Source organism: Babylonia areolata, chromosome 26 (assembly GCF_041734735.1).
Source record: "Babylonia areolata isolate BAREFJ2019XMU chromosome 26, ASM4173473v1, whole genome shotgun sequence".
Taxonomy (NCBI): Eukaryota; Metazoa; Mollusca; class Gastropoda; order Neogastropoda; family Buccinidae; genus Babylonia; species Babylonia areolata.
In genome coordinates this window covers 35,848,161-35,920,249 of record NC_134901.1, presented here as the reverse complement: position 1 = coordinate 35,920,249, position 72,089 = coordinate 35,848,161, and the positions used below count along the sequence as shown (strand labels likewise).

Here is a 72,089-nt window from a genome sequence, read left to right as displayed (position 1 = left end):
ACAGTTTGTTCGCCCCTGCCTTCTATCTTGAAAGAGGACAGCGTAATATCCTGCTGCATTGTGTTCAGCATGCTTTTCAGTGTGGACGGCAGTCCCACAACAGGCATGATGGGTGGGATTTATTCGTAGAGAAGTTATTTCGTTGCAGCTGGAGATTTCAGCTTCTTGTTGGCTGCCAAGCAAGGGAAGCTACCGAGAGAGAGAGAGAGAGAGAGAGAGAGAGCTAGCATTTTTCCCATTCAAAATAACAGTGAATTTGCCCTGACTTAGAAGTACTTTGCTATGACTTTCACCTGTAATAAGTTTGATTTTTATTTCAACCAGTCATTTACAGACAGCAACATAAATGAACGAAAAAAGGAAAAGGGATGGTGTGGCAGCACACACACACACACACACATACACACACGCGAGCGCGTATATGTATGTGATAAGAAATGTTATAAGGAGTATGTGTGTGTGTGTGTGTGTGTGTGTGTGTGTGTGTGTGTGTGTGTGTGTGTACGTGTGTGTGTGTGTGTGTGTGTGTGTGTGTGTGTGTGTGTGTGTGTGTGTGTGTGTGTGTGTTCGCGCGCGTGCGTGCGTGCGTGTGTGTATGTGTATGTATTTGCCCATTCGCATTGGTTGCACATTATCATCAACGAGAGATTGAGACGCATGGACTTAGCGAATATGGATTTGTCCAGCCGTCACGTATCACCTTCCTGTCCTCCCCTCCCCTCTCCCCATACCCACCCTTTCAATCACTGTCCAACAGATACGCTCTTCCAGATCTGAATCTGAGCGTGAGTGCGACATGCTTTCTTTGCATCTTACTTTGTTTGGCTTAGAACAACGAAGAGAACGGAAGAGAGAGAGAGAGAGAGAGAGAGAGAGAGAGAGAGAGAGAGAGAGAGAGAGAGAGAGAGAGAGAGAGAGAGAAAATGCGCAGGTTTTCGCGGATGTAGGGGAAAATACGTATCATGAAACGTGGTACAATGATGTTATCAACTCATGACAAAGAACAGAGCCAGAGACAGCCCAAGGTAGGAATCGCGGAATCAGTCAATCCAGATTGAATAGTTCTCTGTTCCAATACCTGCATCCTTGCGGGGGTTTGAATTTATAATGAGTGTTGAAATTCGTGTGTGTGTGTGTGTGTGTGTGTGTGTGTGTGTGTGTGTGTGTGTGTGTGTGTGTGCTTTTCTGCATTACCGCATACAAATGGCTAAGTCCTATCATATATTGTGCTGTCTGGTCGGAGAGAACAGTCCGATAAGAAAGTTGTACAATACAATACTGCGCCGAGAATGAAACACACACACGCGCGCGCGCGTGCATGGTCATACGCATACACACACCCGAACACTCGCAGTCAAACTAATTAGAGAGAAAAAAAGAAAAAAAAAGACGAAGAAAAATACAGAAGAAAAAAAGGTTGAAGACAAACGATCTTTGAGCAATAATTTGATCCCAGCTCGATATCGAAGGAAAGACCTTTTGAATTTTCCATCAGGACTCAGAGTTCATCTGGCGATGTTTAGTGTGGTATCAATCAGATCGACTCCCCTACTCCCCCCCCCCCCCCCCCCCCCCCCCCCCCCCCCCCCTGCCCACCCCGTACACCACCAACTCCTTCCCACTCCCATTCTCCATGGCCCCCCATTCACAGGTGTGGGAGGGTTGTTTCCCCTGTCCGCTGATCACGCCGTGTGCATGGATGTAAAAACCCTGTACTGACAATAACTTAGGAAACAAGCAGCATAGCCTGGGAATCACCCTAAGACCCGTGGCGGCGCCAGCGGAGAACACCACCGAAGGAGGGGGAGACAAATCTCCGTTTGTTTCATTGCAATAATGTTTCTTTTTTTTTCTTTCCTTTATTAGATGTGCTTGAACAAATTCACATGTGTTATCACCTTTTTGTACATTGTACGAATAATATCAGCGTCGTTTCAAAACATTATGCAGCAGCTGAGATGTTAGAGTTGATGATGATGATGATGATGATGATGATGATACTAATAATAACAATGATAATGATAATAATAATAATAATGATGATAATAATCATAATTTTTTATTTTAAGTTAATCATTTTGTAGCTGCACTTTGTTACTGTTAAGATTTAGAAGAAGCAAAATTGTCATTTCATCTATAATTACACTATTCGTTAAAACAGTATGCTTATTCTCTTCTCAGGTACAGAAAAAGAAAAAGAAACTGTTGATTTCTTTATAATCATTGCTGATATTTCCTTTGACATAATGACTAGTACTGTACACTTTGTTGCGTCTCACCTACAGATTATTGAAAACTGCTTATAATTCTATCGTCTTTTTCATTTTAAAAACGGTTACTTTGTATGCCCTTTTGCTTACCAGTGTTACGATACAAATACTGTTGACTTAGTTCTAAAGGTTTTCAGTTAAAAAGGACAGTTTGGCGTGATGTGTTTTTTCTTAGTTCTAGAACAAAGACAGTTGCTAATTTCAATTTATCATAACCGTAATGACCCGTTCCCTTTAAAATGAATCATTTTGGAAGTGGTCTTACTTTTCAATATTATTTCAGATCCAAGAAAACTGTTGGTGTTGCCAAGATTATTTATCGAGTACGTTTTAAACTAATTATGTTTGAATTTGTGTCGTCCTTACTTTGTGCTTTCTTTCTCTACCATCTTTTAGATATATATTTATGATTTATTAATCGACATTTTAACAGATGTGTATACAATTTTTTGTTTTGTTTTATCTATTTGCCTAGTTTAGTTATAGATCAGATTTATTTTGTCATTTATTCTGCATCTGAAAACTTCTTTCTTTCAAATTATAATTTCAGTGTATGATATATCTGCTACGTTACATTTCTCGAACGCGAGGTATGTTCATAACGTTTTTTTCATTGTTGATAAAACACGTGGTTCTGCAATCACAGCTGGCTACTATACTGCTGTTGACGGAATGACTTTTGTTTGGAGGAAGAAATCTGGTGTTTTTGTTTCATATATTGACATTTCTGGAGGGCGAATTCTTGTGGTTTTAGTTTCATGTTTTCGTAGTCATTATATCTTGAACATATCGGGATATTTTGTTAATGTATGTATTTAAATCGTGTGTATATTCATGTATTGTATTTTATCATTTCTTTTCAGTCCCATTTTTTGTGATGGTCTAAGACTGATGCACTCGTAGATTTTTTTTATTTTTTTTTTTTTTTAATTCTCCTGATACTGACTTTGACTATGAATCTATGGACACGTTTGCTTGTGCATTTATTTTATTTCATTTTTTTCGTACCTTACTTTCCACTCAGTGAAAATACGGGTAGACCAGCACCTTAACTTATGCACCCCAAACCGAATTTTTCAAAGGTACTGACTAGAATGCTTGATATGACAAAACGATTTTTTGCCCGCACTTTGTACCTTGAAGTTGAAATCTGAACCCTTTTGGTCTGACAGATGACATGGGAGATATATGATATGATAGGTCCTTCTATAGCGTCTGTCCTCGGTCATAGACCAACCTCTAAGCGCTTTACAAACACAGTTTGCTCTACAGGCTGCCTAACATGGGTTGAGCCGACTGAGAGCTGCTTTGGGCGCTTGAGGCATTGGGAGGTACACGGGGGAGGGGGGAAGGGAGGGGATGGTAAAAGAGCGAGGGATAGGCGGTAGTAATTAATATTCTTCTCGGTTTGCCTTACCGTCAGCATCCAAAATGACCTGTAATTGTGATGGGAAACGGAGCTGTGGGGGGGGGGGGGGAGCGGGGGGATATTCATATCTAACACTGTACATAACAAAACAAAACAAATGAACAAACAACTGAACGAAGAAAGACAAAACACAGACTTGACTCGTCTACGAGGAAGGAAGGCTGGGAGAGAGGGGCGGAGGGGGTTTGGGGGGGCGGGAGGGGGCGGGGGGTAGCGATATCCGTCACATACTTAGGGTGTACAAGCATCGGGTCAGAACTTTGAAAAAAGATTTTCTTGTTGTCCTGTTGCTGTTGACAACTGTGTGACGTGTTGTGACACGTTCCAAGTGAAATACTGTTTAAGCCAAGGGGGGTGGGGGGAGGGATGGGGGGTGTAATAAGGAATAACGACACGGACGAATGGGAGGGGAAGGGGGGGGGGCAGGGCAAATGTGAGATGGGGGATGGTGGTGGTGCTCGGCGCTCACTTTTCACTCTACTTACTTAACTTTCTTACTTACTGCCCCGGCATTACACCCTTTGGTGTGTAGGGCATCAACGGAATTTCTCACTGTATGACTCATTTATTCACCTTCGCACTAACCATTATAAGGAAAACACTTTTCCGTCAGCGCGTGTCAGTGAGAGCAATCTGTTCAAATCTGATGAACTTAAACAGTCTTGTTACGCGCTTACCAGGATTCCTCCGTTTCTATCCAAGAACAGAGTTCGGCAGAAACTCTAGCACTGAATTATCAACTTACGAACAAGTCGTGTACATCTGCTTTTCAACGCTTTGACTTTTGAAACAAAACAAACCGTTTTTGTGTCTTCAAAAAAGCAGACCTTTTACGTGTGTGACTCGCACATTGGCGAAACGTGCATTCGACTGGTATTTTAAAATCTTTGCTGAAGCTAGCACGTAGAATTAGAATCAAAACAAGACATATTGTCAATATCATGAATTTCACACAGATAAAAAAGAGAGAAAAAAAAGAAGAAGAAGTATACATACTTTCAATGTTACAGTACATGACTGACAATTCTTTTTGTGTGTGCAAAGTGTTGTTGAAATCCTGTTAAAGCGAAGAAATGGGTCAGAACTTATGACAAATTCATTTTTTTAGTAACTTTCGTAATGTTGAAAGTGAGGAAGGAGAGGAGGAGGAGGATAAGGATGATCGAGTTTATCGACAGTTCATTCGTTTCATTCTATGTAATAAAAAGAATTTGCATGGTCAGTTGTCCTGACCGATTTGACGCAGATTTTGTTATCATTTATATCAAATTAAGCGTTCCTGCATGAGTTACTGACAGTTTTCTGTTCATTTTGTTGTGTTGTTTTCAGATTACAAATTACGTTTAGTTCAGATACATGTTATACAATTTTTTTTAAAAGTGACGAAATTTGACAGCATTGGTCATGACGTCAGACCGGTGTTGTCAAGGAAATAATTATATACCCCCTCTCCTCCAGTCCTTGACATCTTTTTGCCCTACCCCTACCTTACCCACATTTATCTCCTTTCTCCCCTTCCCCCCCTCACACACACACACACATCCCTGTCCTCATCCGTTCTTCTTCCAATCGTTTCCACTCCATTCGCACATCCAGTCACCGCCCTTTCTTTTCTTCTCCGTTTGGATGACTTCCCTTCCCAACTAAATGAAATGGCGCAAGTGATCTGTTTTCGTTCAAACTTTTTTCCCTTTCCTAAAACGCACATGCAAACGCGTTTATAGATGTCTGCTTTCGATAATTCTGTCATGTTATATATTGTATCTATTCCTATGTACATTTGCAAAATGTTTGTAAATGGTAAATATACACTTTCCACGTTCTGTAAATAAAATTTATACAGGGGGTACACTCAGAGTGTGTGTGTGTGTGTGTGCGTGTGTGTGTGTGTGTGTGTGAGGGAGGGTGGTGGTGGCGCGTAACGAGTTTACATGTGCATTCGCGCACGTCGTCGTCGTTAGCGTGTTTGTGGTAACTCACATTAGCATTTTGTATGCGCTTGGTGTGTGCGGGTGTGTTCGTTCTTCGGTTAAACTCCTGTCCACTAAAAGCACTATTTGACGAAACATGGATGCTTAGGGGAGACCCTTACGCATCTCTGCACAAAATAAGTGTGTGTGTGTGTGTGTGTGTGTGTGTGTGTGTGTGTGTGTGTGTGTGTGTGTGTGTGTCTGTCTGTCTGACTGTGTGCATGCGTGTGTACATGTGAGTGTAAGTGCGTACGTGAGTGCGTTTGTTAGTGAGTGCATGCAGAGCAACTGTCTCAAAGTAAACATGCTGGATTTAGGTATAAAGCTTTTCTGATAGTTCTGGTTCTAATGGTTGTAAAATTTGGCTTTCATACAAAATCAGCACCAAAAAGGTGGAGTATCTGAAACAGAGATTTTGCAGGAATAAAGATTCAACACATTTCATGTATGACCATGGAGGCAGACAGTGAAGAAAGAAGAAGACGACGACGAAGAAGAAGAAGAAAAGCCTCTCCATATTTGAAGAGACACTTGCCCAACAATCAGAAAAAACAGGGAGGCCAGAGTCTGACAGACAGAAAAGCACTAGACTTCGTCTGCGCAAAGCATGGGAGAGACTGTCCATCTCCAACAGGCCAGTCAAGCCAGGACGGACGTCGTGCCAGAAACATCACCCACATCACAACCCCATATAGCCTCCCGATACTGACTACTGTATGCCTGTGGAGGTAGTTTCCCGATACTGACTACTGTATGCCTGTGGAGGTAGTTTCCCGATACTGACTACTGTATGCCTGTGGAGGTAGTTTCCCGATACTGACTACTGTATGCCTATGGAGGTAGTTTCCCGATACTGACTACTGTATGCCTATGGAGGTAGTTTCCCGATACTGACTACTGTATGCCTGTGGAGGTAGTTTCCCGATACTGACTACTGTGTGCCTATGGAGGAAAAAAAAATACCCCACTGGTTTGTAATCATTGAGTTCACGGGGGCTTCTTCATATTGGCACATGGCATGTTTTGTTTGGCTTTTTCCCCCCAAATTACTTTGACAAAATTAATGAGCAAGAAAACAAAATGCTACATAAAAACAAAACAAACAAACAAACAAACAAACAACAACAACCACACACACACACACACACACACACACACACACACACACACAAAACCAAAACCCCAAAGACACGGGACAGCAAAAAAAGCACATTTTCACATTGCAATCTGGCCCACTCACGGTTCTTGCAATAGTTACATGTATCATCTGTTTCTCAACAACAGTGTCTTCCATTTCTTTAAGCTCTTCTAATTGGTCGGAGTAACTGTTCTTTGACCCGGAAGTAAAATCGTTTACTTAAATAATGTCCTGTCATTTTCAGGCATACAACCGTTATTGTGTCCGAAACTGTTCTGATCAAACAAAGTTTCCAAACCCTGACAGATCGGTTTCATGTTGTCAGTATAAAACCTGAATCCCGTTTTGCCTTTCTAATTTTGCTTCCGTCACTTTCTTATTTCGTTTAGTTTGTACAGAATTTCCGTCTCCCAGATGCATTCCCAGTCTGAAATGCAATGTTCTTTTCCTTCAGCGTGTCCTTAAATGCCTTCGATACCCATAGCTTTACTGTACAGAAAATTATCAAATTCCTTCTTTTTGTATTGTCATGACCTGGCAAAACAAAACGTTATAAATGGATTCAATAAATAGATTCATTACAGCAAAGTCAAAGACGTCAGTCAAATCAAATGACCAAGGAAAGTTCCTTAAATACTTTAAAAGCCAAGCCTACCGGTGGTTTTTTTTTTATTATTAATTTTTTCATTTATTTTTTCTTAATAAAATTTAACAATCCCACAATGCACACATACACGAAGAAAGAGGCAGACAGTGAGTGGAGGTAGAGAGAGGTTGGGAGGAAGGAAGTAAGAGAAAGGAGAGTGGTATCAAGGCGTATTCATTTTGGCCAGTTGCCTAAAACGCAGGGAGGATTCTGTTTCAGTCACAGGAGTTTAAATTGCCAAGAACAATATTTGGGGCGTCTGGTGAGATCAGCTGCAAAGATATGACGACGTCAGCACTTCATGCAGTTAGTTGTACGTACTGTGTAAAGCTCTAGTCTGTGCACGGACCTTTTCACACACACACACACACACACACACACACACACAGTACTCTCACACACACTTTTCTTCTTCATCTTTTCACAAAGTGTTGGTCAGTGCCAGCTGATTGAGACAACATTCGGCCTTACAGGCTATTTCTGTCACCCAGTGCCCCTCCACCTCCCACCCCAATCCTCCACCTCCACCTTCTCGGTCTCCCTTACTCACAAACGAACAAGCACGAAGAAAGAAAAATAAGAGACAAAACTGCACCTCGTTCAGACTCGATCCTAAAATAATGACAATTGATATCGGGGGTCGACCGATTTCAATTCTCAAAGAGCTGTCATTCCTCAAGGAATTGAGCAACAACTCCATTCCAAGTCAGGTCGGATCTCAAAAGACAAGTTAAGGCTCTAACCTCCATGCTGGGTCTTGTTTTCAGTTTCAGTAGCTCAAGGAGGCGTCACTGCGTTCGGACAAATCCATATACGCTACACCACATCTGCCAAGCAGATGCCTGACCAGCAGCGTAACCCAACGCGCTTTGTTGATCGTTCGGGTCTTGATCGTTCAGGAAATGTCGACATGAATTATAGGCCATTACAGACAGACACGCTCCTATTTGTTCCAGTGGAGGGAGTGGGTGCGGGAAGGGGGAGCATGTAGTGTTTATACATACATACGTACATACGTATATACATATGATACACAGAGAGGGAATAACTGGGGAAGATAAACAAAGAGGGGGAGAGAGACACGCACAGACAGAAGATAGCGACAAGGGGAGATACAGACAAAAAGGAAGAGAGACAGACAGACAGACAGACAGACAGACAGACAGACACACACACACACACACACACACACACAGAGAGAGAAAGAAACAGAGACAGACAGAGAGACAGAGTGAGACAACATACACAGAGGGATAAATAAAGAGACAGAAAGACAGACAAGCAAAGGTGGGGGGAGGCACAGAGAGAGAGAGGGGGAGACAGACAGACAGAGACAGAGACACAGAGACAGAGTGAGACAACATGCACAGAGGGACAAATAAAGAGACAGAAAGACAGACAACGGTGGGGGGAGGCAGAGAGAGAGAGAGAGGGAGGGAGACAGACAGAGACAGAGACACAGAGACAGAGTGAGACAACATGCACAGAGGGACAAATAAAGAGACAGAAAGACAGACAACGGTGGGGGGAGACAGAAAGAGAGAGACAGACAGACAGAGAGACAGAGACAGAGAGACAGAGTGAGACAACATACACAGAGGGACAAATAAAGAGACAGAAAGACAAAGTTGGGGGGTGGGAGACACAGAGTGAAAGAGGGGGAGGGGAAAGAGAGAGAGAGAGAGAGAGAGAGAGAGAGAGAGAGAGAGAGAGAGAGAGAGAGAGTTAGTGGCAGACAGACAGACAGAATGAATGAACTGAATGAATGGAGGTTATATTTTTACTGAAATAGATTGAACAATCAATGCAAGTTTATCCACCTCGCTCTCGAAAGGGAAAAACGAAAACAAGACACACAGAGGGAGAGACAGATCGCCAGACGTACAGGCATACAGACAGACAGAGCGACATACGGACAGACAGAAACAGAAGAGAGGTGAGAGACACAGACAGAGACAGAGAGAGAGACAGAGACAGAGAGACAGACAGACAGACACAAAAGTTACATCATAAAGTTAAATTACAACACATATCAAAGAGAGAGAGAGAGAGAGATTAAAAAACTTACTCAAGGATAAAGATTTTAGGCATTGCCTAGTCTTCCAATCTGTCCTTGTGACAACAAAAACATTAACGATAAGACACAACAATAATAACCATGGTAAATACTACCACTACCACCACTACTACTACTACTAATGATAATTATAATACTAATCAACGGACCATCATCATCATAAAAATATAATGAAGGGGACACTGTCACACACTCACACCCACCCACACACAAATGCAGAGAGAGAGAGAGAGAGAGAGAGAGAGAGAGAGAGAGAGAGAGAGAGAGAGAGAGAGAGTAACATAAAACAGTACCTTCATGACATGCTGCGTTTTACGTCATCTGTGCAGAGATTCGTATGCTGGCCAGATCAGTACCAGCCTCTGACTGTTCATGACATCAGACTGTTCGGAGACCTTGTAAAACTTCGAGCATTGTCTGAAGGCTATTTGGCTTGTGGGACATCAGTGCACAATCATCTGCGAAAAGAGGGCTTCCAGGAAGAGGCTGGAAAGTGAACAGGACTGGTGCCAGGACGCAGCTCTGAGCCCGTTGGAAATTCCGAATGATTTCTGTTCATGGGTACGGCCTGCCCTCCCATGTCATCATGGAAGAGAGTCTGATGATGTAAAGAAACATGTGTTGCCGGGCAGCCGTATGGGGATAGCACTGGCCAAAGGGCCTCCCAGTAGACAGTATCAAATGCCTCGGTCAGGTTAATGAAAATAGGGTAGAGGTCGAGGTTTCGCTCACGGCGCTTCTCGAGAAACTGCCTCACTGTGAAAATCATGTCCACCGTACTGCTACCTGAGTAAAAGCCACACTGAGCTTCCAGCAGGATGTCTTCTGCCAGCATGATGACCCGATTCAAGATGACATGCGCGAAGATCTTGCCTCTTATTGACAGGAGAGAGATGCCACGGTATTTTCCACAGACGGCTTTGCTGCCCTTGTTCTTATACAGACCTACAATCAGGGCGTCGCTCAAATCTTCTGGCATCTTCTTTTGTCCTCAAATACCCAACTGATGATATTGTGAAACACTTTTATGGCTTCTGGTCCTGCTTTTTTGTCGTTTTCCGCTGGGATGCTAGCTTTAACTAACGCCTGGTCCGAGTTCGTTAGCATTATGGCCTTGAGTTCCTTGACCACAGGAGGTTGATCCAGTTCATCTCTGGTGGTCTGTTCCGGTGTCTGGTCGGTTGGTGGCCTGTTTAATAGGGTTTTTGAAGTGTTCTGAACAAACATATTGAAGACCAGTGTCATTAGGTTTCTCAACAACTTTATGCACGCACGCACACACACACGCACGCACGCAAACACACAAGGAGCCACACACATAATGTCTGACAACCACACAGGGTTCATACACACTCACGTACAAACACACAGACACACTGCCATCTCCGCAGCGATCTCCATAGTAGAAAAAAAGACTCGGAAAACACAGTCCAAGGGAAGCAATCCAATTTTCTTACAGACACGCATCAGATATAGTTCTCTCTCTTCAAAAGTTCCCTGTAACGTGCGTCCGGGCATGGTTGCAAATTATTTATGTCATATAAAAATGTTGCCAGTAATTCTTTGGCAGTCTATTCACCCAAGCTTTCCGTGTTTTTGTTTTGTTTTGTTTTGTTTTGGACTCAGTGCGTATTGCACAGCCAATGTTCCAGTTTCAGTTTAAGTGTCAAGGAGGTCAAAGCGTAGGCCCTCGGCAAACCCGTCTCGGGCTCAGAAGTTCGTTGAAGTCCCACTTAACACAAGACTTTTTGGCACATGATTATATACAAACCCCATACTTCGATCAACCAAAAGTAAATACAATAATTAAGTACAACAAATATGGCACGAAAGACGGTTTGTCAGAAGTGAGCTTGTTATGTCTTTCAGTAAAAACACTTGAAAAATCACTTTCAGTCTCAGTTTCAAGGAGGTCAGTGTCAAAGCATATTATACCTTCATAAAATGCTGTGTTGTACGTAATCTCTATAGTGAATCCTATGCACTGGCCAGCTACCAAATCCCCTTCCTATGATCGTAAAGGAGAGATCTTTATGTCACTACATTTCAAAAGCGCCGGTGATTGCGAACACACACACACACACACACACAGAGTTGACACATAAATGTATAAGCCCAGCACTTGGATCTACTAAAAAGAGAAACAAACAAAGTGTAACAAGTATAGCTCCTCCACCCGCGACAATGTCAACGCGCGCGCGGACTCACAACCACACAGCAGGCCGGTTCACTCACAGCCACACTGTTCAGGAAAACAACAATATGTTTTGCTTATAATGACTTCCTATTTTCTGGAAATGATCCTGGAAATGTTTATGCGTGTATCAGTGCGCGTGCTATTGTTCAGTTATGCGTGTGTGTAAGTGCGCGCGCGCACGCAGGTGTGTGTGTACTATAATGTACACAGACAGGGCCTGGGATCGACAGAGATGGAATGGTGGTCCAAGGCAAAGGGGAAAGCAAAAGGAGACATGATCATACAGGAGATCAAGAAGGAAGAGGATGATAAAATAATCCAGAAGGCAGTCCAGCAAGGCAAGCGGGGCCAGTGGACAACATGGGAAAATGCACTCCAAAGGAGCCTAAGCTGGAGCGACGTGTGGAACATGGCCCCTCAGTGGATCAGTTTCATTCTAAGATCTGTGTACACGACCTCCTTCCCTTGAATATACAAACTTGTTGAAATGGGGGAAACATAGGGCCCTGCGTGCCCACTCTACCGTGACCATGACAAACAAACAGTGGAACATGTCATCGGCTCATGCAAAGCGGCTTTGAGCCAAGGACGGTACACATGGAAGCACAACCAAGTGTTAAAAGAAATTGCACTGTCCAAGGAGTACCCATATCACCAGAAGTTCCAGTAGAGTTCCTCTCTGCAGAAGGCAATAAAGTCTGGCTAAGAACTGCTATAACACCGAATGCATGGAAACGTGGGCTGCTTGATGGTGCCGAAGATTGGGAATGCGCAGTTGACCTACCAGTGGGGAAGAAACACCCGGAAATCATCAAGAGCGGCATGAGACCTGACATAGTACTCCACTCCAAGGCAACGAAACAAGCGATTCTGATTGAGTTCACTGTGCCATGACCGACGAAAGCAGAATGGAGAAAGCCCACATAGCCAGCAGCCTGAGAGAATCTGGCTTCCAAACCAAAGTCCTCGCCATAGTGATTGGTGCAAGAGGGTTTGTGGGCGTATCTGTCTACAGCCTCATGAAACAGCTATCGATTTGGGGCAGATAGAGGACAAGGGCTCTCAAGGGAATGGCTGAAGCAGCAGGAAAGAGTTCCAGCTGGATCTACTCAAACAAGGTGCAAATGGCCCAGTGGTTAAAACGTCTGCCAGAAAAGGTGACTCAGTCCTGAAGTGGCTACCACCCTGGAGGCGCGGGTTCGAACCTGCTGAGGACCAGGTGGAAAAAAAAAAGAAAAAAGAAAAAAAGGCGGCGGCGGCAGTACAAGGGCATCCTGGAGTCATGACCTGGGTGAGGCCCGGCCCCCTCCTAAGAGTGTAAGGAGTTAAGGGCCGAAACACTTGACTGAGGGGGGCTTTTTCTCTGAAGACCTTGTACTGTCCAGCTCTCCATGGAGTTTCTTATCACATTATCACTGTGTGCGCGCATGAGCGCCCATCAGTGTGTGCGTAAGTGTGTGTTTCACCTAGGAGGGGTTGGGGGGTTGGAGGGTTGGAGGGGGGAAGAGGGGTGTGTGTGTGGGGGGGGGGATCAGTGTGTGGGTTTTGGTCGACCTTGTGTCCGAGAATGAAAGAGTATTATAAAGTGAAAGCGTAATGTATTGGAGGGGGTGGGGTCGGGACTGTGTGTGGGGGGGAGGGGGGGGAGGGCGAGGGGGGGGGGGCAGGTGGGGAATGAGTTCCTGAAATAACATGAGTTGTGATGAAAATATTACGTTTTTGTTGTTGCTGCTGTTTTTGCTATAAGTTGACTCAGTTTACCTCGAGTCACACATGTGTGTAATGTGTGGGGCTGCGGGAAGGGATCAGGGGTTTCACGTGTGAGCCGACATGAGTGGAACATGTGTGTAGGCCGGGCGTGAGAGTAAGCCGGGATGCGAGAGTGCCCGGGCACGTGTCTGTTCATAGCGCTCTGGGTTTTTCATTCAGTTGATATGTCTGACTATCTATTGCACTGTCCGGCGATTTCGAAATGGTTCTTATTTTTTCCATTTCCCCCGTTAAATCACTGCCCTGGGGCGCCGCTCAGACGATTGGGGCAGCTGGGTTCACCAGATTCTTCCAGGTCTGGCGGCTGTGTACGTGTCACCGGGAAACCTGCAGTGGGTTGATTTTTGCCGCACTGAAATGGTTTTCTCGTCCATTGTGCAATTGTTCAAATAAATGCAGTTCGACCAGTTTCAGTCCGTCCGCGTTGCGTTGTCAGTTTTTCAAGTTTTTCTGTCTTCCTCTCAGTTCAGTCGATCCGACTCCCTCGATCCGACGATCGAGTCACTCAGCAATGAAGATTGTTTCAGTTTCGGGATCTTGTTACGGTGCTACTGGCACAAACGCAGTGTTCTTTTTTTTTTCTTTTTTTTGTGTGACTGATGTTAGTACTCTTCATATTGTCCGCGACTGTATATCTTTCGAAATGAGGCGCTGACACCCCATATTTTCGTCTTTGGTCAGTTTAAATATTTCAGTTTCCAAATCCGCCGTCAGCCATGCAGGGTTAACGTTCACTGATGTCTCGCATGCAAATAAGCATAATAAGAATTGATACTCTTACCTGACAGGAGTATCGGCGGCCGCCTACTATTACGAGCGCACGCATGAACCTCAGTGATCATGAGTTGCGGCATGGAGATGTATACGTTCTTGGCCTTCCGTACATGACATTTTCAGTCTCATATGGCTGGACCGGACGTGCATGCATACCGATCACGGCAGTGAGTAATAATCACTCACCGGTGCATGAGTAGCTGTGAGCTTCAAGTTACATCAGGCTATTTCACTGGCATCAACTGAACTACTAATACTTACGTGTTACATAACATTTTATATTCGCAGTTTATGTTGTTAGTGTTATTATCATTAGGCTACTCATAATTATAGGCTTAACAAATTTTGTCGACAACACTGCAGGCCAGGAGTATATTTAATGCATATATAAATGAACGAATGTTTTGTTTTTATTTGCCATAACATTATGTTCGTATTCCTCAGTGTCCAAAGAACAGGTAGAGTGCGGTATCTGTTTTTCCCTTGAAAGTTCTTTCACGTCTCACTGGTGGTCAGTTTTTTTTCCCCAATATAAACAATGCACACTCGGCAAACATCGCAGAAAAACACACACACACAAATCACTGTATAAACCAGTGTATATTAATATGCCTACCATCACACCATATATCCGCAAGATCTACTTAATCAGACCTAAAATAGTTTTCTGCAGCAATGCACACTGTTTATGGACAATGAAAAATTGATATGCAAAAAGTATTGTGCTTGTTCGTTTTGTCGTCTGCTTGAATTACAAAAGTTGTTTCCCTTTAGTCATACTGTCCGGAAGTGGTGGAGCCAAGACAAAATGGCGCATGAGATAGGGAAAACATAGTGGACATGTTTGCAGAAATTTGATGTTGATTTTTCTTACAAGAGTCGTGGCGTAAAAACTTTTTTCAAACTACAATCATGTCACAGTGCAAACAGACGGCCGAAGAGTTCATTCAAAGTACATTTAGTCCGCATGTCGCGGTATTGTGTAGCCCCGATGCTGAGATTCTGTGTCAGAAAAATAACTTGACTTTCCAACAGTTGATCCAACCTTTTTGTCGTTTGTCGTCCGAAGGTGAGGAAATCGATCGTTTTCTTAGCAGTCAAATATCTGCTAAAATGTTGATCGAATAATAGTTTTCATCGTAATGCTTATTTGAGAATATACTCGTTTACTTGTAACGTTTATTGTGTCGTGTGTGTGCTTGATCATGACATGCGAATGGGAAATTATCATTCGAGACAAGTCACAATTGACACACACATTGTTCTTGTTGTTTTCAGTTTTGATTGTCTCATTGTGTGAATGGTTGTCGTTTCCGTGTGCCAGTTAAACAAGTTATTCTCTGTCATTTAACAAAAGAGAATAAACAAATAACCCACACAGCGGACAGACACAGATATACATGATGTATTTATAAACATTTGGTCTCCACCCACCCCCTTTTTTTGACGAGAAATGGGAAAAAATAAACAAACAAACAAACAAAGGCAAGTTTGAAAACATAAACAAACAAACAAATATAGCACAGACATTAAGAAAAATCAAACATCTACTTTGTATCAATTCATTTTTGGAATGCAAAATGCAACTTTTGAATACTTGTCCCAGATTTCTTAGAAGTTAGAATGGCACTTTGGCAGAGTGAAACTGAAATCACTCAATTTCAGTCATGAACATATAAAACATATGCATACACATGATGTACTTGTTGATGTAGCTGAACTCACAATAACTTAAAACTTCCTTAAGAATGTGTTGGTGGTTTTTTCTAGCGTTTTTGTTTTTGTTTTGTTTTTTTGTTTTAGTGTGTGTGTGTGTGTGTGTGTGTGTGTGTGTGTGTGAGAGAGAGAGAGAGAGAGAGAGAGAGACTTCCCCAAATGTTTATTGGTAAACAAAGCATTATAAAAATAATCTAAGTGAGCCTGCTCTGCTGATATGGGAAGTTAATAACTGATGTTTATTGGGGGGGGGGGGGGGGGAAGAAAAAAAAAAGAAAAAAGGAAAAACTTACTTGTCACCGAATGTAATTACAATCATCTAGTCTTGTTCTTACCTGATTAACTGTGTAAAAAATAGAAGTCTGGAGGCTCTAATTCTTTCAGTTGTCATTTGGTTCTTCAGTTCACATCCGAGATGCTAACAACGTCTCACACTCGATCCATGGGCTGCACATCAAGGCGTGTGACATGTCCACCCAGCCGTTGCAGCAAGCAGCTATACGCAAGACGCTGAACGATGCTGTGGTCAACGCACAGCAGCAGCAGCAGCAGGCTCTGGATGGAGGGAATACCAATGTTCACTCCTTTGGCAATTATGATCTGCATCTGAATGGTGAGTAAACAGGATCGCTTAGTATACATGTATGTTATGGAACATATACACATGTGTATGAATGTATACATACATACAGTGTTTTCTTTTTGAAAGTCCTGGGTCTTCCTGTCTTGCATAGCACTTTGAGTTTGACATTGATTATTTATAATGATGAAAATTAGAGAAAAAGCTGCACAGCATACTGTTTATCTACTATTCTTCATTCAGATAGTCAGTGGCAAAGCATGATTTGATTTTTGTTTTTTCTTTTTATTAGATTTTCCTGTAATTTCAGTGATGTTTGCTCCTTCAGTTTTTTCTTTATTTCTTTCTCAGTTTCTCTTTCTTTTCTCTTTTATTTTTTTTCTTTTTCTTTTCCTTCTTTCTTCATATGATCCTGTTCTTTTTCTTTAGAAAAAACAGACATAAAGAAAAAAAACAAGAAGAACAAACAGCAGAACCTTTCTCTGAATCTGTTTCTTGTTTTTCTTTGAAAAAATTCTCTGTTTGAATTGTTCTTCTGTTCCATAATTGTAACAATAAACATGTAGTATTTAAATGAATGGCACCTTGTCAGATTCTGGACAAGTGGGAATATTTTCTGTAATAAATGCAATAAAACTGAAAACCAATAAAGATTTAAAAAAGGCTACCCTAGTTATGACAAAAATATTATGACTATGTCCCAAAAGATTTGCAAATTAGAAATCATTTTATTATACATTAAAATTTAAATTAATTAATAATAATATGTACATTTTCTTTGAAGATCAAGTGTCAGCTCTCCAGTTTTGTATCAAGCTGGTGTTGAGTACCAGGTGTTAATCAGCAATCTTCTGTTGGCTTTTCTAAGCATTTGAACGTTGGGTTTGCTAAGCATTTATGGATTAAGTCGCACTAAATGTTTTAGCAAGAAGCCAAGAATTTTTCTTAATAGATATATATATAGATTTATAGCTGTGATATAAGTCTTACCCTTTGTGATTGACAGCACTGTACTTTGCTCTGTTGACAGCATCAGCCCCATGGTTTGAAGCATGGCGCGACAGCTTTCTGCAGACTATGCCGCTGTCAGACCATGAATACCTCAACACCTGTTTATCATGTATCCTTGGGTATTAGAACTTTGAAATATTTAGATATTTATTCAAAGACTGAGAGAGACATTACTACCACATTACCAGTCCAAAAATCTGTTGGGTATTTGAGGAAACATTCAGACAAGTCTGTCCAGTGAGATGCTATTATTAGTATTAATTAAGCTCAAGCTCAGAGTACCACTACCAATACTATATTCAGACAACACGGTATCAAGTGAGATGCTGTCATGTTAATAGTTCCATTGTTACCAGCTCTTTTACACTATGTGATTGTAGAGTTATTTGTAGATCTTTAGGGCTGTGGAGTGAGGAAGGCAGGGGTAACACAGGGAATATGAGTGATGCTAAACATTCTTTTGTTCACTTCTTTCTCACTCTCTTTCACTCATTCAGTCACTCATGCACAGACATACACACACACACACACACACACACACACACACACACACACACATTCACTTCAGACCACATGCATATATAAAAAATGCACACACAAACACACAACATGTGCGACAGCACACACACACACACACACACACACACACACACACACACATGCACATGCACACACAAAACCACACATACATACAAACATGTACACACACATGCAAACACAGAACATGTGCAACAACACACACACATGTATACACACACACACACAAACACACACCACATGCAGTGTTCAGCATTCCCCTTGACCCCCAACCCCAGGCCTGTTTGTGGTGTCGTCGGCCCAGCCAGACCCCCTGAGCATGTTCACGGCACTGGCCAACCAGCAGCTGACTCAGCAGCAGCAATTCCCCAACAAGACGCCGCGCTGGTTCTGCCAAGGCATCCTTCACTACTACGTTCTGCTGCACGACGTGCTGGACGGGGAACAGGCCAGGTATTGTGCTGTGTACACCACCAAAAACGGAGTATATAAAAACGGTCATACATGTAAAAGCCCACTCGTGTACATTCGAGTGAACGTGGGAGTTGCAGCCCACGAACGAAGAAGAAGAAGTGTTATATTTAGGAGGATGTGCAGCGTGCTTTCGTCGTGTACTTTTCGTCAACCGCAGAGTGAGAGTATGTCGTATGACAACATGTGCAGCCCACCACCATAACCAGCTTCTCTGGGTGTGCACTGTTTTTGTTTGGACAACTTTTTGGCAGAGTTTATAAATGGATCAGTTCAAATATGTAATAGCACATATATAACAAGAAACACGCTCAAAATAAACATAAAAGACTAAAGCAGATAATGGGTGTAATTATAAAACCAAATATTTCTTGTAAACTTGCAAAAAATAGTTACTGAAAATGTTTTGTCAGAACAGCGATTTCCACGACGAAATTTTAGCCTTTCACTAGTTTCAGTGGCATGGAAAAAAAGAAAATGGAGATGTGCATGCGCTTGCGGTTCACGCTAAAAATAGCCAGGGAACCCCTGATGAAAATCCGTCGAAAGCGGGCCTGCATATCCTTCCTGTTGTCCTGTCTTGTGTTGTGTTCTGTTCTGTTGCATTGGACTTGCTCCACCCAGGTGTGAATGAGTACCTGACGGCAATGGGACCTTTCACTTTGAACCTGACATTAATGATTTACCATCTGCCTGCACCTCTTGACATTACTTTATTACTAGTAATCATGTCTCATTTGCCAGCACCTCTATTGATTTTACATTACTTTATTAATGATCGTGATGTTGTCATTTGCCTACACGGCAGCACCTTTGTTGGCTTCACATGACTTAACTCACTCAGGACGACAAGTTTTCTCCCTTGCTTTTCCCCACAGACGGCCCATTTGTAAGGGTTTGGAAAAAAATTACAAAAAATACAAAATACAGAGTAAGAAAATGAAACTTTCAGAACTGGTTTATTACATGTTGAGCTTATTACATAAAAAAAAAAAAAAAAATCAAATTTCTCATCTTATTTTTACAGTTTTGCCATATGTAGAAAATACTGCGAATTTTTCACCCCGAATCACCATACCCATGCTCGCTTTCTGCATTAAATTCACTTTCTTCTTCATCATCATCCACCTCTTCAATATCCGACCCTTCAGTTCGTAGCATTTCAAGTACTTCAGCAACCCTAAAACGTTGCCATCGCTGCCTTGTTCGCTTCACAACATTTTGAGAAGAGCCCGCTTTGCTAACAGGCTGGCATGCGAGCAGACGACCGGTCAGTGACATTGTCAGCGTGTGTGCGAGACGGGCCACACATGGTAGGCTGACCAATCATACCATTGGATTGTGGAGTGACCCAGAATAGCACACTCTGCTTGGCTAATCACAAAATCACGTGTACAGCGCGTGATGGATTTTTATTTCTTGAAAATGCTATTCCATTCCGTCGTCTGAAACCGAATACATTTCATGTAGGAATGCTCATGCATTCCTTCGTCTGGATAGAGTTAATGCGGTATCATTTGCCTGCATCTGGATTGGTTTCACATCATGACTGAATGAAGTATCATTTGTCTGTATCTCTGTTGGTTTCACATGACTTTGTTAATGATGCATCATTTGTCTGCACCTCTTGTTAGTTTCACATGGCTTTGTTAATGATGCATCCTTTGTCTGCACCTAGATATGACTTGATCAGTTAATGATGTATCACTTGTCTGCACCTAGATATGACTTGATCAGTTAATGATGTATCACTTGTCTGCACCTAGATATGACTTGATCAGTTAATGATGTATCACTTGTCTGCACCTCTTGTTAGTTTCACATGGTTTTGTTAATGATGCATCATATGTCTGCACCAAGATATGACTTGATCAGTTAATGAAGCATCATTTGTCTGCACCTCTGTTGGTTTCACATGGTTTTGTTGATGAAGGAGGAAGTTGGCAGAATGATTGAGATGCTCATCTGCCAATATAGAGAGTCCATGAGGGTGTAGGTTCGAATCCCACTCTCGCACTTTCTCCCAAGTTTTGACTGGAATTATAGTGGAAAATCAAATGGAGCGTCTAGTCTTGGATGAGATGGTAAACCGAGGTACCATGTGCAGTACGCACTTGACGCACTGAAAAAGAACCTATTGCAGTGAGAGTGTTGTCCTCTGGCAAACTGTGTACAAAGAAATCCACTCTCATAGGTACACAGATATATATGCATGCACTCAAGGCCTGACGAGCACGTTTGGTTATGCTGTTGTCACTAGTGTCAGGCATCTGCCTAGCAGATATGGTGTAGTGTATATGGATTTGTCCAAAGGCAGTGACGCCTCCTTCAGAAACTGAAACTGAATTGTTGATGATGCATGATTTTGCATGCACCTTCTGGGTGGCAGGGCGGAGGCAGTGTACCAGAGCATGAAGTCGACCTTTGGGGCCCAGATCTGCCACCTGCTGCAGATCAACTCCCGCTCCCCCAGCACCCTGGACACCCTGAAGAGTGGACCCTCCCCACCTGACCCCTGGAGCCAGTTCCTGCCCAAAACCACCGAGACGCAGGTGAGAGTTTTTTTGGCACCTGGTCTGAGAGTTTGACCTTAACCTGGCTGCTGTCTCTCTATGTCTCTGTCCTGTCTTGTGTGTCCAGCTGATGTGGTCATCAGGTATGAGAAGATTAAAAAAAAAAAAAAAGTTATCTTTGATGTTAGAGGAAAATCTCTTGAGAAAAAAGTTTTAAGGGGAAACTGGAAATGAGGACAGCAGGACATTGATGTGGATGACTTCCTTCTTTTCTTTTGTGTCTGAAACACTTGCAGCTGTACCGCAATGCATGCTGTTTGATCAATGTAAATCACTCACATCGTGGTAGAAGACGCAGTGATTGTATTGACAGGCATGAATGTGATGTGAAGTCCTGTACACTTTGGCTGGGAACACTGTACATTAGTGTAGATGATTTATTTTATTGTACATTGGAAACATTAAAAAAGAAAAGAAAAGAAAAGAAAACCTACTGCAGTTTTACTACATGCATGTTGATTTGAATCGCTCCCATCTTGGTTAAAAAGCGCTGGTTTGCATGTCATGTGAACCCTACACAGTGTGACAGGAAACACAATGAGTGCATGTAAAAGTGAACACATGGCATTCACGCATGAAAGATGAGCGTGCGGTGTGTATATATTGTGAAAACATTTACTGCGGCTGTGACAAGTGCATTAGCTGAATGGTTACTGCGGCGGCGTTTCACTCTAAGGGTGCTGGGTTCGGTCTCGGCACCTGTGTCTGGTGGGTCCACGTCAGTGTTTGGTGGGTTGTGGAAACGCAAGCATACCCAGCATGCACGCCCCAGAAAGCAGAGGATGGTTACCTTTTTGATAGGGTAAAAACAGCCATGCATATGAAGTCCCGCTTATTGATTGACACAAGGAAATGAATGAGTTGCATCCCAGAGACCAAGAAAGAAAGAAAAAGAAAAATTACAGCCACAAAATATCAGACCGAGTAACCGTTTGAGTTTGTTATTTCTGTGTTACCGGATTGATCACAGACAGAAATTTTTTTTTCTGCTTGAAAATGATTCCAAGTTTACTATAATACCCATCAATTATTGTTAAAAATAAGAAAGAAAAAAAATGTTGGTGCAGAAAATGCATGTATGAACATAAAATGTTGAGTCCACTACCATCCAAAGATGAAAGACAGACATGTCTCCAAAGGTCTAACTCTCAGCTGATTTCCTTGTTTGTTCAGTTCTTCCTGAAACCACTAACCACTCTTAGGTCCTCCGCTCCTCTCTTCCACACTTCTGATTCCTGACTGATGTGTGTGCAAGGTTTGCTGCCTAGAAAGATGTGCGTGTACATGGTTATGAAATGCTTTATCTCGCTGTATCCAAGAAGTGAGGTGTGGAGTGATTATACATGATATATGATTATGACTATGTACACACACACACACACACACACACACACACACACACACACACACACACACACATTGTGTGATACCAGTGGCTGTATTCAGCCAAACCATTGGGTGCCCAGTGTACGTGTTTGTTACTGCTAATGTCAAAAAGTTGCTGACTAGCTCACGTAACGCTTTAGCTCTCTGATGCAGCAGTCTTGTCAACTTCACATGTTGGTTTAATGGTCGACCTTGGGGGTGGTTGGGGATGGGTTTTTTGTTTTTTTGTTTTTTTTGTTTTGCACTGTTTGTTAATTGACTGAAGAATTATGTATGCAAGTTTTGCTGAATATTGTTATGATTATTGTTTACATTCATTCATTTATTATAAGTAGTATTAGTATTATGAATAATATTAGTGACATTATTATTAGGAGTAGTAGTAGTAAGTAGTGGTAGTACTGTAGTAGTAGAAGTGGTAATATTCAACTATTATTATTATTATTTCTTTTTGATGTACCATTATTTATGTTTGATGCATGCATTTATTTTCATGTTCCAAGATGGGAGTGGGTGTAGTGTAGGTGGAGGGTATTGTGTAACAAACAAAGCTTGTCCTTAGAAATGCTGAAACAATTGAATGCAGGAACATATGGCAAGTCATCGCACACCGCACTTCTGTGTTTCTGTATGTATGTCACTTACGCTTGTCACAGGACTTTGCTGTTCTGTGTACTGAAAATGTTGACACAACTGTGCATGAATGTAGGCTCATATTTGTTATTGTTATGCACACATATACATGTGCATAATATTTGCAGATTATTATAACAGAAGTATACGTACACACATTCAGATGCTTGTATATAGTTCCTGTGATACATGCCTATAAACAGAAGTGCTGACAAGTACAAAGCCACCATACTTTGTTTTGACTAAATGAACTTGCAAAAAATAACAATTGTTTATAAAGAGAAAAATATTTCTGAAGCGTGCAGTTACTCTGTGCATGTGTTTGTGTATCTGTATATAATGTTTGTGTCTGGCCTGGGAGCTCAGAAGAAGTGTATGTGTCTGTGTATCACTGTATATGTGTGTCCACATGTTTGTGTAAAAGATTGATGTCCAGACTAAGCTTATTTGCAAGATTTGCCATACATACTTGATGATGATGGAGGCTGTGTGTGTTTGACCGGTGAATTATTTCAGGGAACTCAGCGCTCTAAAGCTAGATATTTTATTGCTTGGGTAAGTCGACGCTTTCCTTCTTCTGTCAGCCATGTTGGCTTACTTTTGATTTTTTTTCCTCCCCCAAAATGTTGCATTTTACATTTTCATTGTGTTGCTGTCTTTGTTTAGATTGGTTTGCCATTGTTTATTTTGCACTTACATTCAGAGTTTATGTGTAGGTTTTAGTGTGTAAGTGTTATGTGTATATCTCCTTAGTTTTTAGTTTAGGTTTTAGCGTGTAAGTGTTACATGCATATCTCCTTAGTTTTTTGTTTAGGTTTTAGTGTGGAAGTGTTATGTGTATGTCTCCTCAGTTTTTAGTTTCAGTTTTTCAGGGAGGCGTCAGTGCGTGTGGACAGACGCATATACACTACACACATCTGCTTGGCAGATGCCTGACCAGCATGCTTCGTCAGGCGTTGAGTGCATGCATGTACCTGTGTGACTGTCATTGTGAATTTCTTTTACTGAATTTTGCCAGATGACAACCCTTTTTTGTTGCCATGGGTTCTTTTTCAGTACGCCAAGTGCATGCTGTGCACAAGACCTCGGCTTATCGTCTCTTCCAGCTGACTAGACGCTCAGTTTGATTTTCCAGTCAAACTTTGGATAGAGGGCGAGAGTGGGATTTGAACCCAGACCCTCACGGCCACTGTATTGGCAGATCAGCATCTTAACCATTCTGCCACCTTCCTAAATTCTAGTTTCTAGGCTGTTGTGTTCCAGTTATTTATTGTGTAGTCATTAGTATTGTAAAAGGATGTGTTTCGGTTGTGTGATGCTCTGTGTATGTGTGTGTGTATGTGTGTGTGTGTGTGTGTGTGTGTTCTGTTACTGTTTATCAACTCAATGTACATGGTGTTTTTATACATATGAGTGAGTTTCAGTATGTTGTGTAACTGATCGATCAAAAGTGTGTGTGTGTGTGTGTTTGTGTATGAGTATATCTGTGCCTGTGTATCCTATAAATGACATGCATGCCATTCTCCAGCAACTAGAGACACGAGAAAGATTTATTTTTCATGGGTATAGAAATATTCAAAATAGTTTTTTTTTTTCTTTTTTAATCATATTTTTATTTTCTTAAAAAAAAAAATAAAGAAAAAAAAAAAGCTACAAAGAAACTTATTTTGTGTCGACTTCCATTTTGTCATGTCCCTAATAATTATGTGAAACTGAAAGGAACTCCTCTGTTGGATTTAATTTGCAATGCTTTGCATGTTTGCTTGTTGTTTATTTTTTTAAAGTTTTCATTTAGTTGTACTTCTGTCCATAAATGTCACTGCAATGATCATACCAAGTCAGTCTCTTTTGTTTTTGTTTTATGTTTTCTTGTTTGTTTGGTTTGTTTGTTTTTTAATGCTCTATTTCGAAGGGAGTTAATTAGGTATTGATTTTATATTTTCTCTGTCTGTCTTGGTCCGTCAGTCAGTCTCTCTCTCTCTCTCTCTCTCTCTCTCTCTCTCTCTCTCTCTCTCTCTCGCACACTCTCACTTTCTCACACTCTATCTTTTCTATGATAATACTTAATAGTGAAGACACAATCGGACATGTATGTTTGAAATAGAAATGTGTTAGACTTGAGAGAAAGACAGGAGTGAGAGAAATTATGTTTAGCTTTAAGGGAAGAGAATGACATCACAGAAGTTTGATTTCATGCTTTTCTTTATTATATATATATATATATATATATATATGTTATTATTTTCATTACAACAAGAACAACACACTCTGTCATTATGGTGCCTTTACACTGAAATAGTCTGATGAGGCAAGCAGAATGTTATGGTGTTGATATTGTTGTTGATGTGTGTGTGTGCGTATGTGTGTGTGTGTGTGTCTCACAAGCCAGTTTTATTTCTCATTTTGTGTGTCACATGGTCAGTTATAGATTGACAGACATTTTATCCAGTATCTGCTAGCGAGCGTGCACGCGCGCGCACGCACACACACACACACAAACACACAAGTATATGTATTTATGTATGTGTGTATATATATATATATATATTTATATTTAGAGAGAGAGAAAGAGAGAGAGATATTTTCAGTTTACTGACTTGTTTCTTTATGAATGTATTTTTTTCTTATTACTGTAATGTTTTTTTTGGCATGCTGGTATTGAGTGCATGTTTTGCTTGAGTCTTGTGCAGTTTGATGACCATTTTTTCTTTTTTCTTTTTTTTGTTTGTTCTCTCCCCGCCCCCTCCGAAGTTCTGAAACTTGATCACAGCTTTGTGTTTCTTGTCAGCGCTTTTTTCCCCATTCTCTTCTCTCTCTCTTTTTTTTTTTTTGTTGTTGTTGTGATTGTTGTTACATGATTGTGTGCATGCAGAACAGGTTGGCACCATTCTGTTTTATTTTTAAAATCATTTTTCAAATCGCTGTGTCAGTGTCTATAATTAAAGGCATGTGTGGTAATTTTTGGACTTGATCAACGTCTCCTATGCACTGTTTATATTGAGTGATATACAGTTCTGTTTTTTTCATGTACAGTTGGAGTTTGTTGTCTGTGACTTTTCACTCTCTGTACGCTTACACATTTCGTGGTGTTCATGCGTGATGGTTGTTGTGAGATACGTTTCAAGGGAGGAGAGGAAGGGGTTGTTGGAGGATTGTGTGTGTGAGTGTGCGTGTGTGAATTAGTCTTAGAAAGAAAGTGTGTGTGTGTGTGTGTGTGTGTGTGTGTGTGTGTGTGTGTGTGTGTGTGTGTGTGTGTGTGAAAGCTGGGCTGGTGTTTCATAAGACATTGAATGTTTTTGAATTATCGTAATCTCAGTTTTTGATTTTTTTTTTTCAAACAGTAAACTTAACTAATGAGAGTAAATTTTTTTTTTTCAAATTTTCTTTTTTTTAATATTTTTATAAAAATAAAAGGAAAGAGGCATATTTTAAATATTTTGAACTTACTATTAAGACTTTTATCATTAACTAACATGCCAAGTATGTGTGAATATGCATTTTTCTGTCTTGGATCTTCCTCACTCTTTCCGTCCGCTCTGAGCTTCTTTGTCTCTGAGTGAATATGTGTATTGTTGTGTGTGTGTGTGTGTGTGTGTGTGTGTGTGTGTGTGTGTGTGTGTGTTCATTCAGAAAGTTGAACATATCTATTGAGTTTTCCACGATTGATTATCAACACTGTGGTTCCAGTCTTTCCGCTTGAACCGACACCACACTCGGCTCTGAGGGCTGAAAAAATGGACAGTGTTAAATGCCTCTTGTAGTTGTAGATTCATTCTGTGATGCTAGCCACTTTGCCACAGTGAATAATGATTGTTATCAGTAATGGTTGTAGTGTTATTGATCTGTTATTACCTGTCATTGTTCTCTGGTACAGTAGTAGCATTATTGATCTTTTATCACCTGTCGTCATTGTTATCTGCTAGTGTTATTGATCTGTTATCACCTATCATTTTTGTCGTGTTAATGATCTGTTATCACCCGTCATCGTCATTATCTAGTAGCATTATTGATCTGTGATTATCTGTCATTGTTATCTGTTGGTGTTATTAATAATCTTTATCATCTGTCATCATCATTAGCTGTTAGTGTCATTTATCTTCTTTTTCTTCTTCTTCTTCTGCGTTCGTGGGCTGCAACTCCCACGTTCACTCGTATTTACGTGAGTGGGCTTTTACGTGTATGACCGTTTTTACCCCACCATGTAGGCAGCCATATTCCTCTTTCGGGGGTGTGCATGCTGAGTATGTTCTTGTTTCCATAACCCACCTGAATGCTGACATGGCTTGCAGGGTCTTTAACGTGCGTATTTTGATTTTCTGTTTGCGTATGCACACGAAGGGGGTTCAGGCACTAGCAGGTCTGCACATATGTTGACCTGGGAGATAGGAAAAATCTCCACCCTTTACCCACCAGGCGCGGTCACCGAGATTCGAACCCGGGACCCTGAGATTGAGAGTCCAACGCTTTAACCACTCGGCTATTGCGCCCGTTGTGTCATTTATCTATTATTACCTGTCATCATTGCTATCTGCTAGTGTCATTAATCTGTTATCACCTGTCATCATCATTATCAGCATTGCGTGGGGAGCTGAAAGAGGATGTGGCTGGCTGTGGTTTCAGGAGGGGGTGGACTATGACGGCATTGGGGCCCAGGACGACACATCCTTTCCGTCGGAACTGTCGGAGGGCACCAGTGATGTCAACCCGTCCATGCTCACCTCCGTGGATTCCTCCTCTGAACTCTTTGAGGAAAACATGCAGTCTCCTTCGGGTGAGTGAGTTGAGAGAGTGAGACTGAGAGGGGATATGTTGATGAAGGGGTTGGGGGTGGGGGAGAGGGAGAGGGTGGAGGATGAACAATAGCTTGGGCAAGAGAGAGAAGTGATTGTGTGTGTGTGTGTGTTTGTGTGAATATAGTGTGTGTTTGTGTGAGTGTGTGTGTTTTTTTGTGAGAGTGTGTGTATTTGTATTTGTATTTCTTTTTATCACAACAGATTTCTCTGTGTGAAATTCGGGCTGCTGTCCCCAGGAAGAGCGTGTCGCTACACCACAGTGCAACCCATTTTTTTGTATTTTTTCCTGCATGCAGTTTTATTTGTTTTTCCTATCGAAGTGGATTTTTCAACAGAATTTTGCCAGGAACAACCGTTTTGTTGCTGTGGGTTCTTTTATGTGCGCTAAGTGCATGCTGCACACAGGACCTCGGTTTATCATCTCATCCGAATGACTAGTGTCCAGACCACCACTCAAGGTCTTGTGGAGGGGGAGAATATATTGTCGGCTGAGCCGTGATTTGAACCAGTGCGCTCAGATTCTCTCGCTTCCTAGGCGGACGCGTTACCTCCAGGCCATCATTCCACATAGTGGAGTGTGTGTATGTGCACATGTGTGTGTGTGCATGTGTGTGCGTGTGCATGTGTGTGTGAGTGTGTATTTGTTTGAGTGTGAGTGTGTGTGTGTGTGTGTGTGTTTGTGTGTGTGTAACTTCAGTTACATGCAGTCCATGGGGCACCAGTTTTTCTTTTCTTTTTTTTTCTTCTTTCTTTTTCTTTATGGAAATTCTACCCTTCATTCCTGGAGGCTGGAAAGCCATGCAGCAGAGAATTCTCCCTTTCCTTCCTTCCTACGGCACAGAAAATCGGTTCTCTTAGTAAGTGCTTTGAGCTTCGCGCAAGTTGCGTCATCAGCATGCGTCATCTATCCCTGACTGGGTCACTAGCAGGGCAGTGTTTATGAGTGGAATGGATGCCAGACACCCCCCTCCCCCTCTCTGGGCCATTGGAAAGTGGCCACCGCTACATACCTGGAAGTTATTGGGGGGGAACTCAATAGATATGTTCAACTCTTAACTCTCTCCATACGAACGGCGAAAGAGAAGACGTTAACAGCGTTTCACCCCAATTACCATCATCAAAGTATTGCAAGTGGAAGGCTCTCATACTGAAGAGGTGAATGTTGACAAAGAATACCACAATTCTGACGACGGAAGTTAAAGGTTGGGTCATTGAGACACCCACTGGACATCCGAGGGGTTAATCCATCAGCTGACCCTGACCTGGGGAGGTGGACGATTCAGACCCAGGATCCTCAGACTGAAAGTTCCAGTGCTTTTAACCCCTCAGTTCTCAGTTGTTCCATGCCTTTGCCCCAGGCAGTAATGAAGAAGCATGGTCTGTGCAGACTCGAGTGACTCGGGGGCCCCCCACGAGGACATGTTTGATCATCCACTGTCTCTGAGCCAGACCATCAAACCTGCCTCCACCACCGAGGTGTCCACGCTGGACACCGACCTGACTGCTGCTGCCAATGGCTACACGGATTCCGGGTATGTCCCACATATTTTTGCTGCTTTGTTGTCATTTCACTACTGTGATTCTAGGTTTGTTCCACTTTTTTTTTTCTCGTTGCTTTATTGTCTGTTCTCTGCACTGAATCTGGGTTGTCTAACCTATAGTATTGTAACGTGTTATTACTTTTTTTCACAACAGATTTCTCTGTAATGCATGAAATTCGGCCTGCTCTCCATGGGAAAAGCGTGTCACCACAAAGTGGCAGCCCTCTACCCCGCCTCCGCCCTCCCCTCCTCTTTTTTTTTTTGCTGTCTTTTTCTTGTCTGTAAAATTGTATTTTGTTTTACTATCAAAGTGGATTTTTCTACAGATTTTGTCAGAGACAGTTCTTTTGTTGTTGTGGGTTCTTTAACGTGCGCTCAGTGCATGCTGCACACAGGACCTCAGTTTATTGTCTCATCGGAGTGTCTAGTGTGCAGACAACCACTCTAGGTCTAGTAGAGGGGAAGAAAATTCTGGCGAGTGTGGGATTCGATCCTGGGTCCTCAGATTCTCCTGCTTCCTGTGTGGACGCGGTACCACTAGGCCACAACTCCGCGGACTTCTTTTTCTCAGTGGTTTAATGTCTGTTTACTGTAGGATGATTCAGACACTTAAAGCATTGTTTGTTTCTTCCCTTTTCAAAAAAAGAAAAAAAACAAGAAAGAAAAAGGAAAAAAAACCTCCCCCCCCCCCTCCCCCAACCACTTTAATTCTTTGTGTGTTGATACCACTTCCTCCCCCATTCATTCATTCTAGTGTCTATGTATTAAGTTTGTATTTGGTGTCATATAGTGTACCATGTCAAACTGATCGCAAACCAGCCCTATCTGTTTGCTCCTCTTGGACAAAATTTCACGGCAGCTTAGTGAAAAGACATCTCGCCATTAGACTGCCGTTTGCTAGCCAATGAAACGCCATTCCCTGCAGGAGCTAATGATATAATCATTCACACCTATTTTTCCTTCAATGCCTATTTTCCTTTTCCCTGCAATTTGGAGGGTCTTCTGCTGGTTTGTTGCCACAGAGGCCAAAGCGGACAGATGCACGTTTCGGCGACCACAGACCGCAAGTCCTATGGCCACGGCTGCTGCCTGACGGTGTCCGACCAGGATCGCCTGCGCATCTTCATGCACGAGTTTGTGGTTCGAGCCTTGATCCCCTGGGCAGAGAGACAGATGAAGATGCTGAGTGATCAGGTGAGCAGACATGCCTGCTGTTACTGAGGGCCGGTATGTGTCCCGGAAAATTGATAAAATGGACAGGGTGTCCTGGAAATACGGATATTTGCTGCATGTCCCGGAAAATAAAAAAAAAATCTGACCATAACATTTTTTTTTCCGAAGTATCTTGTGGATAAAGTGTACCATTAGATGGCTTTGCCGAAGACACTTCGTTAAGACTTACAGAAATGTTGCCAGATATTACCAAAGCCACTTTGTGAAAAGCCAGAGCTGTCCAAACAGTGTTAAAGTGTAACTGAAGGTAAGCCTACATTTTTTTTCCCCATGTTTACTACCATTGCTTCTGGCTGTCGGGTGACTGTTGTATGTTTGCTGAGATGATCCTGAAAATAATACCCTGTCCCTGATTCTAATGTGTGTTATTCCTGAAAAGCAAATTTAGGGGTAGGCATGTCTGGGTGAGGGAGGAGGAGGAGGAGGCTGTGTTACATGGGACAGGTGAGAGACCTGATCCTTACACACTTGCCTACCAGTATGACTTTTGCAATTTTTTTTATACGCAGCTTTTTGATTGAGTTCCATAATACCTAACATTTGATAAAAATATGGACAAACAATAACAGCAACAACAAAAAACTGCACACCTGCTGTTCTAGGCTACTCATTCATATTTCCTGTTTCTGGTATTGCTCTGGTCCGCCTTGTGGATTTGTGAGAGCATTGTGTGACGAAGACAACAAATGTGTGAAAGTTTCCTGAGCTGGCTTTGAAAGGAAGCAAAAAAGAAAGAAAATGATAGTTTGTGACCTGTTAGAAGTCTTCGACAGACACAAAGCATGAGTGTCAAAAGAATTGATAGACAGAAAATACGGAAAAAAACAACTTAGCTGTATGAAGAGTACAGGATCAAAAGTCAAGATAGCTGCAGAGATACAGAGAGGAGATAACCTACTTTCGGGAGGTCATCGTCCGTAGCTACTTTCGTTTTCTCCGCATAGGCGGGTAGTAGTTTGCACAGGACAGGAATCGGACTCTGCAGTAGTGGGTCACGGTAAGTATGTTAGATAAACGTAATTTTAGGGGGAAAAAAATCCTTTTCTTCCCAGAATATAAAAGATGTGCTTGGAATCACTGAATCAGCAGTTGGAAATACCAGTTTTTTTGGGTTTTTTTTCTCTCTTTCATTTCTTTTTTTTTTTTAGTCCGTGTGTATGTTGAATATATCTATTTTTTTCCTTCTGAAAGTGCACAGACTTTGTTGACCTGTGGTGAAGTATAGGTATCAAGGTAGGCAGGTCTGACCATGGGCAGTCTCCACTCTGGAGGGACGCTCGCTCAGTCTGCCTCTGTGATTGAGCGATTATTGTTGTCAGTAGGGGGCTTTGTAGGTGGTGTCCTATGTATGTAAAGTCAGAACAGGCCCTGCACGGCACCTGGCCTTGACCCAGTTGTATGCTGACCTTGCACCCCGTGTAGTGTGATGCTGAAGTTGAGACTCCATGATCCTGACCTTGACCCAGTAGTATGCTGCTGACCTTATCCCCTTTGTAGTGATGATGCTGAAATTGACCCTCCGTGGTCCTGACCTTAACCCAGATGTATGCTGACCTTGTCCCCCTGTAGCATGATGCTGAAATAGACCCACCATTCTCCTGACCTTGACCCCTGTTGTATGCTGACCTTGACCCCGTAGTATGATGTGCAGCTGACATCGAGGAAGGGGATCCACCGATCCATCTTCAGCGCCACCCGCAAGTGGTTCGGCAGCAACAAGCCAAGCGGTCCCATTCCTGCCTCGCAGAACACCACTGTGGTGTGAGTGTTTGTGGTGGTTGTGGTGTTTGTGTGTGTGGGGAGAGGGAGTGGGGGGGTTGGGGTGGGGGCAGGGTATGGTGGTGGTGGTCGTGTGTGTGCGTGTATGTAGTGGCTATGTTGTGTGTGTGATTGGTGGTATGTGTAGGGGTTGTGGTGTGTGTGGAGGGGGTGTGTGGTAGAATGATATGTGTAGTATGTGGATGGGTTGTAGTGTGTGTATGTGAGAGGTGGTATGGTATGTGTTAGGTGTGTGTGTGTTGTGGTGTGTGTATGTGTGTGTGTGGTTGTGTGGAAGTGTGGTATTTATTGTGTGTATGTGAGATACGTGAGCTCTGGTGTATGTATCTGTGGTGGTAGTAGTGTTGGGGAGTTGGTGATGGTGGTGGTGGTGGTGTGTGTGTGTGTGTGGTGTGTGTGTGTGTGTGTGTGTGTGTTACCACTGGGCCACTGCTCCACAAATAAGCAAATGTAGTTTTGGCATGGGTGCATGACTTTCATCTCATGACTGAAATTTGCTTCAGAGTTTTCATCAGAAATGGAACATCTGAAATGGAAAAGAAAGAAGCTGATAAGCTTCTGATGATGTTGATTGCTGAGACCTGCCAAAATTGAAAACAGAAGTGTTCTGTTGAAAGTGTTGATGTCGATTGCTGAGACCTGCCAAAATTGAAAACAGAAGTGCTCAGTTACCAAGTGTAGATCCATGTTCTTCATTTGCGGACCCCTTTGTGCAGAGACTTTGAAAAGTGAGCGATTTGTCAGTGCTCAGAATTCTGAGTCACAGATTTCCTAATGGTCACCCTGTCCTGCCTGGTGACCTGTCCAGGTACACCAAGGATGCCCCAGAACTGCAGCTGCGTCGCCTGGGCGACCTGGCCTTCCTGTTCCAGATGTACGAGTTTGCCTACAACACGTACCACGCTGCCAAAAAGGACTTCAACAATGACCACGCTTGGCTGCACTTTGCTGGGGCTTTGGTGAGTGTGAACCTGGCAGGGTTTGTGCAGGTTTTTGTAAGGGTTTGGACAAGTTTGGAGAAAGAAGTGCTCTCTGCCTGTTTTTTTTTTTTCTTCTTTTTCTCTCAAGCTTTTAAAGTTTGTGTATTTGGTTTATAAATATAGATTTGATTTTGTCCCATAGAAAAAGAGAACGAGAGAGAGAGAACATTTATAGTAAAACTCTTTGTGGGGTTTTCTCTTGGAGGGAAAAATAACACAAAAGTTCAAAGCTGAATCGGAAATCAAATGTGGTTCTTGCAAATTCCGGTGTTTTAGAGTAGTGGGCTTTCACTTTTTTCTTTGGACAGAACAGTTAGAATGACACTAACTACACCATTGACATGTTTATTGCAAATGAATATGTAAGAGTGGATGCTGAATTCAAGTAAAATGAACATAAAAGATGTTGAATCAACAGCACCCCAAAGGCACAGCTTTTTAAGTTTCGGTAGGCCTTGTGTACTCTTGTCTGCACAAATCTGGAGAAAACGGCAGTATGTTGTGGTGTGCCAGAGGCGATGGCAATGTCTCCTGTATAGCAAGCTGAAAAAGATTCTTGAATAATTGAGATTTATCAGAATAAGAGAATATAAATGGTGTTATCACCTCGTTTGGGATAATGAATGTATCATGCAAAAAAAAACAGAAAAAAAGAAAGACCAGGATATATTGACATTAGATACCAGTCACCAGATGCTCTGGCCTTGGGGTAAATAATTTTGTTTCTGAGCGTAACTTACATTGGTAAGTACCAGTCTGTTGGCTCTTTTTGTGCTTTTTCTTCTTCTTATCTCTCTCTCTCACTCTGTGTGTGTGTGTGTGTGTGTCTCTTTCAGCTTTTATAACATATATTACAGAATACATTTTTAAATGATTTTTTTCTCATGATTCTTTTATTGGATAAAATGTGTATCACAAGTGCGTCTTAAAGGCCTTGCTGGTCTCTTGTTGTTTTTGTCTTTTGTCTCTAGGTTTGCTTTTAGTATTTGGTCTCTCAAATCTTCTTTTCCACCAAGAAATATTGCCATGGTGTCTGAAATAGCAAAGGTATGGTTTAATTCTGTATGTATGTGTGTGTTTGTGCGTGTTCGTGCGCATGTGTGTGTGTGCGAACATGTATGTACGTGTGTGTGCATACGTGCACTGTGCAGGAGATGGCGAGCATTGCAGTGTTCATGCAGGGAGTGACCTGTCAGAGGCCCTATCCCAACCACTACATGGAGACCGCCGTCAGCACCTATCTGACCTCCTGCAGGTAAACCTACTATGATATAGGCACATTTTCTTCCTCTTCTCCTGTAGGTAAACCTGATGTGACAAGCACACTTTCTTTGAAACATGGCATGATAGGCACATTTTCTTTGAAACATGGCATGATAGGCACATTTTCTTCTAAACCTGGCATGATAGACACATTTTCTTTTAAACCTGGCATGATAGGCATATTTTCTACCTGGTATGATGGACACATTTTCTTTTAAACCTGGCATGATAGGCACATTTTCTTTTAAACCTGGCATGACATGATAGGCACATTTTCTTCTAAACCTGGCATGATAGACACTTTTCTTCCTCTCTTCCTGCAGGTAAACCTGACATGATAGGCACATTTTTCTTAACCTGGCATGATAGGCACATTTCCCTAAACCTGGCATGATAGGTACATTTTCCTAAACCTGGCTTGATAGGCACATTGTCTTCCTCTTCTCCTGCAGGTAGACCTGGTGTTATAGGCATAATTTCTTTCTCCTCTCCTGCAGGTAAACCTGGCATGATTGGCACATTTCCTTCTACTTTTCCTGCAAGTAAACATGGTATGATAGGCACAGTTTCTTTTTCTGCTGCCTCTGTAGACAGCAGCTCCCACATTCACCTGTATACCTGTGTAATCTGATCTTTGTTCTCAGGACTGGATTTTCACTGCTGTGTGGACAGCCATACTCAGTTTTCGGGGGATTGTGGGGGGTGGGGGGGGGTCTGCATAAGGATCGGAAGAATTTGAGCGCACAGGATTGAATCTCATTTAGATGAAATGATAAACCAAGATCCTGTGTGCAACATACATAAGTCTCACATAAAAGAACCCACAGCAACAAACATTTTGTCCCTGGCAAAATTCTGTAGAAAAATCCACTTTGATAGGAAAACAAATACTCTTGCAGGCAGGAAAAAAAACAAAAAAACACACCAAAAAAAAAAAAAAGGGTTGTGCTCTCACTTAACTCTCCATATGAACGGTGAAAGAGACGACGTTAACAGCGTTTCACCCCAATTACCATCATCAAAATATTGTAAGCGAAGGCTCTTATACTGAAGAGGTGAATGTTGACAAAGAATACCACAATCCTGACGACGGAAGCTAAACGTTGGGTCATTGAGACACCCACTGGACATCCGAGGGGTCTGTGTAGAGGAGAAGAGAGGACTGGCCGTACTGAGTGAGTTAAGTGATGCGCTTCCCCTTGGGGGAACAACACAAATTTCACACAGAGAAATCTGTTGTGAGAAAAGAGTAAAACGAAACAGTACAGTACAGTTATACGGTGATATTTGTGCCATATAAGTACTACATATTATTATTATTATTATCATTGTTATTTACCTGTTCACTGGTGCTGTGGCAGGAATCCTCCCTACGCCATGCGAGCCACGCTGATCAGCACCGAGATCCTGAAACGTCGCAACATGTACAGCGATGCCGCCATGCAGTTCCTCAAGATGATCACAGAGGTGGGTGGGTGCCCAGCACTCAGGATTCAGCAGAATGTCATCATCGATTCATGTGTCACAAAGTCATGAAGGATTTGCCTTTTTTTTTTTTGTCAGTATCAATATCAGTATCGGTATCAATAGCTCAAGGAGGCGTCACTGCGTTCGGTCAAATCCATATATGCTACACCACATCTGCCAAGCAGATGCCTGACCAGCAGCGTAACCCAACGCGCTTAGTCAGGTCTTGAGAAAAAAAAGAAAAAAGAATAAAATAAAATAACAAAAAATAAAATAAAATAAAATAAATAAAATAAATTAAAGATAATAGATAAATACATATAAAAAAAAATACTACCACTAATAATAATAATATTTATAAGGCGCAAGGTCTTGATGAAGTCAACTCTAAGCGCAAAACAACAATGATGATAAATAAGCAAATAAATGTAAAACATGCAGACACACATTCACACACACACACACACATGCATAACAGATATGCAACAAACATGCAGTTTCACAGATATGAAAGCACAATCAAATGCAAATAAACGTACATGAGCCCAAACACACAGACACACACACACACACACACACATCAGGAGCTTAACTCAAAGCGAGCGTAGCACTGTGAAGATCTCCTCATGCAACTCAGTCCAGGCGCAGTATTATTAAAAACAAGAGAGGCAAGGCCTTCAAGACTCACTTGTGATAAATTACGTCCCCTAGCATTAATTACAGAGTAATTTCCCTTTTTTACTATCGGCATCAAAACGTTTGCAAAATAAATAAAAATTCCATGCTTAGCAAAAGAAGTTCCTGTTTGAACAAAAAATGATAATAATGACTCCTCTAGTTGTTGTGTCAGAATAAGAGGTCAAAGTGCCAAGTTTAGAGAATACAAAAAATATAAATATAACAGTAAATGCAGTTTGCATATAATTAGGCTTCTTTTTTTTTATAATTATTTTGTGCCCATCCCAGAGGTGCAATATTGTTTTAAACAAGATGACTGGAAAGAACTGAATTTTTCCTATTTTTATGCCAAATTTGGTGTCAACTGACAAAGTATTTGCAGAGAAAATGTCAATGTTAAAGTTTACCATGGACACACAGACACACACACACACACACACACACACACAGACAACCGAACACCGGGTTAAAACATAGACTCACTTTGTTTACACAAGTGAGTCAAAAATGATACCTTTTGAATCTTTTTTTTTTCTTTTTGTTCTTGTAAGATGTAGCCATTCTTTTTTCTCTGTGTATGTCGAGTTGGAGCGTTGTGACAATGTGAGCACCAAGTGTGTCCAGGTGTAGTTGGAGCGTTGTGACAATGTGAGCACCAAGTGTGTCCAGGTGTAGTTGGAGCGTTGTGACAATGTGAGCACCAAGTGTGTCCAGGTGTAGTTGGAGCGTTGTGACAATGTGAGATCCGAGTGTGTCCAGGTGTAGTTGGAGCGTTGTGACAATGTGAGATCCGAGTGTGTCCAGGTGTAGTTGGAGCGTTGTGACAGTGTGAGCACCAAGTGTGTCCAGGTGTAGTTGGAGCGTTGTGACAATGTGAGATCCGAGTGTGTCCAGGTGTAGTTGGAGCGTTGTGACAATGTGAGCACCAAGTGTGTCCAGGTGTAGTTGGAGCGTTGTGACAATGTGAGATCCGAAATTGTCCAGGTGCTAGATCACGAGGACGGACCTTTTGAACCTTTTTTGTGTTTTGTTTTGTTTTCTTTTTGTTTTGGGTTTTTTGTTTTTGTTGTAAGATGTTTGTATTTCTTTTCATCACGACAGATTTCTCTGTGTGAAATTCGGGCTGCTCTCCCCAGGGAGAGCGCATCACTACATTACAGCGCCACCCATTTTTTTGTATTTTTTCCTGGGTGCAGCTTTATTTTGTTTTTTCTATTGAAGTGGATTTTTCGACAGAATTTTGCCAGGAACAACCCTTTTGTTGCTGTGGGTTCTTTTATGTGTGCTAAGTGCATGCTGCACATGGGACCTCGGTTTATCGTCTCATCCGAATGACTAGCGTCCCGACCACCACTCATGGTCATCTGGGCCATCACTCCACTTATGTAGCCAAGCCGTTCCTTTTTCTCTGTGCATGTCACTTCAGTGTGTTTTGAGCATTGTGACAGTGTGATGACGGAGTGTGTCCAGGTGCTGAATGAGCAGGACGTGGATGATGTTGATGCGCAGGAGGCGGACCTGTCCAGCGCCCTCTTCCTGGAGCAGGCGGCCCACTGCTTCATCGGCATGGCCGCCCCCATGGTGCGCAAGTACTCCTTCCACATGATCCTGGCCGGCCACCGCTTCAACAAGGCTGGACAGGTCAGTGTGTTGTGGTATAGTATGATGGTTTTGTCTGAGTGTGGCTGACTGTTTAAATCTGACTGTGACTGTCTGATCCTGGCCGGTTATTGCTTCAACATGGTCAGTGTGTTTCTTTTTCAAAATTTTTTTTTTTGCTGCCCCGTCATCTGCCCCGTTTCAGTGGCATCACTCCCATGCCACTCATTCAGAGTCCCCCCCATACACGGCCACACCCGGGGTTCGTCTGTCACAGTCCCAGTGCCGGCAGTCCACAGGGAACCATCGATGTTAGGTCCCCAGGAGGCCACACAACAGAGGAGACCCTGCACCGCTGTTGGGTCACTTTGGTGGTGTTCAGTAGTGCCTGTTCTGATTCAACGTACTCAGGACACCACCTACTAAGCCCCCTGCTGTGTTGTGTTGTATGTGTAATGGTTGTGTCTGTGACTGACTGTTTTGTCTGTCTGTTCCTGTCTGACTTTGACCATTATCAGAACAGCAGAGTAGGTATCTGCCATCCTGACCATGTGGGCTGGAATTTTTTTTATATGATAGTGGAAAGCGTCTTGCCCAAGTTAACATCCCTACTCTCTTGCCCAGGTGTTCCATTGTGCTGTATTTCTCTTTATCGCAACTTTCTGTGTGAAATTCAGGCTGGAGAGAGCACGTCGCTATGGTGCACTGACACCCTCTTTTCTTTTCTTTCCTCTTTTTCTGCCTGTTTTATTTTTCTACCAAAGGGGAGTTTTCTTCAGAATTTTGCCAGGGACAAGCCTTTTGTTGCTGTGGGTTCTTTACATGCACTAAGTTCAAGCTACATGTGGGTACCCAGGTTTCATTGTCTCATCTGAATGGCAGGTGTGATGTATGTGATCAGTTTTAAGTATTTGAATTGGTTTTTTAGATATTGTAACATGAGTTTTAAGTATTATGGTAATAATGTTGATTATTGTGGTATGAAATGTGCATTGTTCAGGTGTTATGATGTGTGATATGTTTGATGAGTGTTATGTGAAAAATGATTTTTGTGTGTGTGTGAATGTTAATTAGTATTTGGATGGATGTCTGTGCAGGGTTATGGATGTTTGTTTTTCATGTTAGTGTTTGAATGCATGTTTTACTCATTGGTTCTTATACAGCTTAACAGAACATGTTTTACTTCGGAAGGTGCTATATGAATTGTTTTTGTATCTGTATGCGTATTTCTTTTTATCACAACAGATTTCTCTGTGTGAAATTTGTGCTGCTCTCCCCAGGGAGAGCGCGCCGCTACACTACAGCGCCACCCTTTTTTTTTCTTTTTTTTTTGTTTTACCTGCTTGCAGTTCTAGTCGTTTTTCCTATCCAAGTGGGTTTTTCTACAGAATTTTGCCAGGAACAACCTTTTTGTTGCCATGGGTTCTTTTACGTGCGCTAAGTGCATGCTGCACACAGGATCTCGGTTTATCGTCTCATCCAAATGACTAGCGTCCAGACCACCACTCAAGGTCTAGTGGAGGGAGAGAAAATATCAGCGGATGAGCCGTGATTCGAACCAGCGCGTTCAGATTCTCTCACTTCCTAGGTGGACGCGTTACCTCAAGGCCATCACTCCACTGAAACTGGATTATTATTGTTGTTAGTGTTATTATTGTTTTCATTATTTTAATTCAGTTGTATTATTTTTCTGTTTGTTGTTGTTATTATTATTATTATTATTACAATACAAATCATACCTGATAAAGTTGTGTTTGATTCTTCTCCTTCAGAGGAAGCACGCCTTGCGGTCCTACTCCCAAGCTCTACAGGTGTACAAAAGTAAACACTGGAGCATTGCTGAGGTGAGAGGCTGCCCGAGTCTTGACTGTGCTGTCTGCCAGCTGACATGAAAGAAGCAGAGAAACTGTATTGCATTGCTTTGCTCTTGTCACAGCAGATTTCTGTGTGAAATTCTGTGATTACTGTGTGTGAATATGGCGCTGCTCAAACGCAAGACAAAATTATTTACTTTATCGGCTGTAGCTACTTCCGTTTTCTCTGCATAGGCTGGTAGTAGTTTGCACAGGACAGGAATCGGACTCCCTGCTGGAGTCTGCACGAGTGGGTCACAGTAAGTATGTTACTTGAACGTAATTTTAGGGAAAAGATTTCCTTTTATATCCAGCCCCCCACCCCAAATAGGGTCTACACTGCACAATGCTGAAAGGCAAAAGCATAAGATATATAAACAAAAAACAAAACAAAAAACACATATCAGAATGTGAGAATAATGTTCGGGAGATGGACATAGACAATTTGACTGTCACATCTTTTGAAAACAACGAATGGTGTGGACCAACATTTTGCATTGCAGAACACCCATTGTTTCCCGCAGTTTTTCTGAACCAGGCAGTCCTGGAAGGTGGCTTTGTGCACAGTGATGTGAAGTCGTTCTTGACCTCTTTCTGTCTCAGATGGTAGAGAGCCAAAGCCCATTATGGCGGCACTTAGTGCTGCACCAGGCTGATAGTTCTAGTCAGTATAATTGCTTTGATGTGCAGGTATGTTCAGTTCAATGCATGGCTCTGTAGATATTTTACCCATTTGCCAGGTTCTTTGAGCATGAGGCTGTTCCACTTCATGTCCCCTGTAACAATACGTGTGGTATGAATCAAAAAAAAAAAAAGGTTCAGGAATATGACGATAACATAAAAATACAAACTGGCTGAATTAATGTACTATTTTAAAAGCAGTGTAACATCAGTCACAGCTCAAACACCTCACCCTCACAACTCCCTTATCCCCACCCTCCCCACCCCCTCACAAATCGACACACACACTTGAAGTTGGTCTGGGGTGGGGGAGTTAAACAGAATAAACAAAATTGTTCCAGAGTGTGTGTGTGTGTTTCCACCCGTTTCACATGGTGATGTGTCTTGTTGTTTGGGACCAGGATCACACCCACTTCACCTTTTTTTAAAGAGCAGTGTAACATCCCTCACACTTCAAACACCTCCCCCACCCCCTTCCCCCTCCCCATTCCTCCCCCCCCACATACACAAAGTTGGTCTAGGGTGGTGGGGGGATGAAACAAAATTGTTCCAGTGTGTGTGTGTGTGTGTGTGTTTTCATCTGTTTCACATGGTGATGTGTCTTGTTGTTTGGGACCAGGATCACATCCACTTCACCTTTTGTTTAAAAAGCAGTGTTACATCACTCACACCTCAAACACCTCTCCCTCCCAACCCCACAACCCTCCTAATCCCCCACCCTCTCCTCCCCCCACACACAAATCAACACATGCTCACAAAGTTGGTCTGGGGTGGGGTAGTTAAACAAAATAAGCAAAATTGTTCCAGAGTGTGTGTGTGTTTCCACCTGTTTCACATGGTGATGTGTCTTGTTGTTGGGGACCAGGATCACACCCACTTCACCTTTTTTGAAAAGCAGTGTAACATCACTCACGTCACACCTCAAACACCTCTCCCCCACAACTCCAGAACCCCTCTTATCCCCCCCCCCCCCCACACACACACACACAAACCGACACACACACACAAAGTTGGTCTGGGGTGATGGTGGGGGGGGGGGGGATGGGGGGGAGTTAAACAAAATTGTTCCAGTGTGTGTGTGTTTGTCTTCTTCTTCATTTGTGGGTTGCAACTCCCATGTTCACTCGTATATACACGAGTGGGCTTTTACGTGTATGACCGTTTTTACCCTGCCATGTAGGCAGCCATACTCCGAGGTGTGCTTGCTGGGTATGTTTTTCTTTCCATAACCCACTGAACGCTGACATGGGTCACAGGATCTTTATCATGCGTATTTTATGTGCTTGCATATACACACGGAAGGGGTTCAGGCACAAGCAGGTCTGCATGATGAGCTGGGTGATCAGAAAAAAATCACCCTTTACCCACTAGGTGCCGTTACCAAGATTCGACTCTCAGATTGAAAGTCCAGCGCTTTAACCACTCGGCTGTTGTGCCTGTCGTGTGTGTGTGACTGTTTCCACCCATTTCACATGCTAATTTTTTTGTGTTGTTGTGGATCAGGATCACATCCACTTCACCATCGGCCGGCAGTCGTTCAACCTGAAGCAGCTGGAGAATGCCACGTCGGCCTTCAAGCACCTGCTGACAGGGGAGAGCAAGCAGCCCACCTCCCAGCAGGGGGCCTTCCTGCGCGAATACCTCTTCGTCTACAAGGTGACTGGGATCATCGTCATCACAATCTTCTTCATCTTCATCGTCGTCATCATCATTATCTATTGTCTGATTAATGTATTGACTTGGATCTTCATCCTCACCACCATCACCATCATCATCATCATTTTTTTTTTTTATTGTCTGATTAATCCTCATCATCATCTTCATCATCTTCAAACGTTTATTGTACTGACTGGGATCATCATCATCATGAACATCGTCTTCATCATCTTCTTCCTCCTCAAATGTTAGTTTATTGTACTGATTGGGACCATCATCATGACCACCAGTATGTGTGACAGGACATTGGAACAATTCCTTCTTTTGTTTCTCTCAACACTTAACATCATTGTTACCATTTATTCTTATTTTATTTTATTTTATTTCCGCTGACAGCAACTGTTGAGCCAGGAGGCAGGAGAGAGCAGTTCTTATGGCAGACTGCCGGAGCTGCCGTTGCCCAACATCAACACCAATGACACGCAGGTGTTACTGGGCCAGCCTCCACAGCCACCAGGTGGGTCTTGTCATAGTGGTAACAGGTGGGTGCACAGGTACACAGCTAAAGCAAGTACACTGTTACAGTATGCGTCGCCTTGTTGAAAAATGTCTTTTCAGGGTACTGGCTGTTTGTTAGTTCAAACCCACAGGTACACAGCTACAGTACGCATCACCTTGTTGAAAAGCGTGTACTTCTGGGTACTGGCTGTTGGTCTGTTCAAACCCACAGGTACACAGCTAGAACAGGTACACGGCTACAGTACGCATCACCTTGTTGAAAAGCGTGTACTTTTGGGTACTGGCTGTTGGTCTGTTCAAACCCACAGGTACACAGTTAAAACATGTACACAGCTACAGTACGCATCACGTTTTTGAAAAGCGTGTACTTCTGGGTACTGGCTGTTGGTCTGTTCAAAACCACAGGTACACAGCTAGAACATGTACACAACTACAGTATGCATCACGTTTTTGAAAAGCGTGTACTTTTGGGTACTGGCTGCTGGCCAAGTCAGACCCACATAGAAGTTAACAAGCAACCAGTGGAAGGAACTTCAGAATAATGGGCTGTAATTTGCCTGATATCAGTACAGAAAAAAAAGAGAATTATTGTTCTTGTATAGCATTTCAGAAAAAAGAAAAAAAAAAGAAAAGATCATTACCATCTGTTAGAAGAGTGTTTCCAACATCCTCTGCAAAAGTTTCAGAACTCGGGATCCAACAAGACGTGATTGTGTAAAATGTAGGTCTGGGCAGCATCTAGTTTTGGAAAAGACAGAGGTAGCCCTCTTGGGCAGACAAAGTGGACCAACTTGTACAGGAAGACGAAGGCTTTAATAGCATTTTCTGTGAACACAAAGTGAAAGTGGATGCAGTTTCTGGACATTAATGCATGCGTACCTGCATATTTTTCTGTGTTTCCACATGCCATTGTGATGAGCGACATGCATGTGTGGTAAAAGAATGTTCGATTTCTTGCATGTAACAGCACCTTCTTTTTAACCATTTGCATGATTTGCATTAATATTAAAGTGTTGTGAGCATCCTCATCTTTAGGACTGGCTGACAGGTGCAGCAGCGAAATGGTTAAAGTGTTGAACTGTCAGTTTGAGGGTCCTGTGTTCAAATCCTAATTGTGGCACCTGGAGGATTTAGAGAGGAGATTTTTCAGATCTTCCCAATCAACAGATGTTGCGCAGACCTGCTTGTGTCTGAACCCCCTTCATGTGAATACGCATGAAGGAAATCAGATATGTGCACTAAAGATCCCATTATCCATGTCAGTGTTTGGTGGGTTATGGAACCAAGAGCATACTCAGTATGCATCCCCCCCCCACCCGAACCCCCAGAAAAAAAAGTAGTGTGTCTGCCTACATGTCTGGTTAAAAATGGTTATACATGTACCACCCACTCATACATACAAGTTGAATGCAGTAGTTGCAGCCCACAAATGCACAAGAAGAAGAAGAAAACATTCTGTTTAACAAAACAAAAACAAAACCTTGTTTTTTTATTCTTCCTGCAGACACGGGAGCAGTTGTCTTTAACAACAAAACTTTTAGTCAGGGGTGCAAAGGCCTTAAGGGGAGGTAACCTACTTTGGGAGGCTATCGGCTGCAGCTACTTTTGTTTTCTTCGCATAGGTGGGTAGTAGTTTGCACAAGACGGGAATCAGACCCCTGCCAGAGTCTGCACTAGTGGGTCATGGTAAGTATGTTACTTAAACATAATTTTAGGAAGAAAATTTCCTTTTTTTTTCTTTTTCCCTGCAGACAGGAGAGCAGTTGTTCTTTTAACAACAAAACTTTTTTTTTTTTTTTTTTTTGTTCTTTTTCTTCCATGCAGACACAGGAGCAGGGAGCAAGAAGGTGGCGGCCACAGGGGTGACTTTCTCCGACCAGTGGCACATGGGGCGCTGGGGGCAGCTGGAGGAGGCGGCCGTGGGCTTCGGGGGCTCCCTGCCCCCCACCTTCCGCCCCACTCTCCAGTGCTTCAACAACACCACCGACAACAAGTTCAACCCCGTCACCTTTGTCGGAGGTCAGTATAGAGGGAGGATTGGGGGTGTGGTGGGGGTGGCTGTAGGGTGCCAGAATCTTGTTGTGTGTGATTGAATGATTGACCAAGCTCTAAGTGGTTCACCATCCTGAGTTAATTTGCACAGCAGGATACTTACATAGCACCTATCCAAGGGTCAGTGACCAGACTTTGCTGAAGCGGTTTACAATAAGGGATTCATTTGCATAGCACTTCTCCTCGGTCAGAGACCAAGCTATAAGCGGTTTACAATCATGCACAACAGGATACTCATATACTACCTATCCTTGGGTCAGAGACCAAGCTGTTAGAGGTTTACAGTCGTGGAGTCATTTGCATAACAGGATACAATTAGAGATTTACAATCATGGAGTCATTTGCATAACAGGATACACATAGCACCTATCCTTGGGTCAGAGACCAAGCTGTTAGAGGTTTACAGTCGTGGAGTCATTTGCACAACAGGATTCACACAGTGCCTGTCCTTGGGTCAGAAACCAAGCCGCAAGAGGTTTACAATGAAGGATTCATCTGCACAACAGGATAGACACATACAGCACATATCCTCAGGATAAAACCAAGCTCTACAGTCACTGATTCATTTGCACAATAGGATACTTAGATAGCGCCTGTTGTCAGTCACAGACCAAGTTCTAAGTGGTTTACTGTCACAGTCATTTGAACAACAGGCTGCCTGCCTGGGTAGAGCTGAGTGAGAGCTGCCTTTGACCTTTGTGGCAGGTCAGTGCTAGCGGGCAGTGTCTGTAGAGATGTTGTTACTGTAATTGTCCTTTGTGGCAGGTATGTGTGAGGCATGTATGGTTGGGGGACTGGAAGAGGGGTGGAGGGTGGGGTGGGGGGGGGGGGGGGGAGGGGGGCGATGTTTATGGAGATGTTGCTTTATAACTAACCTTTGTACAGATTGTTTGATTAGTGGAGTGATGGCCTAGAGGTAATGCATCCGCCTAGGAAATGAGAGAATCTGAACACGCTGGTTCGAATCACGGCTCAGCCGCCGATATTTTCTCCCCCTCCACTAGACCTTGAGTGGTGGTCTGGACGCTAGTCATTTGGATGAGACGATAAACCGAGGTCCCGTGTGCATCATGCACTCAGCGCACGTAAAAGAACCCACGGCAACAAAAGGGTTGTTCCTGGCACAATTCTGTTGAAAAATCCACTTTGGTAGGAAAAACAAATAAAACTGCACACAGGAAAATTTTTTTTTTAAATGGGTGGCACTGATGTATAGCAACGCGCTCTCCCTGGGGAGAGCAGCCCATATTTCACACAGAGAAATATGTTGTGATAAAAAGAAATACAAATACAAATACAAAACACAAATGATCCTGAAGGTCTGACATCCTCAGCACAGCCTAATCTCGTTTGCCTTAAGGTGCGTAATGAATTTAGAGTATGTCATGAAGTGTGTCGTTCTGCAGGGTTTGTTCCCCCCTTCACCCCTACTCCCACCCAGCTCACGTCTCACCCTCCTCCTGATATGACAGGGTTTTTTGTTTAACGCAGTTGAATTTTAAAAAATTCAGATGGACTGTTGTACGGTCTGCCCTACAAACAACAGTGTCAATGTCTTGGTTTTCTGTGGTGTTGGCATGCAAGTCAAAGTCAAAATGGTTTAATTTGTCAGGGCCTTGGCCCACACAGATGGAGTTTACATACATAAAGGTAATGAATACCATCATTGAACACATGCATTTCTGAGCTCTTCTTTTCTAACTGGATTAGTGAGTAAGCTTTGCGCACAGATTGACCAAGTCTTAAAATTGCTAGCTTGTTTCCACTAGAGAGAAGCAAGGCTAGTTTGAACAATGAAGGATGCCAGTGATATTTACTGATATGAGCTGAATGTGCAAATCAGTGTACCTCAGATATACCAGCAAAAAGTGCAGTTGTGTTCCAGGAACATCTGGACAGAAAGGGCAGGAGGCATTTCAATGCCTATCCACCACACGAAAATTCAAAAAGTGTGAAGTTAACAACAGTACTAATTCTGAACCTTGGGAAGATTTGACATACATTTAGACATCTAATGACAGGAGAACAAGGGCGGGATGGTAATGACTGGCAGTACATTGAATAAGCATCATGAAACGTGTGTGTTTGCCCACAGAGATGGTGAGTGTGGAGGTGTGCGTGGAGAACCCCCTGCAGGTGATGCTGGTTCTGTCAGACATCACCCTCCTCTGGACCTTCCTGCCCTCCATCCCCGGCAACGACCCTGCCCAGCTCATCTCCAACGAGGTCACCTCCAGTGTCAAGGTCAGTTCAGGCCTAGCAGGCTCTCCATTTTTGTTTTTTTGGGGGGATTTTTTTTTTTTTTTTGTAATCCTATACTTTGACAGATATACTAAATCCAGAATGCTTATGTTAAAAAATAGACAGGACGAGGAAATTTAATGCCCCCTTTACTCTGTTCCAGAATCACTTGGCCGATGAAATTATCCAGACAGCTATGATCAAGGAGATCATCTTGACTGGTTACCAAAAACAGTCTGTGAGTACTGTGTTGATCTGTTTCCCTTTGTCACTCTTCCCATCTCTGTCGTATTCAGTCTGCACAATGCAAATTTTGATAAATATGTTTTTATCTTACCTGTGCGGTTTGTATGCTGCAGGATTCATTGTGGTGCATTTGATGTGTTAGGATCTTTATGACATCTAGCATATTTTGTGTCAGTTATGGTTGTAAATTTTTGAGCGTTTGAATCTGCTGTCATTCATTGTGGAACGTAATTCTTCAGTACCATATTTTTGGGACTGTAAGGCGATATTTTTGTTCCTCAGACTTAACCCATGCACCTCACGATTTGAAGTGCCCAGTGTATGGTTAAAATCTATCAAAATACTGTCATGTGAATGCCAAACGTATCGGAACCTTTTAGTACCATATTTTATGGACCAGAAGGTGATATCATCTCAATATATTTTTATAGCACCACATTTCATGGACTAAATGGCAATTTTTTCTACCTCAGACTTAACCCATGCACCTCATGATTTGAGGTGCCCGATGTATAGTTAAAATCTGTCAAAATGCTATCGTGTGAATCGTATCGGAACATGGTACTACCATGTTTTTATAGACTGTAAGATGATATTACCTTAACATAATCTTATAGTACCATATTTTATGGACTATAAGGTGATATTTTTGATCCTCAGACTTAACCCATGCACCTGATGCGGTTGAACATTTGTATGGTTTGACAGTCCTGATATGGCCTTGTGTGGTCGGGTGGACTATAAGCAACAAGAACAACCCATGCACCTCATGATTTGAAGTGCCTAATGTTATGGTTAAAATCTAAAAAAAAAAAAAAAAAAATTCCAGTATCATGTGAAAGTGAATCATATGGGAAACCTGGAAGTCTTGACATCCCCTGCCTCCTCCCCACGACAGGTGGTGCTGAGCCTGGTGCCGCGGCAGGCCGGGGAGCTGCGCGTGGTGGGGCTGGCCTACAACCTGGGCACCAGCTCCCTGGCCCAGAACGCCGCCCTCACCCCCTCCCCTACCTCCACCGGCACCGGCACCATCGCCGACAGCAGCAGCAAGCCCAGCTACATCAGCGCGGTGTGCGTGCGGGGCAAGCAGCGGCTGGAGGCGCAGGGGCCGCGACTGAACGTCAGCAAGGAGGAGAAGACTGGGAAGGTGTACGGCCCCGACCGCCGCCTGGACCTCCTTGTGCAGGAGGAGATGCCCATCCTCAGTGTGAGTGTGGTGGTGGTGTTGGAGGGGGGAAGGGAGTGGTGGGAGAGGCTGAGGGGGACTCTCTGGGTGTGGGGGGGATGCAGGAATGGGAAATTGGGAGCTCACAACTGGTCAACATGTGCGCAGACCTGCTTGTGCCTGAACCCTCTTCGTGTATACATGCAAGCAGAAGATCAAGTACGCACATTAAAGATCCTGTAATCCATGTCAGCATTCAGTGGGTTATGGAGACAAGAACATACATGGCATGCATGCACCCCCCTGAAAATGGGATATGGCTGCCTACATGGTAGGGTAAATACGGTCATAAAAAAAAAAGCCCACTTATATACATATTCATGAACATGGGAGTTTCAGTCCATGAACGAAAAAGAACCAGTGTGTGTGATGGGACATTGAATAACGCTTTCTCCTCCACTGGCGGACCTCTGTGTATCCATGACCATGGTGTTGCAGTTGATGTTGAAGGATCTCTGTGTATCCATGACCGTGGTGTTGCAGGTGATGTTGAAGGATCTGTGTGTATCCATGACTGTGGTGTTGCAGGTGATGTTGAAGGATCTCTGTGTATCCATGACCGTGGTGTTGCAGTTGATGTTGAAGGATCTCTGTGTATCCATGACTGTGGTGTTGCAGGTGATGTTGAAGGACCTCTGTGTATCCATGACCGTGGTGTTGCAGGTGATGTTCTGTGAGTTCCCGGAGGCGTTGCTGTGCGGGGAGGTGCACTGCATAGAGGTGGAGTTCACCAACGTGGGCAGCGTGCCCCTTCACAGGCTGAGGGTGGCCACCTCCAACCCCAACTTCTTCACCTTCGGCTCGGGGCCTCCTGAAGATCTACCTAAGTAGGTGGTGCTGGTGGTTTGGATGCCCCCAGGAAGAGTGTTTGTGGGTGAAAGGAGGTGACACATTATCTACTGCCCTTTTGAATAAACCTGACTTCTTTCTCCTTCTCAGGAAGGAGTTCCTGAGCCTCACATAGAAACATGGAATCAAGAAAAAAACCAAAAGAAAACAAAACAAAAAAACCCTCCAAAACCAGAAGTCTTGGAGAGAGGACAAGTATGATAGCTGAGTCCAAACATGACCACCAGAACAGCAGAGGAAGCAGCTGTCATCCCAACTATGTGGGCTAGAATGTCTAGAGTGTCTTGCCCAAGTTACAACCCCACTCTCTTGGCCAAGAAGGCTTGAGGACAGCGGGTGTTGGGATGGTTCCCAAAGGCCAACTAGCCCCCAAGGCAGCACGCAAAGAGCCAGTGCAATCTTGCCGCTTAGTTTGAATGTCATAGTCCTTTACAAAAAACTTCATGGATTGATGGCCTAGAGGTAACACATCTGCCTAGGAAGCGAGAGAATTGGAGCACGTTGGTTCGAATCACGGCTCAGCCGTCAATATTTTCTCCCCATCCACTAGACCTTGAGTGGTGGTCTGGACGCTAGTCATTTGGATGAGGCTATTAACCGAGGTCCTGTGTGCAGCATGCATTTAGCACACGTAAAAGAACCCATGGCAACAAAAGGGTTGTTCCTGGCAAAATTCTGTAGAAAAATCCACTTCGATAGGAAAAACAAATAAAACTGAAGGCAGGAAAAAATACAACAAAAATGAGTGGCACTGTAGTGTAGCGACGTACTCTCCCTGGGGAGAGCAGCCCAAATTTCACACAGAGAAATCTATTGTGATAAAAAGAAATACAAATACAGTACAAAATTCAAATACAAAAAGATTTGTCTGTAAATGAATATACGGTGGAGAAACTACTGATCATAAAGCTCTCATTTTGCTGCTAGCTCGATTGTGTTCGTCTGGACAGTGTCCGATAATAGCCAAGCGTTTAGCCCAACAAGTGGGTGGTGGTTGTTATGCCCGTGCGTGTGGGGTGTTGCTGGGTACAGAGTGGCCAGTACAGGGTTCATACAGGTTTGCTTGGAAAGTTTTGAAATTTTGTTTTAAAGAAGATGAATGATATAGCATGCCTTTTTTTTTTTTTTTTAAGTCTTAAAAGTCTTTAGAAAAAAGCAAAAAAAGGTTGGTAAAAGTTTGAAATTTTGGCTATTGACTAAATGAAGAAAAAAAGGGAGATTTTTATTGTGATTTATAAAGCACAACAGGAAAACATGTTCCACCTGAATTTGAATTTAAACACATGTGCCAACCTTTTTGTTTTGGTGGAATCGATTATGCTTTGATACACTTCATTCCACTCTTCCGCTTGCCTAAAAAAAATCTGAACACACACACACACACACACACACACACAAAGCAAAGAAAGAAAGAAACAAACAACAAAAGAGCCACATAGCTGCAGTGTGTATAGCCAATGGAGAGTTTTAATTAGTTCTGGTTGGAAACTTCTGACTTCATTTAGATTTTCATTTTTTTTTTTGATATAGTTCTGGGGGATCTAAATATAGTTTCACATCCCTGATATGGCCCTGTTTGTCTGGACAGCAAGCATTAAAAATAGACAGATGGATAGATAGATAGAAAGAAAGAAAGATATATTGTACATGATAATGGAGGAAAGCAAGTGCAGGTAACAGGTAACAACTAAACAGTCCTTCTGTTATTCCAGAATAACTTTGCAAAGATGGAAAAATAAGGGGGTGGGGGGGGGGGGGGGGGGGGGGGGGGAGAAAAAAGATCAAGTAGTAAAGTAGTAAAAAAAAGGAAAGAAAAAACGTAAGAAGAGAGAGAGAGGGAGACACTGACACTGGTTTAATTGTGAAGAGCCACCGGCCCATACACAAAAGGGGTGGGGGGATACAATGGGGCAATTCAGCATGCAGAAAGAATATATATTTCACTTGCCCAAATAGTAGAAGAGAGAGAGAGAGAGAATCTCTGTTTGCCACGCAGTAAAACCAACCATCCATTCTCACCTTGCAGGTACCCCTACACCTACCAGGTGCGCACAGAGCAGTCGGAGGCCTGTCGCCTGCACACCATGCCCGGTGGGTCGGTGTCCGGCAACAAGACATCCTGGGGCGTGTCCTCCGTGCCCTTCCCAGGAGACGGCGTGCTGAAGCCTGGCCAGACCATGTCACTTCCTGTCTGGCTACGCGGCAACGACATAGGGGGCATGCACGAAGTGGACTTCCTCTTCTACTACGAGCCTGTGGGACCTCGAATGCCTGCAAAGTAAGTCATGAGTGTCTTGCGTGGTGGAGAGATAGATTGATGGGTTGGGGGGAGGGTGGGGAACTCTGGGGAGAAAGGCGTGTGGGAACACATCCGTTATGAAATAGCTGTACCTGTGGTCTGATGTAGTGCTGGTCCACGGGAGTTGTAGCAGGCATGCAGCTGTAGGGTAGAATGAGTTCACTACTACGCCACCACACCACCACTAATAATGCATGTTGTTGATGTGTCAGGCATCGAGTGCTTCGTCACTGTGCGATGGTGAACATGGAGAAGTTGCTCTCCCACCTACATGTCAACCACTACACCACACCACCACTAATAATGCATGTTGTTGATGTGTCAGGCACCAAGTGGTGAACATGGTAGAGTTGCTCTCTCACTTCCTGCATGTCAACCACTACACTACCACACCACTTTTATCATGTATGTTGTTGATTTGTTTTGTCACTGTGCGGTTGTGAACATGGTGGACTCACTCTCTCTCACTTCCTACATGTCAACCACTATGCCACCACACCACTACTATCATGCATGTTGTTGATGTGTCAGGCACCGAGTGCTTCGTCACCGAGCGGTGGTGAACATGGTGGAGTCGCTGAGCGTGCGTGCCCTGGCCACCAGACAGACGGGCAGCGTGCTGCGGAGTGCCGGACAGGAGCTCAACACCTGCTACATCTTCTGCGAGCTGGAGAACCTCAGTCAGGTCAGTGTTCCCCTCTTTCACCGCCAGGTTTCTGTGTGAAAAACGCTCCCCAGCACCAGATGATTCAGATACAGTGCTATCAGTCACAGGCTTTGGTTCATGTCAAAACAACACAGTGGACTTGATCACTTCAAACTGGGTCAGGGGGGCAAAAGTAAGTCATTGTTCTGTTGGGGAAACTGGCTGTAGCAGTCAAGCTTTGTTACAGTGTGAAAAATGGTATTGACATGACCCTTGATGTCGACTTCAGTCGCTTTTGGTGGTGCACTGTCTAGTAGACTAAGGTTGCCTATAGCAGTGAAGAGTTAAAGCTGGGAAAGTTCATATTGAAGTGACTGTTTATTCCAAGTCCCCTGTGCACAGCCATTCCTGGGCCTGTCTGTCGTAGTCCCAGCGTCGGCAGTCCCGTAGGCCACACATCACACAGGAGATCCTTCACTACTGCTGACAATAACAACAGCTTAGTTGCAGAGTCAGACTGAGTGAGCGTCCCGTCCCCCCTAGGGTGGAAACCACCACCATGTTCCATGAACCTGCTGATCCTGAAGACTTTATCAGGACTCATCCCATGGGGAGGGGGACTGGAACAGAGGTCACATTAGAGCAGGGCATGAAAGGCCATAGAATTTGGGACTTTTGTTTTTTTTTTAACTGAAGATGAGGGAGGAGGAAGATGTTTCTTTGAAAGGTCCATTTTAGGTATAGTACTATGTGAGAAGGCTGTATTCTGTGCTACCTTTCAGAATGATATCCCCACATTAACCAGGCCTGAGAGATAAGACACTTGCAGTGTTTGATGAAGAAATTTGGGCAATTTGAGCAATGGGGGTGAGTGAGTGTGTACATGCACACACTTCTATGTATATGGATATAATGTGTCAATAGTCCTACTCTATTTATGTCTATGATTTCTGATTCATGTATGCTCCTTTATGCCTGTGTGTTGTACAGGTGCAGGTGCAGCGTCCCCACATCCAAGAGGTGCAGGTGTGCCAGGTGTCCTGTGCCAGCCAGTCGTGGACCGTCACCACCCTGTCCACCAACACCCTCAAAGGTCCGTCCTCTCTCTCTCTCTCTCTCTCTCTTTCTCTCTCTGTCTCTCGCTCTCTCTTGCTTGAAACCACTCATAAGCATATACAGACGTTCTCTCAAGATTATTCTCCTCAAATCTTCTGTCTATACTAATGACTACAAAGAACTAAACATTCTTCCTTTCCATCTCAAATGTATCTTTAATAAAGGTGTTTTTATGTACAAAATTAAAAAGAATTTAGCACCATCCTACCTTCAGAGGAAATTTCCTGAAAAAAGTGTTCGTGGCAAAAATACCATTTCTATCCCTCGTCCGAGAACAAACCTTTTCATGACATCTCTCATGTATTCTGGTGGTAAACTATGGAATGAAATTCCCGACTATTTGAAAAATAAATCCACCTTGGTATCATTCAAAAAAGAGTACCAAAAATATCTCATGAATTAATTTAAATAATTCTTATATTCCGTATTTTGTTTGAGCTTCTTGAGAGAGCTTCTACATAATAACATTTTTTTCGTTGCCCTCTGACAATGTGAACAGGGAAAGGAGCTCAGAAGATTAGTGTATATCAGTCCGTGTATACATGCGTGCGTAAGCTGGTGCGTGCGTGCGTGTTTGTTTGTTTGTGTGTGTGTGTGTGTGTGTGTGTTATATTCCATGCTATTTTTTTATGTTTCGTGATTAACTCTTGTTGTTGTAGTAGTTGTTGTTGTTGTTACCGTCTACACCGAGTGTCCGTACCGATTTTCTTTTTTCCTTCACTTTTTTTTCTTTCTTTCTTTTTTTTTTTTTCCTTTTTCATCTTTTGTGCATGTGAGTGGGTGTGTGTGTTTGTGTGTGAGGGAGGGCATGGTGTAAAGAAGCTTCCAGCTTATCCAGTTACCCTCAATAAAACATTTGTTCATTGTTCATTTGTTCATTGTTCTCTATGTCTCTCTCAGTCTGTCTGTCTCTCTTTGTTGCTTTTCTGTGTTCTTGACAAGGCATTGCCTAAGATTTTTGCCCCACCATCTGCACCATTTCAATGGCAATACTCCCATGCCACTCATTCTGAGGTCCCCACATAGATATCCACACTCAGGTTTGTCGGTCTCGGTCCCAGTGTCAGCAGTCGATGTTAGGTCGTGTGTAGGCCACACACCAAAGGAGACCCTGCACTGCTGCTGTCACTTTGGTGGTTTAGAAGTGCCTGTTCTGATTTAACGTACTTCAGACACCACTTCCTAAGGCCCTTATTGACAGGAATAATAGTTTTAGTTTCAGAGCCAGACTAAGTGAGCGTCCACTTCTGAAGAATCTTAGTTTTTCAGTCTTGTCAGGTCTTGGATCAGTCTCGCTAAGGCTACCCCATCTCTTTCTGTGTGTGTCCTTGTTTTCTTGTTGTTGTCTTCTGTAATTTTGTTATAGATTGACAGGCACAATAGCTGAGTGGTTAAAGCGTTGGACTTTCGATCTCAGGGTCCTGGGTTTGAATCTCAGTAGTGGTGCCTGGTGGGTAAAGGATGGAGATTTTTCCAATCTCCCAGGTCACAACATGTGCCTTGTGCCTGAATCCCCTTCATGTGCATGCGTAAGCAGAAGATCAAATAAGCACATTCGAGATCCTGTAATCCATGTCAGCGTTCGGTGGGTTACGGAAACAAGAACATACCCAGCATGCACACCCCTGAAAACAGAGTATGGCTGCCTACATGGTGGGGTTAAAAATGGTCATTCACGTAAAAGCCCACTCATGTTCATGTGAGTGAACGTGGGAGTTGCAGCTGACAAACGAGGAAGAAGTAGTATTATGGATTATCAATAGCACATCTGAGAAAGAAAGAAAAAAATGTATCATGACTGATAGCTTCTGTATACTTTTCTGTGTTGGTCTTTCAGGAATCCGGATCGGCAGTCGTGAAACACTGCAGCTTATGCTGAAAGGGACGCAGAAACCCTGTGCCAGCGGTATGTAGACATGGTGCCCTGGGGTGTATGTGGATGTGTGTGTTTTGGGGGTGTGGGGGTTGGGTCCCAACACTCAGCTTATTTTACATATTGACATAAGTTTACAGTTGGGCCAACAGCAGAGTGAGAGCTGTATTATCAATGGTTTCTCAATTGCAATGGGAAATCATTTACAGTTCAGTCTTTTGTGAAGGACTATGACTCTCAAACTAGTAGGCAAAATTGCACTGGCTCTTAGTGCTGCAGCCCTGGGGGCTAGTTGGTCTTTGGGAACCATCCCCAATGCCGACTGTCCTAAAACCGTCTTGGTAGAGAGAGTGGGGATGTAACTTGGGCAAGACACTCTCCACTATCATAAAATTCTAGCCCAGATAGTCAGGACAGCAGTTACCTCCTCTGCTGTTCTGATGGTCATTGTCAAACACGACTGATTATTATCATACATGGGGGTTATGTGTAGGTGTATGTGTGTGTTTCGTGGTGTGAGTAAGTATATGTGTGTGTGTGTGGGCGCGAGCGCTTGTGTGTGTGTGTGTGTGTGTGTGTGTGTGTGTGTGTGAGCATGTGCACCTGCTTTGTTATCATGTGGTTTTTCATTTTTCCGCCGAAAAATTTAAAAAAAGGAAACAATGCAAAAGTAACAACAGTAACCAGGATACAAAACAATTCCCTTTCTGAATTACTTCTAAAGTTCCAAGTGACTTTTTCTTGCTGTTGATGTGAAGAGCTACAAATGACTCCCTTTCCATGCTGTGCATTAGCAGCTTTTTTTTTTATCTTATGCATGATAATCTTGTCTTTTTACATTATTTTGTAGGCATGTGTTGACAGTTATTGACCAGAATAACACATGTTCATTTTTTTTCAGGTGATGAGCTGTTGTACAGTGAAGTGCCCTTTGACATGGAACAGGTGGGCAGTCCACTTTTTACATTTTTTAGTGTTTTTCTTTGTTTTTTGTTTTATTTTATTTTAATTTTCGAATGCATCAGCTATTTATTGCAACAAAGTCATGAAGCAAATACATCCGAAGAACAACAAAGGAAAAATATTTTAATGATGTAGAATGGAAATATTGAGGGGGATAAAATGGACCCAACTGATTTCAGAATACAGCAAAACAAGAGAGGCAAGGCCTTCAAGACTCACTTGTGATACATTAAGTCCCCTAGCATTAATTACAGAGTAATTACCCTTTTTTACTCTCTGCACCAAAACGTTTGCAAAATAAATAAAAATTCCATGTTTAGCAAAAGAAGTTCCTGTTTGAACAAAAAATGATAATAATGACTCCTCTTGTTGTTGTGTCAGAATATCAGATCAAAGTGCCAAGTTTAGAGAATACAAAAAATATAAATATAATAATAAATGCAGTTTGCATATAATTAGGCTTCATTATTTATTTTTTTTGGGCCCATCCCAGAGGTGCAATATTGTTTTAAACAAGATGACTGGAAAGAACTGAATTTTTCCTATTTTTATGCCAAATTTGGTGTCAACTGACAAAGTATTTGCAGAGAAAATGTCAATGTTATAGTTTACCACGGACACACAGACACACAGACACACGGACACACACACACACACACACACAAACACAGACAACCGAACACCGGGTTAAAACATAGACTGACTTTGTTTACACAAGTGAGTCAATGAATATGATATACAAGACATTGACACTCTGACACAGACTTGAAATAACAATACAACATGAGTACCCAGAACTGCATGCATTTTCAGCTTGGGGATGAGTGTTCTTGTTTGTTTTTTTTAGGCTGTGTGTGTATGCACAGCATGATCTGACTTGATCCTTTGTGTTTTGTGTGCATTGTTCATTGACAGCATTTCAGTGGGGAAGAACAAGTACTCACTGACTTGTGTATAGAGATGGCTGTGTGATGGAATGGGTTAAATAAAAAATTTGGACTTTTTGTTTTGTTTTTTGTTGTTGTTTTTTTGGGTTTGTTTTTTTGTTTTGACCCGTGTGTCACTTTTTGCATTGTATGTTTGAAAAGAAAACTATACTATAAAATCCATTGACACCAGGTGGCTTATTGCTGATAACTGTTTTATGTTTATGGTGCTGAGTGTGTTGTTGTGTGTTTTGTGTGTGTGTGTGGGGGGGGGGGGGGGGGCTGATTTATTATTTTTTTTTTTAAATAAAGGCAAACATTGTTCTGTTTTGAGTCTTGGGTTGGATAGGCAATGAGTTGAACAAAGTGTCACAGCTGCATCGATGTTGCCTGGTTACAGGCATTCGGCTGTGGTGTTGCAACAGACTTTTGTGTATCAGTTTTTAGTGTATCAGTTTTGCTGAGGAAGGTTAAGGTGGCATGAAACCACTAAAATATACAAGCCAGTTCCATGTTTTTTTCTGGAGTAAGGAAGCCCTCTTTGATATTCTGGGCAGTTTTGACCACAAGCTCTGGTGTTGTATGATTACGCACTCTAGAAATATGGCATAGTAGTTGTTACAACATCTTTCTGTGTAAGAAATTTGGGTTGCTATTCTTGGAGAAGAGCTTTTCACCACAGTGCAGTGCCACTCTTTTGTTTGTTTTATAAAAAAAAAAAAATTTCTGTCAGCAAGTGTATTTGTTTTACTATCAAATTGGATTTTTTGACTTGATTTCACCAGAGACAGCCTCTGTGTTGCTATGGGTTCTTTTACATGCACTAAGTACATGCACTGTGTGAGACCATGGTTTATCATCTCATCCGAAAGACCAGCACCTAGATTCAGAAAGTGTGGGACTTGACCCCATGAACAGAACATCCATGTCCTAGTTGGGCGCATTACCACAAGGCTAGCACTTTACAAGTTACTTCTTTCAATATGATAGAATAATGATAACAGAAGTGTGATGTGGGTGTACACAGATTGACAGCACCAAGACCCCATGCCTGGACTTCTATCAGCGCAGCGTGGCAGGGGATCGGTCAAGGGAGGCCAGCGGTGACAAGGGAGGCAACTCACCCAGCAGGCAGGAGTTCAGGGACCTGGAGGCAGCCCTTGACGTGGAGCTGACCCTCATCTTTCTGTGGAAGGTGGGTGGGTGGTTTGTGGGGTAGGGGGAGGAGGAGGCGGATGAGGAGGAAGTGGTTTGTTGTCGTGGGCAATGAATGTGTCAGTTGTAGACCTGGCAGCATCAACAGTTGGAGTGCTGCATGCGCCAGTGAGCTTCAGTATACTATGTTAATGCATTCACAATGAAAAATGCTGCGATGAAGCAGTGGAAAAATGCTACGATGAATTTGCATAATGAAGCAGTGTTCATCTTCTTTGGGGTTTTTTTTTTCAATAAATCAATACATTGAGTGGACCGAATTTGGGCAGTGGGGGAAAGAGGAGGCCAGGTCCATGGCCTGTTAGGAAGGTGGCGCTGTATTTTCAGCCAGTAAGAATTTTCCCTGTATGGCTTACAATTTGCCTAAACCAGTGGGAGCTCAGTTTATGTTTTTATCACACTTCTATTCCAGAGACTGCGACTGTTCCTTCCAGCTATTACTCTGCTCTTGTGCTCACCTCCCTTGAGCACTATTACATGTTGGAAAGAAAATGTCAATGGAGAAATAAACCAGCAATGAATTGACATTGAAAGCAAAGAAACGAGCATCCACATGGTGCTACTGGGAAGCTTACAGCAAGGTTCACTGGTGAATTTAACCTTCGTCGTTGAGTTTGAACCTCACTCTGTGTATTGTGTGTCAGCTCAACATAAAGAGCATGGCAGAATGAGCAGTGTTTTTTTAACATGTGAAAACCTCCAGGCATTAAAAATTGAAAAAAACCTGACAACACCGCTGATTTCTTAGTCCCTTCAGAATGCTGTTGGGATTAAGATGGGCGCAATAGCCGAGTGGTTAAAGCGTTGGACTTTCAATCTGAGGGTCCCGGGTTCGAATCTCGGTAACAGCGCCTGGTGGGTAAAGGGTGGAGATTTTTCCGATCTCCCAGGTCAATATATGTGCAGACCTGCTAGTGCCTGATCCCCCTTCGTGTGTATACGCACGCAGAAAATCAAATACGCACGTTAAAGATCCTGTAATCCATGTCAGTGTTCGGTGGGTTATGAGACACGAAAATACCCAGCATGCATGAACCACGACAGAGTCATCGGCAAGTCGATGTTGGTCGTGTAACGGAAAGAAGAAGGAGAAGAAGAAGAAGAAGATGGAGTGTTTTAACTTCCAAGACTGGTTTGCTACGCTAAAGTGATGAAAATGATACTCTCAGCTCTTGTTGGGGGCTGGCAGGTCTGAAATGGTGACATTGCTTGAAGTTGCACTTGCTTCCAAGGTTTACAAGAATTGGGAGAAAGATCATTTCAGTTCTGGGTTTGTTGGAGGCATTGATATGAATGTTTTTTTTTTCTAGTGGTCATTGTGGCAAGGGGTATAAGTAGGTTTGAGTGTGTGTGTGTGTGTGTGTGTGTGTGTGTGTGTGTGTGTGTGTGTGTGTGTGTGTGTGTGTGTGTGTGTGTGTGTGTGTGATAGAGGAAAGAGCATCGACTGTTGTTACTCTTTTTGTTTTCTTCTTTCAAGAACCATTCAGTCAGCACTTACTCTGTTAGTGATGAGTAAACAAAGAAAGAAAGTGAAACTTCATTGAAATTTCATTTTCCAGTCTTTAATGCAGTATCTTGTGAAAATAACTTTTCTTTTTTCAGGTTTTGACATATGTAAATAAATCAGTAATCTTTGTACACCAGTATGTTTCATGTGTATTTCTGTGTGCAAACCCGTCACACGAAATTAATAAGTGTGTGTGTGTGTGTGTGTGTGTGTGTGTGTGTGTGTGTGCAGGCATTTGTGGTTCAGGAGAACGGTCAGATGAAGATCTTGGTGGGACAGCACCACGCCCACATTCACACTGTCAACACCTATGTCACCTCCTACCCCTTGGTCGTGGTAGGTACCCCACTGGTCTGCTGCTTAGGGGTAGATGTCATGTGCATTCACCTCATACCCCACTGGTCTGCTGCTTAGGGGTAGATGTCATGTGCATTCACCTCATACCCCACTGGTCTGCTTAGGGGTAGATGTCATGTGCATTCACCTCATACCCCACTGGTCTGCTTAGGGGTAGATGTCATGTGCATTCACCTCATACCCCACTGGTCTGCTTAGGGGTAGATGTCATGTGCATTCACCTCATCTTACGCATATTTTGATTGCCAGCAATCGATTCCGCTTAATTTGGAATAAATGAATTCGTCTGTGCAATGCTGAATTGCTGAAAAAACTGACAGTGGATTTGATTCCCATTTGTGATCATAGAATGCTATGATGCCTACAAACTTTGTGATGCAAACTACTGAATCTAAACGGAAACAAGTGTGTGATGTAAGTATCTGGTTAGTGAAAAATGTGTTTCGTTCTACCAAATGAAGTTTTGATTTTTTTTTTTAATAGAATAAAATGAACATTACTGATATGCTCTAAAAATACAATTTTTGATACAGATACCTTTATTTCTTGTCTGACACATTCATATAACTGTGTTTTATTTGTAAATGATTTGGATTCCCTCTCACAGTAGAATCCTGTGTTCATTAGAATTGTTTTAAATTCAGTATAGTTTATAAAGCCACGGCAAATAACTATACATTGTTTATCTAATTCATACAAGCATACACACACAAACACAGGGTAGTATTCCTTGATTATCTAATTCATAGCTTTACCTGTCACTGCAAAAGTTCTGAAGAAAATATTTATAAATATTGTATGAATTTGTTTTAGACTGATGATGATTTGTAGTTTTTAGGTTAAATCAGTACATTTATCCATTTTGTGTCTGACCTTCTCTTCAAAATCTTTTTCATTTATCTCATATTCCCATGTAAATAATATGTGGTTTTTTTGCTTCCAGTTTACAACATTTTTGGCATACTTATATTACTTTTTTGTCACAACAGCTTTTCCTGTGTAAAATTCAGGCTACTCTCCCATATCACCACTGTGCACCACCATCCATTCTTTTTTTGAAGATTCTTAGAATTGTTATCTGTCTGCAACAGCGCAAGTGTACTTGTTTTTACTATCAAAGTAGATATTTCTATAGAATTTTTGCCATGGGTTCTTTCATGTGCGCTATGTGCATGCTGCGCACAGGACCTCAGTGTATTGTCTCATCAAAAAAAGATAAGCACCCAGATCCCCCCCCCCCCCTTCCCCCACTCAAGGTCTAATGGAGGGGAGGTGGGGGAGGGAGGGGGGAAGTAAAAATCCCAGTCCAGTGTGGGTCTCGAACCCGCATTGACACTGGCTTCCTGGATAGGGGCATTGCTACAAGGCCACCGCTGCACTTTGATTTTTGCAGGCACCGTCCCATCAGCCCCCTTTGAAGTTTCGGCGAGACTTGGAGTCGGAGAAAGCGGTGGGCCCCAGTGCGGACGTGACCACACGACTGGTGTCGTACTCCTACCATCACACCCCCACTGCTTCGCACAGCTTTAGCAAAGGGTGAGGCCTGTTCAATGGGATTTTGTTTGTTGGTTAGTTTTGATTTGAAATATTTATCTATTTATTCACTTATTTTTGTGACTACATGACTGGTGTCGTATTCCTACCATCATGTGCCTGCCGCTTCGCACACCTTCAGCAAAGGGTGAGGCCTGATGGGCGGGCTTTTTTGGGTGGGGTTATTGTGATGTGATGGCCTAGACCCCTCTCCCTGCCCTGATTTAATTTTTACATCAATACAGTATTACAAATTGCAGATGTATGAATAATTGCAGGAAAAAGGCACAGAACATTTGTATTTGTATTTCTTTTTATCACAACAGATTTCTCGCTGTGAAATTCGGGCTGCTGTCGCCAGGAAGAGCGCGTCGCTACACTACAGCGCCACCCATTTTTTTTGTATTTTTTTTCCTGCATGCAGTCTTATTTGTTTGTTTTTCGTATCGAAGTGGATATTTCTGCAGAATTTTGCCAGGAACAACCCTTTTGTAGCCGTGGGTTCTTTTACGTGCGCTAAGTGCATGCTGCACATGGGACCTCAGTTTATTGTCTCATCCGAATGACTAGTGTCCAGACCACCAGTCGAGGTCTAGCGGAGGGGGAGAAAATATCGGTGGCTGAGCCATGATTCGAACCAGAGCACTCAGATTCTCTTGCTTCCAAGGTGGACGCATTACGTCCAGGCCATCACTCCACAGACGCACACACACACACACACACACACACACACACACACACACACACACACACATGCCTGAAGTGCTTGCTTGCTTAAACACCAACCCACAAGGACACACACCACAGGAATACTGCAATAGATACTACACAAATTGAGTGCAAAGGGTGGGTGGGAGGAGACATTAAATATTAGGAGAGATTTTTTTTTTTTTTTTAGCATACAGAACCGCATGTGTAACATAAGAACAATAAAAGACAAACAAAGGAGCACATACATGGCACATATATAATGAAGCTCATGTCACTATTACAAATATTAAAGTTTGCGTTGCACGTGTATCAATTGTTCTTTTGATTTTAAAACCGACAAAACAAAGGGAAGATAACCACACACACTCACTCAGAGGAAGGGACAGAGAAAGGAAGGGATTCAGATAGAGCGAGAGAGAAAAGGGGAGAGAGAGAGAGGAGGGGGGGGGGGGAGAGGGAGAGAGAGAGGGAGAGTTTGAGAGAGGGCATATTACAAGATTTTTTTTTGTGCACAGGATGTGTGTGGTGGAGGTGGGCCTGAGCCTGCAGAACCACGCCCTGAGACCTGTGCAGGTGCTGGTGGACAGCAGCAAGTCCTCTGACAGGTGAGTTAGTCACTACCTGGTGCAGCACAGTGGTCCTCACACGGTGCCACAGTGGCTTTAACTCACTCCAGACGAATTGTTTTCTCCCTTGCTTTTCCCTACAGACGACCCATTTGTTAGGGTTAGGAAAAAAACCCACAAAAAATACAAAACATAAAGTAACTGAATGAAACTCACTGTACTTGACCCACTGACCCCTCTCCTTACGTCGTGTGAACGCCCACCCCCCTCCCTCTTCACTGTGGTCAGAAGCTGAGTCACTGTCAGTACCTTCTTGCTGGTAGCTTTCTTCACTGCAGATACTTTATTCAACATCCTCATCATCCTCGTTGATGTCGAAACCTTCAGTTTCAAGCATTTCAGTCACTTCAGCAGCAGTAAAGAGCCGCTGTCGTGATCTAGTTTGCTCCAAAAATTTCCACTTGTGTCGCCTGCGACGCCATTTTCAATACGAATGCAGATTGGCTTGTTATGTGGGGTGCTGAACTCGCTGGCTTTCCATTTGACCCTTGACACGTTCAAAATGCCCAGTGCAGCTTCAATTGTTATGCTACCCCATGAGGAAAACGTGGAAAAATTGTTAATTGTTGAAACCGCTGTAGCGTTCCGTCGTCCGGAACGCTACTTTACATCAGGAACCCTATAGCGTTCCATCGTGCGGAGTGAGTTAAGACTCCAAAAGGACTGCCAGTACAGCATCTGTGAGGGTCTGGGTTCGAATTCCTGGTTTTTTGCCCCTTTTTTTTCTCAGGTTTGACTGGGAATGTCAGCCTGTCCCTGTCTGTCTGTCTGTCGTCTGTGTGCATGCAGATTGACTTTTTTTTTCTTTGCTTTTCCATCTGTTCAACCGGTCTCTGTCTGTGTGTATGAAAGTTGACCAAGGCATTGGGTGACAATGCATGTTTAACTACTTGGCTTTTGTGCCTGTCGGCTGAAATTGTTCATTCGTTCTTTAGTTTAACATCTTTAACTGTTAGTGATATTAGCTGAAATTGTGCGTGTGTGTGTGTGTGTGTGTATGTGTTTGTATCTGTTAAGTCTGTCCTTATCTGTCTGTCGTCTGTCTGTGTACATGTATTAGGCATGCGTTAGGCAAACTGTGCAGGTTAAAACACTCAGCTGTTTTGTCTGTCGGCTGACCTTTTTTTTGTTTGTTTGTTTTTGTTTGTATTTGTTCAGCCTGTCCCCTGTCTGTGTGTGTGTCTGTTTGTGTGCGCATGCAAGGTGATCACGGTATTGGGTAAACCGTGCATGTTTTACCAATCGGCTGTTGAGTTCATTATTTGTATTTGTGTTACTCTTTTTGTCACAACAGATTTCTGTGTGTGAAATTCGGGCTGCTGTCCCCAGGGAGAGTGTGTTGCTACACTGATAGCGCCACCCTTTTTTTTTTTTTTTCTGCCTGCAATTTCATTTCTTTTCCTATTGAGGTGGAATTTTCTACAGAATCTTGCCAGGAACAAACCCTTTTGTGGCCGTGACCCCCTTTTTTTTTTCTTTTTTTCTTTTCTTTTTTTATTTAGTCTTTTGTTTGTTTGTTTGTTTTTAGTGTTTTTGTCTGTTCCGTCTTGCCTGTTTTTTGTTTGCAAGCTGGCCACAACTAAGCAGTTAGTTGGGTGACTGACTGACCCATGTTTTCACAGGTTGAACTCGGCCTCCTCCTCCTCGGGTCAAGACAAGGGCCCCTCCTCCACCACCAACACCACCACCACAGGGGCCTCCTCCCTCTCCTCCTCCTCCGCCTCCTCCCTCCCTCTCCCCCCCGGCCTGGGCGCCTCCTCCCCCTCCCCCTTCCCGCTCAGCAGCTGTGTGCGCTGGGTGGGCCACACACTGGCCAAGGTGGCGCTGCAGCCAGGGGAGAGCACCCGCCTGCGGCTGCGGGCGGGGTTCCTGCGGCCGGGCACCTACAACGTCAACACGCTGGCGGTGTTTGTCACCTACACGGACGACCAGTCGCAGATGATCCTTCAGCGGCAGGCCACGCCCAGCATCATCACCCTGCTGCCGGTGTCGTCACCACCACTGCCGCCGCCGCCGTCTTCGTCGTCGTCGTTGTTGTCGTCGTCTTCATCGCCATCGCTGTCGTCGTCTTGAGAGAGCTCTTGTCTCTTCTGCTGCTGCTTCTTGTTTTTCGTCTTCTTCGTCGTCGTCGTCGTCGTCTTCTTTTTCATTTTTCCGCCCGTTTGTGTGTGTGAAGTGGTGGGAGGGAATGGAGAGAGGGAGTGAGGGAGGTGTGTGTTGTGGGAGGGAGGTGTGGTGTGGGGGGGTTGGAGGGATACAGACTCTTGGTTTTCTTCTCATTTGTCGTCCCTCCTCTCTCATTGTTTTTATGGGTGATAGGAGGGGGGCTTTGTTGGCGTTTTTTGGTTTTATCCTAGCAGTTTTCAGTTTTTCTGTTAAAGAAGTCTGTTTTTCTTCTTCTACTTCTTCAAGACATAAGCCTGGCTCCTCATTGTTTTTTTTTCTGCTTTTTTGTTTTTTGTTTGTTTGGGGTTTTTTTTTTTTTTTTTTTGTTTTTTTTTTTTTTTTTTGGGGGGGGGGTTGTTTTGATATATCGTTGGGTTTTTTGGTTTAGTTTTTTAGTTGTCTTTATGGTATATCTCCAGCGTGTTTTTTTTTTTAATTTAAAAAAAAAAAAATTATGTATGTTTGGCCTGGGCAACTGCTGTGATACACATAGTTCACAGAGATGTTGTGACTGGTCTGGTGCAGTCTGTGTAGAAGCTGTATCCCAAGCTGGTGCTGCAGGTGTGCAAATAAACCCATGCATGATGCGGTTTGTATGGAATTATCCCAGCAGTCTTTGTGGAAATACCTCATATCTGATGCGGTTTGTATGGAAGTATCCCATACAGCATGCAGTCTTTGTGGAAATAAACCCACACATGATGTGGTTTGTATGGAAGAATCTCATACAGCATGCAGTCTTTGTGGAAATAAACCCGCACATGATGCAGTATGTATGGAATTATTCTATACAGCATGCAGTCGCTGTGGAAATATTTCCCACACGGTATGGTTAGTATGGAAATATCCCTTACAGTGTGCAGTTCTTGTGGAAATATCCCATACATGATGTGGTTTTCAATGGAAATATCCCATACAGAATGCTTGGAGATATCCCAATGCCGTCTCTCTGGGAATATCCCATGCATTATGCAGTCTGTATGGAAATATCCCATCCATGATGTGGTTTTCTATGGAAATATCCCATACAGAATCCTTGGAAATATCCCATGCCGTCTGTATGGAAATATCCCATATATACATGATGCAACAGTTTGTATGGAAATATCCTATGCAGTGTGCATGGAAATATCCAATGCCATCTGTATGGAAGCATTCCATGGATGAAGCAGTTTATATGGAAACATTCCATGCAGTATGCTTGGAAATATCCTACGCTCTGTATTTGAATATGCCATACATAATGCAGTCTTCATGGAAATATCCAGTGGATGATGCAGTCTGCATGGAAATATCCATTACCATCTGTATGGAAATACCCTGTTCAGTTTGTACGGAAATATCGCATGCTGCCTGTGCAGAAAAATCCCATGCGTGGTTAAGTTTGTGTTGAAATACACCGCACATGGCACAGCAGTCTGTATAGAATTATCCATTGCCAGCTGCAGTCTGAACAGAAACTATCCCCACGTAGTCTGAGCAGAAGTAGCCAGTGCGGTCAGTATGGAACTGTCTCATGCAGACTTACCCGTGGAGCAGACTTCAGGCTCAACCAGTCTTTTCCTGCTCGAGACAGACTGACCTCTGGGTCAGAGGGATCTGGGGTGTTCCAAGTGTTGGCAGCCAGAGACGTCCAGCATTAGGATAAACGATGGACATCTGACAGTTGTTTGTGTGGCGATGACGTTCAGCATTTTGCCACGTGGCAAAGACATGCCAGGCTTTTGCCATGTGAACCCAGGTCTCTGACATGTCCCTGGTTTGAGTGAAGGATAGGAGGATCACCTGCCGAGAAGGAGAGACATACATCGCAAGACATTCAATTCAGAAGGTCAGGTGTGCTGTAGTTGTTTTTTTTTGACTGTTCACAATTTTTTCTGTGTGGATTTTTTTTTTTTTTTTCAATCATATTTAGGGGGTTGACAGCCTGTTCCATTCCAATCAATTCAGTGGACTTTGAGTCATGAATGGCACTTGCAACTGTGATTTTATCATTGATTATGTTCATGTGAGTTAGTGAATTCAGTTGATGAACTTATGATCTAGAGGAGACAGTTAGTCTTGAGTAGTAGCCAACCAAATACTTGAAACTTGGAAAGCATGTGTTAAATGTGTAGGTACCAGTTTGAGAGTTGACATGTTCAGATTGAGTGTTGGGAGACAGCGAAGGAAGCTGTTTGCAAAAAAATGTGCTAAAGCACTGGTCTGTAAGTCAAGTTATTGTGGGTGATAAGGTTGTCTTTTTGAAAGTTTTGGAGAAAATGATTTGGCAAGTGGATGTGTTTGGCAGAGCTCAGTATCAGTTTATACCAAAGCCTGGTTTCGGATGAAGGCTTATTATCAGCATGGTGTTTGCTGTAACATGTATACAGATGACCCAGATGTGTGTATAGTTGTCCTGATGTGTGTGTGTGGGGGGGGGGGGTGGGTGGGGGGGGGGTGACTGTGTGTGAGCATTGTCTTGATGTTTTTGCTGTACCAGATACACAGTGAGGCCAGCATTTTGATTGGAGCTTGGTTTGTAAGTATTTGTGATTTCTTCCTCGTCATTTTTTTCTTTCTCTGAACAAAAGGCACGTGGGCAGACAGGATTCAGAAGGCTTTGGGGAAGAGGGGGGTGGAGGGGAGGGTGTCAGGAAGGCTCTTGGTAAAAAACAAACAAAAACAACAACAATTAATTAAACAGTCAAACTTGGGAGCTGGTTCAAAAGGAAATCCTTCTGTGAGCAAACTTGAATTAAACTTGAATTTCCTTGCAGATTCGACAAACTGCATGATTCTTTTTTTTAAGTTTTTAAGTGTGAGTTATAGGGTGGCAGGGGGGAAGGGCGTGGGGGGTGGGGTGTGTGTGGGGGGGGGGGATAGCTTGTTCTTGGTTTCCAATGACAGAGGATTGGACAGTTAATGAAAGCGATGTTGCCCTCAGCAGCCTGTCTGCTGACCACACAGTCAGTCAGTGACCAGTCTGTTCTGCCTGCCGTGTCGTGTTGCTCTGTGCAGTCACCTGTCCTATGACCACCGGCTGTGTGGTTAAATTCTAGGGCACAGTGGTTTGCGTCCATCCTTTTGTCTTGGTCTGCTGACCCCAAAGTTTTTTTTTCTGTTTCCCTGCCGTAGACTTTGTTTAGTTACAGTTAGGACATGGTACACTTTTTTTTCTGTTCTGTGTGGACGTAGAACATACTTCCTTCTATTTTGTGTGGACATAGAATACACATCCTCTCTTTTGTGTGGACTTAGAAAACACTTACTCTGTGGACATGAAGCATACTTTCTCTCTTTTGTGTGGACATACAATGCACTTATTCTGTTCTGTGTGAACTTGGAAGAACATGGTACAGTTTTTGTCTGTTCTGCATGGACACAAATCACACTTCCTATGTTTTGTTCTTAGTGGACATAGAATATACTTACTCTGTTCTGTGTGGACATGGAAGGTATTTACTCTTTTCTGTGTGGACATTCAACAAACTTCCTCTGTTCTGTTTGCACATAGAATGTACTTGCTCATTTATGTGTGCACATAGAATGTAGTTCTATATTCTGTGTGGACAAAGAACACACTTGCTCTGTTTTGCACAACTGTGTAACTGTCCTGTTTCTGTTTCACCCTCAGGAGACAGTTGATGGGAAACAACCATTTTCAGTGCACTATGCTGTCTATAAGTTTTTGAGGATGGATTGTGAATGGGAAACAACCATTATCAGTGCACTACGCTGTCTATAAGTTTTTGAGGATGGATTGTGAATGGGAAACAACCATTATCAGTCCACTACGCTGTCTATAAGTTTTTGAGGATGGATTGTGTCCCTTCAGTAGTGTTCTGTCTTTGGCACATGAAAAGGGGAAGGGAAAACTTAAGGTATTTTCTGAAAGAACTGACCCTGCCAGGCAAGACCAACATGGTGGTGGTGTCTGTTGTGTGGAAGTGGATCGGATGTTACTGCCATGCTGCCTTCTGGGGTGGAGTCTGTCCCTGCCTGTGCTTGAACAGGGTGGGAAAGTCAGGTGGTGGTTATAGTCCACAGTCACTGTGGACATGATGTGTGACCTCACAACCCCTCCGCACTTCTGCTCCTTCGCTTTCTGTTGTCGTTCTGCTGTCTGGGACATGACCAGTCATATGATGTGTTCCGTAATATATGATTCACAAACCACTTCATTGAACCAGATGCACATGGTTTGTTTTCTTCTCTTTTTTTAAATTAAAAAAAAAAAAATTGAAAAGTACACATGTAAGTTGCAGCATGCAGTACACCAAAGCGTTTTGTGAATAGTTGTTCAGCAGTTCAAGTCTATTTCCAAACAAAAGTTACATCTAAACAGATTGTATGGAGCACTGTGGTCTGCATGTGGTTCAGCAGCCTACTTCACCATCACTGATCTGTCTTGTTTACCTGTCTGTTAAGAGAAATCTGTTCCTTGGTTTTACTGAAATACTGCAGATTGTATGTAGCACTGTAAAACGGTCATGCACGTAAAAGCCCACTCGCGTATATGCGAGTGAACGTGGGAGTTGCAGCCCACGAACGCAGAAGAAGAAAAAGTATGTTGCACTGTGATCTGAATGTGGTTCAGCAGCCTTCTTCACCAGTCAGTGTTTAGAGCCCTCTCTTGTAGCACTGCATGTGTACCTGACTCGCTTTGGCACTGGATGCTGGGATGAACACAGTACCTCCTCCAATCCCAGGCATTGTAGTTAGTCAGTGGAGTGTTTGGTGATAAGAAACTCTAGGGAGAGCTGGACAGCACAAGGTCTTCAGAGAAGTCCCCCTCAGTCAAGTGTTTCAGCCTTTAATTCCTTACACTCAAAGGGGGCCGTGCCGTGCCCAGGTCATGACTCCTGGATGCCCTTGTATTGCCGCCTTTTCTTCTTCTGTTTTTTTCCTGGTCCTCAGCTGGTTTGAATCCACGCCTCCAGGGTGGTCGCCACTTCAGGACTGAGTCACCTTTTTCTGGCAGACGTTTTAACCACTGAGCCATCGTACACCTAGTTTGAGTAGGGAAATTTAATCCTTATGAAGTTTACTTTCATTCCTCCTCAACCATATCCAGCTGGAACTCTTTTCTGCTGCTTCTACCATTGCCTGGAGAATGAGAGCCCATGTCCTCTCTCTGCCAGAAGTCTACAGCTGTTTCATGAGGCTGTAGCTAGATGCGCCCACAAACCCTCTTGCACCAATCTCTATGGTGAGGACTTTGTTATCTAGCCTTTTCCATATCTTTGTGTGCTGTTTGGGTATCTGTATTCTCAGCCTTGAATCCACGTCAAGTCAGCTTTTGTTATACCTCTCAAGAGAAATGCTGCACTGTGTGTGTGTATGCGTGCGTTGGACGAGAAAACGCTGGTCAGTGTATCATCATCACCAGGCGTTGGTCATTTGTGTAGCCTTATGGCTCAGTCTGGTTCCTGTCGGACTCAACAATTGTATGCTAAAATCATTCAAGGTTTTTGTCTGAATATTTTTTTTCCACAAAGCTATTTGTTTTCCATGTCTGACTGACTGTGTGTGTTTGATTTAACGTATCCATCACGTTTTTTCAGGTAGTGTTGAGTTGGTCGGTCAGCCTTGATATATATGTGTGAACTGATTTTACGATGTTCAGATATAGAAAAAGAGCACATGAGCACTCAAGGTTGTTCACACTCTTGTGCAATTTTCATTACTGTTAATGTGAATTGGTCAACCTGTATTTTTTTTTGTTTGTTTGGGGGTTTTTTGTTTGTTTGTTTTTGTTTTGCTGTCACTAGTTCTGATGCACAGGTGTTTTCAAAGTTTTTGATTGATCCAGTTCCAAAACCTAAGTGTACATGTCTAGTGTCTTGATACATATGTGCTTCAGCTTGGCCGTATCCCATTTGATGTATTGATGTACTCAGTATTGTGACATTTGTGGAGCAGAGAACTTGGCTTTTTTTTTTTTTGCTTTTTTATTTTTTTTTAATAACCTGACAGTGGAGAACAGATGCTGTGTGTCATGTATTTATTACATTTAACACTCAGTGTAAAGTAAGTACTACACAGGTTTGAGTCTGTGTGCGTGTGTGTGTATAACACTGATTTTATGAAGCAAGCGGTGTTACAGTTTTTTTGGGGGGATGTATTGTAAGTTTACTGATGTCTTGTCTGATGCGATGATTGTAGTTGATGGCTTTGTTCCTCCCCCCCCCCCCCCCCTTTTGTGTTTTGATGGTAGTGACCTCATGGAGCGCGGGGGCTGGTCCTATAATAACTCCTGCCCAGGGAAGAGGGCAGGAGAGGGGTGGTGGCTGTGTGTCCCCCGCACCCCCCACCCTCCCTCCACCCCTCATATCT

General features: G+C 43.0%; 2 protein-coding genes across 5 annotated transcripts in view; both read left to right on the top strand.

The window, feature by feature from the left end:
* LOC143300872 (acetylcholinesterase-like) overlaps positions 1-5,548 on the top strand; it is a 101,924-nt gene extending 96,376 nt beyond the window's left edge. For all 4 annotated transcript variants that reach the window (XM_076614846.1, XM_076614845.1, XM_076614848.1 and 1 more), the window contains exon 4: positions 1-5,548. This exon is cut by the window's left edge and continues 1,965 nt beyond it. The gene's annotated coding sequence lies outside the window, so the exon portion shown is untranslated.
* Positions 5,549-15,081: 9,533 nt separating this feature from the next.
* On the top strand, positions 15,082-65,770 carry LOC143300304 (trafficking protein particle complex subunit 8-like). The gene is made up of 31 exons (XM_076613900.1): positions 15,082-15,340; positions 16,391-16,600; positions 17,598-17,687; positions 18,394-18,568; positions 20,976-21,138; positions 27,799-27,949; positions 29,359-29,503; positions 30,535-30,706; positions 32,397-32,506; positions 33,333-33,483; positions 34,656-34,759; positions 36,129-36,234; positions 38,422-38,553; positions 40,284-40,355; positions 42,549-42,701; positions 43,098-43,218; positions 45,045-45,239; positions 47,368-47,516; positions 47,677-47,751; positions 48,658-48,966; positions 49,648-49,811; positions 51,860-52,111; positions 52,664-52,817; positions 53,769-53,871; positions 55,732-55,800; positions 56,669-56,712; positions 58,684-58,851; positions 60,610-60,714; positions 62,129-62,271; positions 63,495-63,584; positions 65,228-65,770. The coding sequence occupies exons 1-31, from the start codon at positions 15,184-15,186 to the stop codon at positions 65,676-65,678; spliced, it is 4,683 nt and encodes a 1,560-aa protein (XP_076470015.1). The 5' UTR covers positions 15,082-15,183; the 3' UTR covers positions 65,679-65,770.
* Positions 65,771-72,089: the final 6,319 nt, after the last annotated feature.

What these genes read in the sequence shown, in the direction of transcription:
- LOC143300304 (XM_076613900.1), top strand. Translation starts at nt 15,184, where the DNA reads ATGTCACAGTGCAAACAGACGGCCGAAGAGTTCATTCAAAGTACATTT. An exon ending in GGACCTCGAATGCCTGCAAA is followed by an intron (nt 52,112 to 52,663) that starts GTAAGTCATGAG and finishes TTGATGTGTCAG; the next exon opens with GCACCGAGTGCTTCGTCACC. An exon ending in GCAGAAACCCTGTGCCAGCG is followed by an intron (nt 55,801 to 56,668) that starts GTATGTAGACAT and finishes ATTTTTTTTCAG; the next exon opens with GTGATGAGCTGTTGTACAGT.